This window comes from Aulonocara sp. 'chitande type north' Nkhata Bay, linkage group LG14, assembly GCF_057382095.1.
Source record: "Aulonocara sp. 'chitande type north' Nkhata Bay isolate Kocher_YH1m ecotype deep benthic linkage group LG14, A_spYH_male_GT1.1, whole genome shotgun sequence".
In the NCBI taxonomy this organism is placed as follows: domain Eukaryota; kingdom Metazoa; phylum Chordata; class Actinopteri; order Cichliformes; family Cichlidae; genus Aulonocara; species Aulonocara sp. 'chitande type north' Nkhata Bay.
This window is the reverse complement of record NC_141357.1, coordinates 17,065,548-17,134,536: the sequence shown is the minus strand read 5'-3', so window position 1 is coordinate 17,134,536 and position 68,989 is coordinate 17,065,548. Positions and strand designations below refer to the sequence as shown.

Here is a 68,989-nt window from a genome sequence, read left to right as displayed (position 1 = left end):
ATCACCGGCTAGACCTTCTGTTTGTTGCACCGTTTCCTAATGCAGTGATTAAGAACAACAACGCTGATAATAGTGTTCCCAGCATGAAACAATTGGCGGAAATCCCAACATCCTTTTTACTGAAAAATGGCATTCATGCGCCTGCTTTGTTGCCTTCCTCAGGGTACAGCAGAAGACTTTTCTAACACATTTGAACAGCAGCTACTACAGTTTTACAAAAGAAATAGACAAAAAACAACAACAACAACAACAACAACGAAGACAGAGTATATGTTCATCTATATGCTGCACAGTGCAGGGTTTTATTAACATCCAGCTGTCTCAGTCCAAAGAAAGCCCAGGCTTTTATTTATTTTTGTTCACTCTCAAATCAACACTGAATGCCTCCCATATTTACTGAAATCTAATTTTTGTGAACAACAGGAAACAGAAGTTGTCATATATTAACACTGGGGGACAGTTTTACACCTATAGTGTTGCGCTATCTTGCACTTTTCACTGTTGTTGTTTTTTTTGGGGGGTTTCCCTGAGACTGATAGTAAATGTGTAATGTGGCTCATTATGCCTCCTGCTAATGGTCCAGGCAAACATGCTGGCAGCTTTATGTGTCTTGTTTTAATATTGTTTAGCATCTAAGCCCTAATGTTGCAAACAGAATCTCATTGTGTGCTTAAGCAAGCAGACGTAACCCCTCTCTGCCGCCGGTGCCGAGCAATCTGCCATCAGCAGTTTTGCCACAAGCAGTCGACTGCTAGTCCTCGCTCTGCACTGCTATGTTAACATTTGAGAGCGCCTCTTCTCTTGGGATTCACAACAGAAACACTTTTATTTGAGATGATGCGGGCAAACCTGCAGACATCTGTGATTGCATCGCTCAGAGTAAATGAAGCTCCTCGCTCTGAACTGTAATGAGTTATTTATTTAGCTGAAGAGGCTACTGAGAGATGATCTGAAGATGGAGATTATTGGTCCAATCCAAACCTTTCTTTTGTAGCTCCTGGGGGAGAGAGAAAATGGCAGTGTGGCACCAGGGAAGGCAGGGCAGAACCTCAAATGTTTTCACGCAAGCTCCCAGGCACTTATGATCCAGACGTGGAACGGTGCTTTTGCACTGGGCTCATGTTCAAAAGAGTGAAAGCCACTATATGTATCTTGTGTATGTGTGTGTATGCCTGTGTGTGTGTGAGTACGCTGAACAACAGCAAGGAGATGGCAAAATGTAAAAAGTGACAGATGAGGTTCTTTTGGGAAGACTTCAACCATCTACCCTCTCTGAATTCTCGAATAAAACAAGCTGAAGGAAGGAGAAAGTAAAAGTTTCTTTTCAGCTGCTTGCAAGGGCAAAGACACTAAACCAGCACCAGAGTGTGGAGTGAAAACAACAAAGAAACAATCACAAAGCTGCATTCTGTAGGTCCATAGCAGACAGCAGCCCACTTCTGTGCACGTGTGTGTAGTGATAATTAGAGAGGGGAAGTATTAAATTAAAGCAAAGCAGTCATTTTATGAGCCAAGCATTTATGAAGGTAATAGCGTCCCTATAAATCAACGACCTCCCGATGTCTCTTAATGTGTTTCCCCTTCGTCAGGTCCGGAGAAAAGCACTGATACTTCAACTATTTGACCCCCACCTGTTCAGTCTTGGTATTTTCGCTCCCGGGAATAATGCTGAGACCAGAGCTTGGGAGTGGTGTTGAGACAAAACGCACGCTGCCACTTCACACAGTGTGTTCTGGTATGTTTTTAATCAAAAGAAGAGTGGTCGGTGTCTTTTTGTGAGACACCTTGTCCACATAATTGCTTTCCCCAACACCACAAATTGGTCTGAATTCACAGTTCAGCCGTAAGTGTTGGCACACCCTGCCTCTATAGTCCAGACAGGACATGGGAAACCAAGGTGCTCGCTTTACATTTTAAATCAGTCTCACTTGCCAAGGGGGGAGTCATCCCTACACGAACAACACGAGGCTGAAATAAAGCCCCAGAAAATGACTGCTCCTGTGGAAAAAAAAAAACAGTTGGGAGAGTGAGAGCAGGAGGAAAGCAGTGCCATTTAGAAAGCCTAAATCATCCCCTGAACTATAAATCCTGTGACCACTCATCATTCAGCAGCATTTTAAAAACCCCTTAAAGAAAAACACTGAGTGAAATGAATATGCTGTCACCTCTCATTTGGGTCTGGCCCACTAGCTCAATAAGAAAAGTGTTGTTCCCTGGAAGGCTGCTAGTCTGAGCTGAGCTCTCAGGTTTAGGGTTTGCCCCTGTCCCTCATTCTCAATGCTTTGAGGCCCAAGTCTCTCTCGTTCCTCCCCCACGTCCCCCCAGACATGTCTGACAGGCTGAACTCGATGTGGGCTGCTCACCAGACTACAAAAATCATTCATCTGTGGCTTCAGACGGTCAAATCTGGATCTAATAAAGGGAGCCTGCCTATTGATCCTATTTACAAGGGACGGCAGTGCAAACTCTTACCACTTGGGGGCTCTGTAGCTCAAGTTTGTGACGGCTTCTTGATCACTCTGGTACAGTTGCTCATCATAGGAGATAGGAAGGGCGAAATCTTCTAAGTAAACTGATGTGATTTGTTATTGAAACAGCATCTATTCCTGTCTTAATAACTTTTTTCACATTGATTTACTTTTAAATGTCTTTTATCTAAAGGCAGTATTTTATATAAATGTGTTAGCACAGATAAAAAAGAGATATTGACATCTGCAAGATAAGACATTCCTGTTCTGGACTATTTGAAGCTTTAAAAACAGAACTTGTGGGGTTATTGAATCCAAAGATAACAACAGTCTCCTCCTTTTCCAGCCATGACACAAACAACCACGTAGAATCAAAAATAAATAAAATAACCCATGAGTGTATTATGTATCGATAATGTCGTTTCCAGGTCGTTTCATTCTAAATATTAGGAGAGAAGCAGAGTGAAGGCACGGGGAAAATCCTCACACTGACAGAAAAGCCAGAAGAAGCATCTAAGAATGAAATGGGACGCATGGAGAATGAGTCAGAGCTACTTTCAGGGTTGTGTTTACGTGTCGGTGAGGGCACTACCCCAAACGCCTAGGCAAAACCACAGCATTCCATGTAAGTCTTAAAGAGACAGAGCGACGCTGTCATCGTGGGTATCTGGGGCGTAAAGCGTTAACATATGGAGAGGGCTATTTGAGACAGCTGGTGAGAGGCGCAGAATCAGTAGGTGGCTATGCCAGCACTACGATGGCATTCAAGTTGGGTGTCAGGTAATCTCTGAGAAAGTGCAGATTTATGCATTTTTTAAAATTTCACATTAGTTTCACTAAAATTGGACTCTTTTTTTCTTTTTGATTGAAATCCAAACAGACTTGTGGCTTGTGTCTTGTCTAAAAAAGAAAAAGGGGACAAAAACACAGGTTACTGTGGCTACATTTCGGAGACACTACAGAGGGCAGAGTTGAGCCGTGAAACAAGTGCGAGGAGAGGAGAGCTCCACACACGAGCAGAGGCAGGCTTGTGTTTGAAACTTTTTCTGTATCAATCACAAAGATTTGATTTAAGATTTGCCAAAAAAAATAATAAATAAAAAAAAAAAAATACCAGAAGGTCAACTACACAACCAGTATTTCTGCCTTGCTAGCACTGCCATGCTAGTCCCTGATGTTACACAGGTTTCCAGAGGTTTCTAGGTAGGTGAACTGAGGTGTATTCTTGTATCTAGTTTGTAGTTTTAGCTAAAATCCTTCACAACGTGGCAAAACTGGCGCATACAAGAAGCTAGTATTAATTCTGAAAGTGTCTTCACTCAACATACAGACAGCAGAGTGGCTTGAGAAGTCTGAAGATGACAGGCCCAGTTTACATGCAGAGGAAAAAAAAGCTCACTGCTAGGAAGAGCACAAACCAAGACGAGAAAACGAGAGAACGGTGTAGGTGTGAGGAGAGAGGTGAGAGAGCGGTAATGGTGTTAATGTTGACAATCGGTTACAGAGAGGGCGAGAGAAAAAGAAAGTGTGTCGGTACAAGGGCGTTTTGCAGAGAGGGGTAACTGGGAGGGAACGAGAGGATGCAGAGAAGGAAATGAATGGAAGTGAGGGGGGGCAAAAAGAGAAACAGTCTGTTTCCTCACTTAAAATCCAGGGCACAATATGGAAATCCTTAAACCGTCAACGGTGCTCTAAAAATAGCCCCCTTTTTCTGCACAGTAAGAGTTGGAAGTGGGAGTAGGAGTAGGAATGAGTGAGGTGAGGGTGAGCGGTGGCGTCTGGCAGTTGGAAATGGTAGAAACAAAGAAACACCAACCTGCAAGACAGCTGTGAAAAGCAGTGGGTCAGAGAATAAGAGGCCTCAGATAGAGAGAGAGACTAAGTGTGCAGGACTGAAAGAGTGAAAGTGGATGAGAGACGACCCCGATTGAGATGAAAGACTTCCCTGTAAAACTCTCTTTGGTTCTGGAAATAGTCAAGTGAAATTGGCTGGGATCAAACCATTGCTTATCTGTGGCATACAAGGAACTTGGTGCAATTAGCAAGTTTTGTTTTAACTGAGAGAATTAATGACACCTGTGTTTCTGATTTACATCACACATTCAGGGAAGGACTGAAAACAGCACAGAACCCCTTGAAAACGAGTCACTGAAAAGCAGCTCTTTCTTTGCTCTCATCACCCTGATAACCCCTCCTCTGCAGGTTACTCCACAGCCCATCACTGGCTAAATATATGCTGAACAGAAATGCTACTAGTGGCTGCATTATTATCAGTATTAAGACTCTAATGAGGATTTTGTGGTCAAAAAGTGGCCACAAAATACAAAGGTAGATTTGCAGACTCAGTTACCTAACAGATGGAAGCAGATTAACAAAGTGGTTATCTACAACATGACATTTCCTTTGGTGACTAAGCCCATGCTGTTTTACATGTGCTTTGTCACACACGTAAAATAGCATTTCAGAGACAACATTTCAGAGACACTTTGACAGCCATCATGACCCTTAACATGGCTTCACAGCCTTGCCCATTGTAACGCAGCACTATGATACAGCATAATATGAGGCTTTTAATGTCACAGCTTTCCTCTTAAATCAGATGGAAGCTGGTTAATGGTCCCATATCCCTGATTGGGTTGCTTTGATATACACTAATATACAATGCATAGTGTTGCACTCATAAACAGCTCAGGACGAATGTGCAAATCTCAAGTTATCGGATGAAAATCGTGTAATCTCTCTGTGTTTATTTCTGGTAGCACTGAGCACCAAATTCCAACCCACGTTCTCATGTTAAGATAATCATTAATAACATTAGTAATAAATATTATCATTAAATTTTTTACAGACAGGCAATTTTCCTGGTTCTTGTAACTGTGATGTGATCATACACTTTGATCCAGTGGTAATTAATAATTACAGATATATTTCTAATCGTTATTTCCTCTGCCAAATTTAAAAAAAAGAAAAAGTTTTTAAAATATAGAAGAAATATTTTTGAACTGACAGTATGTATAAATACCAGTATGGTTTCGTAACAAATCATAGAACTGGAACAGCTCTTACCAAAGTCATCAGTGACCTGAAGAGCAACAGTGATTCACAGAGTTTCATTCTGACTTCTGCTTGATCTCACTGTTGCCTTCGACTCTGCTGATCTTGACATTTTAATTCAAAGGCTTCATGATTCAGTCAGGTTCTCGACCGCTTTCATACCTAAAGGGCAGCGGTTTTTATGTTTCAATAAGTAGTTTTAGAACTGCGCAAATAAAACAGGTGTTCCTCAAGGGTCTTCTCTTCGTTCATTGCTCTTTAACTTTTACAAGCTATTGCTTGGTACTGTAATATATAAAAACATCTCCTTTCACTCTTATGCAGATGATATACAGTTGTACCTATTATTTTGCTCTCAAGATCTATAAACTCCGCTGATGACACTAACTGCTGGATGACTAGAAACGTTTTAGACCTTTAGCCAAGACAGAAATATTTTTTCATATATATCACAATTATTTCTAAAACAGTAAGGAAGCATGGGCGGTGATTTTTGTTTTGATGATCATGTTAATAAAGTCACCAGAACAGCTTTTTGTCACTTAGAAAAATATGTGTCAAAAGTTAGAGCATTCTTTTCTCAGCCTGGCTCTTGGTCCATGGATTGCCGGCATATTTAGAATGAAGCAGAGTCAGTCATACATGGAAATTTGAACATATTACCCCAGTACTGAGGACATTTCATTGGCTCCCAGTTCAATAAAGAATTACCTTTAAAATCCTTTGATTAGTTCATAAAGGTCTCAGTGATTTGGCCCTTCAGTACATCTCTGAATGGTTCAGTGTATAAGCCTCTCTGGCCAGGTACATGTACAATTTTGCTTCATACCTGATATGGCTTCAACAAGAATCATAACATTTTATACTTTAGAGACTTTCTCCAGACTTCTGCTAAATTAGATGCTGGGAAATATACAGCAGTATTCATCTGTTTCTTTTGACTAATAAGTGGGCTGGAGCCTATCTTAGCTATCATAGAGACCGAGGACAGGTCACCAGAGCCAATAGTCATTCAAACATAAGCACAATTACATGTTTTTCAACAGCTATGGTAACTTTCCCTTTACACTTATACTCATTATTCATACTTGACTTATCTGTTTCGTTTTACATCACATTTAAATACGATGACCCTGAGAGAAAACCGAGGAGGGCTTGGCTTAAACGACCTCTAGAAGACTTTTTGAATATTAACGAGAATAGCAGTTGACTGAGGTAAGTCGTTATAATTTAGTCCAGACCCCAGTAATTGTCAGTTGTGTCCCTAGCTGGCACGCGGAAAGTCAGAAACCTTGCCCCTCGACATGTAAGTCACTGTTTTTCTTGCTGCTCTAAGCACGTTATTTCCCCCCCCCCCCCCCCATGTACTCCCTGTCCTTCTGTCCGTCTCTCTCCCCATCTGTCTCCCCGGTTGCTCTCCCTCTACGTGCCTCCCAGGCCTGCCTCCCCACCTCTCCTCTCTCGCTCCAGCCTTTTTTTTTCCCGCTTTCCTAATGAGAGCGTGCGTTACGCAGGCATTCAGAAAACTTCTGTTAATTACATGACAAGCATCTCGTTCTGGGACACTAATGAAGAGGGATAGCGAGCTGGAGACGCCACTGGAGTGGTGGTGGTTGTGAGGGTGGTGAGGGTCAGTGCTCACCACTGGGTGGGGTGTTTGAACATGCGTGTGTGAGTATGTGTGTGTTTGAGGGGTGTGGGGATGGGGATTTTGGCGCCAGGCCAGCAGCTTATCAACCAGTGAAAGTTGGACTGTGCATCTAGTCCTCTCCCTACATCTTCAGACTGCTTGCCTTTCATCTTACTCTACTCCCATCTTTTTTTTTTCTTTTAGTGTAGAACATCAGTGTTTTGATTTGTTTTTCCTAAGCACCATTACATTTACACTTATCAAAGAATGCATTAGCTTTGAACAGCTTTGACTATGACACACACAACTGCTTGATATCCTGATATCGCGAGCTGTGCTGGCCTTTTTTTTGGGGGGGGGGTGTAAAAGCCAAAATTCATAGTGTTAGCTTCAGCACGAATCAGTTTGTCTTGGAATTAATTAAACAAAGTATTGACTGGCAAAAAAGCAAGAGCTACAGTTCGTGCACACACATAGCTTACTAATAAATCCACACACAGTGGAGTCAGAAGACCAGTGGGGAAAGAGAGCATGAGAGGGAGAGAGAGAGAAGACCTAGGCAGAAGTCCAGCGACTCAGCATGTGATTTGGAGGAACTTGCTCTGTCAAGAGGCACACTCGAACAGAAGATTGCTGTCCCGTACCATCCCTCGTGAAACGCTTGAGAAACACAAACCATCTGGAGGCTATAGTGCACACTCTCAACCCATCAAATATTGAGGATGTTTGTCTGATTTACAGAGCCTATTTAGAACTGTTTGGACAACTTGGCTGAAGGATTGGTGCCTTAATTAAAAATAATATCAAGAGCTAATATTGCCCCCGAGACCTTTGCCTCGCAGTCAACAGTGCAACAAAGACACGGTTCTGTGGCTGAAGATGAAAATCTGAGCCACAAGCACTTCTAAACGAGTATAGTCAGGCCCAAAACAAAGGCTTCTCCACATTTGTGATTTCACTGAGGTTACTGTCCCATGTGCCCCCCCCGCCCCCCTCCACCCCACCCCTTTTTCTGTCTGCTGATGCCAATAGCAACGTAGGCTGTTCTAGGCCCAAGTCCACCACAGTGATGGCATATTGATACTGTCATAAAACATTACATTCTTGCTTTATTCATTAGAACTGCGCTTTAATCTAAAAATATCATGGGCAGAGAATAAAACAGAGTTTTCAACAGCAGAAAGATTAGGCCTGCACTTCTCTCGCTGAGCACCACAACTCGGAAACGCTGAGGCCCAAAATAGATGTTCCTCTCATAAAGGGCTCCTTCTTTGTAGTCGACATACAGCAACAACATCTGCAGGGCAGTTTCTATGGGGGGAACAGATTCGGGCAGGCTATCAAAGAGAGGCGATCTCCTGTGAGAAGTGGTGGGTGGAGGACTTCCATATTCTCCCTCTCTCTCTGTCTCTCTCCTTCTTTTTTTGTTCTCCTCCCTCGCTCTTTTTATCTTGCGCTTCCAAAAAATCTGTAGCAATCAGGACGATGCTAATAAAAGACCATTAATATCACCTGTCAGTGCTATCTTTGGAAGATCCAAAACGAGAAAATGAGACAAAAGGATTCAGTCTGGAGCTGCTCAACAAGATGTGGGATACCAGTGGAGGACAAACGGCTGCAGCGCTTGAGCAGTGAGCTGACAGGAAACCATCAAGAAAACAAGAAGGATGATGAATATTCCTATGTATCGTAACTAAAAGGAAAAACGTAGTTTAAAGTGATGCTTGAGAACTGTGTAATTTCAGTATAAATATTAGCATATTTTATATAAGGGGTTGTGTTTCAATATGGGCTGTGCATAATGCTGTCATGACCTTAAGTTCACATGGTTTTAGATAAAATAAAAACAAGAAAAAAATGTATTAAATGTTGTTCTTCTGGTAAAAATAACCCAACATAAGTTTAATTCAGAGCTGATGCAGATGCAGTTCAAACCAAGAGAGTGATTGTAAAGGTCGTAAAATCCTGCAGGTTGTTTGACTGATGGTTTTCACCGACTGCGATGGCAAGCCGTTCACTATCTGTTTAATGTAAAACATGAGCAAAGCCAGCAGACGGGCTGAGGCTCTGAGCGGAAAAAGATGGCACCGTAATGGGGAGGTGAAAGGCAAGGGGCAAAGCGATGATAGTAGCTTCATGCAGAGCAGAAGTGTATCTGGGGCCTCGCCTTTGAACTGGTGAGCCGGCTAATTGAAACAGCATTGCCAGGGCATCGGCTGAAGATCTGGATCTCATTCACCCCCGCTTTTATTCAATTTGGTTTCATCACAGGGGCGCGTCTCGTGCTTTTTCTCTCCACATGGCAATAAGTCATACCCTCGCCTTTTGCCCTCGACGTGTTGCCCATCTGTGTCCCCTGGGGGCCCAGAGTGCTGAGGCCCTGAGAACGCCAAGGGATTCAGATGAGGTCTTGAGAAAGCCCCTTATGGTACTTTTTCACGCCTCTCACCTTGGACTTGACCCCCACCCCACATCCCCACAGCTCTTCACTCACTCATACACAGACACACACACCTCTTTACCCCCCAGACTTAAGATTTACTGGTAAGAGCAGTGGTTGTCAGGAGGTTTGGACCGTGCACTTTCTAATTCAAACAAATGCGGCACTGAGGTCACGCTATTATCATGGAGCCACAAGGTGTTTCAGATGCCTCGCAAGTGTTGAGTGCTGAGCTGATAGAGAGAGAGAAGAGGGGAGAAGAAGCAGTATGTGTGTGTGTGTGTGTGTGTGTGTGGGGGGGGGGGGGGGGGGGGGGTGCTGTTAGGGAGCAATGCTGTGGAAAGCTTGTGAGTTTTCAGCGTGGAAATAAGCAAACAAATGCAGCAATGAATAAGCAAATAGACAGATAACACTGCCCAATCTCGATTACTTATCACTATCCTCTATCAGAACATGTGGATGTAGATTTTGCCTTGTAGTGGGGGGCTTCTCATTTCGCAGAAGAGCAGTCAGTGTTCCTACCACTGCTTTAATCAGTGTCCCGCATGCACCGGCCGACGCTTGCAGTTAAAGGTTGGAGGATGATATGATGGTCAGTGATGTACAGTAAATAAATATGCAGGTGCTTTCTGCTAAGACAAACTGATCTAACAGCCACAGTTTCCTTTAAAAGGTAATTTCAGCCGATGCCAGATCTAAGAAGTCTGGGATACTGTGCCAGGTTACGATAATACAAGAATGTAAAATTGCTGCTTGACACACATGCTCAGACATCTGAGATCCTTGTTTTAAAGAGAGAGAGAGAGAAAAAATTGCATGTCAGACAAACAACGGTGTCAGAGGACAACATCACAGGAAAGTCAACAGTTGCAATGATAGTCAAAACCTTTGTTTTTTGCCTCCCTGCTGTTTCCTCCCTGTCATGACTCTGATGGAGGACGAGGAACAAACAAACCAAAAGAAAAAGGAAATAAACAAACCTAAATCTAATTTAGCTAAAAAAAATGACACTGTTATATTTACTGAAAGAGAATATAGATATTATAATCTTTTGAAACACAAGCTGACTGAAAATAGAGGAAAAGCTACACATGGCAGCACAGGTTCTCTACAAGTTTACACCTACTGTGGCTGCATGTGAACCACATGTGAAGTCCAAAGACTACATACAGAGGAAAAATTGGATTTGGAGAGGATCACCGTAGGACTGAGGGAGGGACTAAAAGTGCGCATATCATTTCTTCCTCCGTGGGATTCGCTGCGAGGCAGGTACAGCATCTCTGCAGTCCACCGCTCAGCTGTCACACTCAGCTGTCCAGCGCTCACAGGAAACTTTTAAACACCGCAGTCGGTAAGTGCAAAGTTGTTGTTTTTTTCTTCTTCTTTTCTTTCTGCATCTTCTTACAGGTCAGTGGTAGAATTAAGAAGACGCTGTTATTATCTGCGCTCGTCGCTCCTTTGATCCACGAGAGGGAAAGTGTTGGCTTTAAAGTTTTAGTTTTTTCCCGTCAGGAATTCTTCCGAATGCGTGACGCGTTGTTTCCGACCTGTTCCACCGTTACTTATTTTGCGCATAAAAAGTTGCCTTCACGTTTTTGTTTTATTTTATTTTCTCTGAACAAGAGAAACTTCAGGATTGCTAATTGCCTTCAATTAACGGGCTTTAAACTGATTTCTAACAGAGCTCCGAAATGTAGCTTCATATATAAATAGCATCTCTTCATATGACTAAATGTGGAGTTAGACCTATATGAATGTTTTATCTAGCAGTGATTTATTGATTTTTTTTATTGATTTTTTGCCTTTTTCTCAATAAATCAGAGAGACTTGAACGGCTAAAAGTAAGGCATGCGTTTGATTGACAGACGTAATTATTCACTTTGTGCTATTTTTTTTCTTTCTACGGGAATAAAAGCATTTGAATCTTTTTTTAAATTTATTTATTTATTTATTTTTGATATGCCGAACATCTGCAAGCATTGAGCGGCTGCACATCTTTCTGTCAGCAGCTGCCACAGACTAGAAATGCCAAATTGCTTAACATATGAATGTGACGAAGATGAGACCTGTATGAAACACAACACTGCCCATATCACAACCCACCTCTAATGCAGTCCTTCAGTTCACTTTTCAGTCTCTTTTGTTGGTGCTGCTTTGAGTAAACAATGTTAAGTGATAAGCAGAAGCGTGGAGGAGGGCGGCAAGGAGAGGAGGAGGAGGAAGGAGGGTGAAGGAGAAGAGGAGGAAGAAGCGAGGTAGATGAAAGGAGGAGGCAGACTGGTGTAATGGGAGGGAGGAAGATAGTGGAAGAAGTGGTGGAAATGTTCCTTAGTGGATGGATTTACATCAGCTGAAATTCATTTTTGTTGAGAACATACCAAGATTTTCTTAAAAAAATAACATCCTGTCAGACTTAAACCATGAAGTAGCGCAATGTGAGATGTTGATTGATTGACTACGTGTCAATAGAAATAAAGTAACGCAAATATATATTGTAAATCAAAAACAAATGTAAAAAATGGCATGAAAACAGGATGTTGTGTCCCTGGGCAAGACACTTTACCCTACTTGCCTACTGGTGTTGGCCAGAGGGGCCGATGGCGCGATATGGCAGCCTCGCTTCTGTCAGTCTGCCCCAGGGCAGCTGTGGCTACAACTGTAGCTTGCCTACACCAGTGTATGAATGTGAGAGTGAATGAATAGTGGAATTGTAAAGCGCTTTGGGTGCCTTGAAAAGCGCTATATAAATCCAATCCATTATTATATTATTATTATTAAAAAAACAGCTCAAATTTCTATTTCCCTGTATTATCTTGTCTCCTTCTTGACCCCCTTCCCTCTCCCAGCTTTTCCTCTCTCACACACCTATGCATACATGCACATATACCACGGACCTGCACACACAAAGTGTAGACAGCGTGTGACGGATAGGCTGCCTCTCTCTGCCTGCACTGTTTGTACGTTGATCCCTTCAGCAGGCCCTGCTTCTCCTGTCCACAGTGTCCGTGATGAGTTACTACATGGATCCAGTTTCTTCCTACCCAGCCCTTCACCCCTGTGACCGTCTGGGCACACTGGTAAGACCTCCCTCGTAAATTATCTCTGTGTTAAGACTGCCTCGGCTACCTACCACACAGCCGTCCACGAGTGTGAGCGAATGAGCGTTTGTGTGTGTGTGCAAACTGCTCAGTGCAGGAATGTGTGCAGGAGCATTAGAGTGGTGTTCTTGTCAGTGTATTAGCAACTCTGGATTCCATCACCTTACAGGAGGATACTCTATTTCTTTTTCAGTTCACTCCACCAGGGTTTGCAGTAAAAGCGCCTGTATCTGTACATGCTGTTCCTCATGATTTCATCAAAAGTTAGGAAACAGAGCTGTTGAACAAGACAATTCTCTACACGGCTGTGAAATTGCCCTTTCGAGCTCCTCTGTGTTGCACAACAAGCCTGCACTGTGTACTTCTCTTTAGCAAGTAATATTGTAAATAATGAGACCTAGGCCTCCAGCCTTGGCACTAACCAATCAAACTGGAGTCAGGCAACCCCAGCAGACCAGCACTTTTCTCAGCTGAGCCACCCGCACTGTGCTTTGCAGCAGTGTGTTTGCAAGAACCCTTAACACTTTCCAAATGGTAGTGCTGAATACAAAGTCAGAGACAGTTGCTGGGAACATTGGGATTCCTGTCAGGTGAGCATTTGAAGGGTGAAGGCCAGTGTGCTGCAAAATAAATGGCTCCATTTGTATGCAGAGCGCCAGCACATTAGGATAATAGACTGAGGTTACATGCAAATGGCAACCCCACCCCGTTCTAATACAAAACACAGAATGATGCCTCTCCCTGTTTCCTAATTGGCTCAGGTGGTGGGGCTTGCCTTTGAAATTGAGACTACTGTATACAAGGGCAGCTTGGTCAAAAGGTGAGCCCATGTCACCTCGGTAGCTTTATTCTCTTGAATTTACATAAATTATCAGCAAAAAGCAAAGGCTCTGATATTTTTTTCTCTCTTTAAGACAATATCTAAGTTCTATGTATTTCACAAAGGCAGTATTCAGAAAACAGCTGCAAAAAGAAAAAGAAAAACTCAAAGAATCACACAGCTTGTTGAAAATGAAATTGATACAAATGCAAATAGTTTCATTTGTAACCTTACCTTTTGTAATGCATTGAATTAATCCTTTTCTTTACATATCTTTTTCACGCAAATAATGAACACAATGAAAGAACCCCAGACATGAAGGATGGAGTGAACAGCAGCAGGTTGCAGGGGCTGTACCCAGAATCACTCATTACCTCCACAATGTACAAAGAAAACTCATTGTTTTACTCAAAAATGAGTTGCAAATTTAGATTTTGGATCTAAATTTGCAACTCATTTTTCTTGCACTCCAAGTTGTTTGCGTGGACATATGGATGTATGATTTCAGACACGGCTATTTTTGGAACTTTACATTTTGTCTTTGCAGAAAAGCAAAAGTGCAAAAAATTATAACCTGTTAACAACACATCATTTGTATTAAGTATATTAAGAACCCTTATAGACCACATTTCAAGTAACACAAAGGTATGTTTAATTAAATCTGCCTGGTTTGCTAGCAATAGACAAGGGCTTTCCTCTTAAAACCACTCGGTGGTAATTGAGTATGTGTCTGTGCGCATATGTTTGATTGTGACACAAATGTAGCGTCTTGTAACAGTGGGCGTTTCAGTTGTTTTTACATGTGCACTGTAAGATTTCTTCACCATATTGCAAAATATGTTGCAATATTCTAAAGTTATGCCTTTCTGTACATGGAATGGTCTAACTGGATTACTGGAGTGAGGCCAAACACAAAAATACATCTAACTGCGTCACATACATGCTATATAAGAATGCTGAAGTCCTATACACCAAAGACTATTCAGTTCTGCAACAACAGTAAGCATGTCATGCTCTCACTGATTAATAGGTATAATGTTTTGAAAAAAAATGTAATTTTCACACATTCCACTACACATAAACTCAATGTGCTTCACATAGATTATTAAAACAAACAGGATGCTGCTAATACTTATACTCAAAAATGGTGAGCATTGCAAGCCCCACATCCAAAATACATGAATTTTCATTTACAGTAGTCGACAGTAGTCGTCCCCCTGAGAAATTACTTGACCCTAAACTTCTATTAGATTTCCCAATACTTTAGTCCCTAAAATAACAGGTAGGCCATATAAAAGCATGCATTATAAAGGCAGGCTCCTCCAAATATAGGCTGACCCCGACATTTAAAGTTGTTCTACATGAGCTGAATGAGCTGAATATTATGGTGTCGATGGTATCTGCATTGGTATCTGCGACAGCCTGTCTACTCCATAAATCCTCCATGTGGCTCCCTTCTTCCCTATCTAACTTTCCCTCCTTTGCTGACTGACTTGATAGAAAATGCAAATCTCTCAAGAACCTTGTAAACTGGCCTCCTCGATTCTTTGGTCATGTTAGTCATCCATAAAACTAGATAGCTACTGATAAATGGTGCAGTGCTTAAACAGGAGCTGCTTATCAGATTGCCAGTCACTCTGTCTGCTGGGGCTGTCACTTACACATGTGACATAAATCATAGGATGCTGTAGTTATATCCAATTATATATCCAGTTATATAAGCCGTCATGTGCCTGTGAGAAAAACGCCAGTTTTAAAGAATGCTATTTCCTGATGTTTTTCATGAGTGGTCAAAGTTAGATTTTGATTTACTAAAAATGGCTATCTTCTTCGCCACTGTCTCTTGTTTCCTCAAAGAATTTTATATCTCTTTAGCCCTGCTGCCAAGTGCTGACTTTAGACTTCCCCCCCAGTGCAGCCTCTTACGTGAACAGTTCTGCGATAAGCAGGATAAAACAACAGAGCAAAGATAAACTGAATGAGTCAAATTTAGCTGCAGGGGTTATCTGTATGTGAGTACAATGAAAAAATGTTTCCAAAATACAAGGTTACACTCTGGGACAAAGCCACCGGACAGCTATATTGATAAGCTCATACGTTAACGTTTTTCATTGGTTAACACATCAAATTTAGCTGCATAATTATTCAATGGAAAGGCACACTAACCAACAGGCTTTTCCTCTTGTTCTTCAAGGGTTCAAGTGATTTTGGGTGATTTTAAACCCTGACCATATCTTTTATTCTAACACTCACACACTACAGAAGTTTTAAAAGGAGCATTTTCCACATACATCCTCATTAGCTATGCTATCTGAGCTCACTATAACCAAAATCCCAATTAGGAAGACTGTATAACTTAATGTTAGAGGCATAAACTAAGTCCATACCACATTTTGTGTTGCTAACTGATTTATTTAATGTTTATCAAATAAAAAGTCCCCATCCCTCGTTTGTGAAGTTTGGGTGATTTTTAAAAAGATTTCTTTTAAGAAAGAATGAGCAGTTGCATGCAGAGAATGCATGCAACTGCACATTCTGTTTGTCATCTTGTGGATAAATGATTACAAATTAAATTTTGTCTCCATTGTTCATTTTGTCTCCAGAGGCAGAGTGGAGGTGTGGCAATGGGCCCACAGACCCAGCACCCAGGTGTGGTTCACCCTCATCAGCAGTATTACCCATCACAGCCCCTTTACCCTCACGATATACCCCTGCAGGAGGTTCCGGACGGACGTGAAATGTGCCCTACAGGTAAGAAATCATCAGTCTGATGTCAAGTGTATGTAGTATTTATGAACTGATTCTTAACCAGGACCCATAATTTAACAATTTTTAATTGTGATAGCGTTTTGATCAAGTTAACCTTTTACAATCAAATGTTAATGTTCCTAATAGACCCTTAGTTGCTTGATAGAAACATTGTCATAGCTTGTATGAAACCACAAGATGCAGAAGTGGTAATCTGTCAGAAAATAGAGATTACAATTTGCCTCCTTTTTATTCCTTCTTGTATGTGATTCGGCACTACAACAACAAAGAGCAACCAAAAGAGTTTGTATGCTAAATGGATTCATCTCTTCGATCATGGCACACCAAATCTTGCTCATTTTGTTGTTATAACACAATAAAGCTATTTTAACACATGTATTGTCACCATGAATGTCAAACCCCGATGCCTGTTTCAGTCAGAGCTGACAGCCTTTAACTTATCATCTTCCAGGTACAGAATAGTGAAGGTAATTGTCTGGAAAATTCACACCAAGCTGAGTGGACATCTTGTGCTTAGCTGCCTGCATAGGCTCTATGAAGGAGGCATCAATGCTTAAATAAAACTGAGTATTTCCAGTTATGTGAAAAAAGTCCCTGCTGTATGCTAGATGGGGAAAAGGGGAGCTCAGGACAAGGGTCTAACCTGATTGTCATCTTCCCTAACCCGCAACCTAACCTTAAACCAAGCTTTCAAAAGTAAAATGTGATGATTTACACTGTGGACATGCGTTGCTCCTATTAATAGAGACCCCAAAGTGGAACAGATTTATGTTTCCACAACTTCAGTATTGCACACATTTAAGGACATGCACACACACACATGCACGCGTGCAGAGTCTCAACTTGGCCTGTTGTTCTGCGTCTGCTGCACGGGGGATGTTGGTGATGCTGACCCTGAGGGCAATGCCTTTACCAGATACCCTCATACCCCCCTCTCTTACGTTCTCTATCTTCCTCCCACTCTGTTTCTGGGGGCAAATGCTCTTCATTTTTCTTCTAACAGCCCTCTCTTTCTAGGTTTTTTTTTTTCGTTCATTGTTTTTCAAATTAGTTTTATTTTAAACTGGAACATTCCTCCCAGTGCATTTGCCTGCGTTTGACTCTGGCCTCTTCTACTTCTCAAAAGTGATTGATGCTGTTGGACTGGGACACACGCCACGGGAGTAAGATAGGGGTGCTGGGGGGCACAGGCTTTCTTCCGTCACCTCCCTGAGCTGGATGCAGGGGCAAGACAGGGGGCCAAAGGGCGGCCATCTTTTTCCCAAGCCTCTGGTTTGGTCTCTGGAGAGGTGGAGGGGGGCTAAGTGCTTGTGTGTGTGTGTGTGTGTGTTTGTGTGTGTGTGTGTGTGTGTGTGTGTGTGTGTGTGTGTGTGTGTGTGTGTGTGTGTGTGAGAGAGAGAGAGAGAGAGAGAGAGAGAGTATGTGTGTGTGTGTTTGTACGTGTGTGTGTGTGCATATGCTTGCATACGCCAGTACAAGAGGGAGTCAGGATTTGATGGGATTTGCTGATGTTTGTTACAGAGACACACTCTTTTGGAGCACTCACTTCATTCCTCCCAGCGCTAAACCATTGACATAAACATTGCTAAGTGGAAAAAAATGACCGAGTGCTGACCTTCTTTTTTTTTTTTCTTTTCTCGTTCTCGTCTCCAAAATCCATGGAGACCGCAGGTCTCAGAGCATTTGAGCCACCTGGAGATGCGGTTAGAGTCATTTAGCTCTTAACAGCAATGTCATAAGAACTGCTTTGGTTTCTGTCCTACCACCATACGCTGTTATGAGTTGCCGTTAACCTCAAAAAGCTGCTCAATAATCTCTGACACAGTCTCCACACCCCGAGCCGTTGATTTGACTCATTTCTTTCAAACTGAAAAAAACAAAGAGAAACTTCTCTTAATAATTTCACATTTGCAAATTCTGAATACCCGCAAACGATTTGTGTAGACTTAGAAATACAGGTGCAAACAATTTTAAGTTTCTGGTGCTGTGCAAGCAGAGCTTTGGAGATTTCTCGTATTTGAACGCATACTTGTTCTTTTTCAGACCACTGAGGTTTTGCCAGTTTTAAATTCTGTTATTTTTTCACATCTGTAAACCCCCCTCTTTATGTATATTCATGTAACAAATCCATTGGCGCTATAAATATAAACACAAACATGTCATGTCTGTCTTGGATATTTGGGATGAAATATTTTGTGTGTCTTTTAAGGTGGTTAGAGCCTGATTTTGCAACTGAAGTCACTATTTTTCCCCTTGTGAATGGACTGGGTGTGTTTAAAATGAAACGTGTTACTGTGAGAAAGAAAAGATACAGAGCAGATGTGAGGCAGGGATTTAGGATGTTACATGCTTGGCCCTGAGCCCAATGTCACACACACTGCTTCCTGACAACAGCCATGACATGGTAATGTTTACACTAACCCAGCTCTACTCTATACTCTCCAACACTCACACCAAAGGATCTGTTGCAAACGCCCACTGAGGAAATTCACTTTATGTGCATGTGTGAGTTAAGTATGCGTGTGTGTGTGTGTGTGTGTGTGTGTGTGTGTGTGTGTGTGTGTGTGTGTGTGTGTGTGTGTGTGTGTGTGCTAATAAAAGAGTGAGGGTGCATTTCTGCACAATCTCACCAAAATCCAGGCACAGAAATCACACACATGCAAACACGCTCCACCAACATCCTGGAGTGATACACACTCGCGTATTCATTCATTAAATTCACACCCTGCACTCTTGTGTGTATTGTATTACAGCATCCTTCCATTCAGTGAAACAGGCACACACACACACATACAGGGAGGCGCACACACACATACATTCACTCCCAGGCTCTCCTGAGTTCACTGTACATTTAAACATGCACTCCCATTTAGTACACGCAGACACAGCTGTGATCTGGCACTCAGAGACCATTGGCCTGTGTTTTATATGATGTCATTTGACAGCTGGACAGTTGCAAGAGGAGGGGAATTGGGGGTGTGTGTGGGGGGGGGGGGGGTGGAGTACAATTTTAGGAGAGAATATGGATAGGGAAAAAGAGAAGTCACAGAAGTGGGACTGCAGTGGTGGGAGGAGAAGAGATGAGGGGAGGAGGATCTAAGATGTGGGGCCTTGAGTGGAGTTGGGGGGGGGGTTCGCCTCTGATGAGGGGCACGTCCTCACGGGCGAAGGCCCATTTTTTATTTTCTAAAAGTAAACAGGCAGCCTGCGGGGGTCTGGAGGGTTATGGGAAAGGAGGAAACATTGATACTAATCAGGCCAGCGCACACTTCCCCCTCTAACAATAAAACAAAACAAGAGTGGAAACACGGAAAAGCGGCAGACAACTGCAGGGGAATGGGCTACACAACTGTGCACATTTGAAGCACATGGCATGGTGATAGAGCTAAAGCAAGAAATGCAAGTCAATAAAAATAGTGAAGAGTTCATCTGCTTCTACTACACTGCACATTTGTAGTTTTATTTTTAGATGTCTGAACCGTTTGAATGAGTTTCCACATTAGGCTTCTGAGACACGGTTTACAATAGAGCCACTCTGGAATCTCTATCCCATAATTCAAAGTTCTGCTTTGGTTAACTGAAATCTTGAAATTATTTTTTTGCTTCTTCTCCTTTGATGAGCCATTTTCTCCAATGCTTTTTAAAAATATCACTTGAGATCGTCAGAAATGCATTTTTCCCCTTTTCACCTACAGCTTTTGGCATTGTACCCTGATTGAAAAATGATTGCTTTCTTCTCTGTTAGTGTTGTAATTTTATTTATTTATTCTCTTTTTGGAAACGCTCTGCTTTTAAGTACCAATCATTTTTTAAACTTCCCTTTCCCAGAGTTCTACAGGCCATATTTCTAGGAAGTGTTCGTGTGGTAAGTTCCTCTTGATAGCGCAGTGACTAATTACAAACCACTTCAGTAGGAGAACATGCAGTTCTGAAAGACATGCAATCACTGACGGGGGTGATGATGCAACAGATGCCAGCTCACCAGGAAAGGTGGTGCTTTAATGAATCCTGTGATAGACCTCCCATTGTTTTAATGTTTATGTCGTGAGCATAGCAATATGCAGAGCTTTTAAAAACAATGAGCGTACTTTACCAGTAGCGGTAAAAGTGAATTCCTCTAACTGTATCCCGTAATTTGCGTTGGTTGTTGAGTCAAGTCCTCTTTGTAATAGTTAATGGTCAGTTGCTCACTTTAGCATTTTAATATAAACTGAATTTATACAACAATTAACCAAAGGAAAAAAAAAAGAATCCAACAACTGCTTGTTTCTTAACTGAGTGGATCATTCCTTTGGGCGTTGCTATTTACTATGATACACAACCTTCATTTTTCATATGAAACATAGAGTAACACTGATGTATGATCCCTTTAGCTGTGAGGACTAGCAGACTGCGAGACTGTGCTAATAATGGAGAGGAGGGAGGGAGGGAGAAGAACGCAAGACAAGTAAAGGGAGGTCTGGGAGGCAAAGAGACGCGGAGGGGGGTGGGGATAATTGAATTATCTGCACAATGGAGTGATGGGGGGCACGTGGTGCCGCTAATGGAGGAAGAGATGTCCTTTTTAGCGGAGCTAATTGTTCAGAAAAGAGCTGAGCCTTTGTTCAGGGAGGCCCTGCTACTTTCCCAGTGCACTTTACATCCACACAATTTAGCGGCGTGTGCGCACACACATACACACAAAAACACATGCACGCGCACAAACACATTCGGGAAGAAAAAGATTTTGGAATGCGAGGCATAAGAAAGAGATGTGCACAAGCACAGTAGACATCTATGAGCAGAGACAGACTCACACATACAGGGACACAGCACTCCTGTCCCAGCTAACCCTCTGATCTCAGCAGGAGTGCATCCAGCCTGTGGCACCTTCAGACAGCATCCACCACAGATAGAGCTGAGACTGAGCTGTTAGACAGAAGCCACAAGGACCCCACTGTTTTACTGTTTGACTGTCTGCCCTGTGTGTGTGTGTGCGTGTCCCATATGTGTGTGTGTGTGTGCTTGAGTGGCTGTAAATAAATGACTGACTGATTACATGCTAAATGGCTTCTATTCACGCAAATACCATACCCATCAGATCATAGACATTCTCTGGGACTTTGGGATTTTATCCCAGTCATCTTTTAAGGCTTCGCGTTTGTAAATGTGTGAGAATGCACACGCCAAACATCGAAAGCCTCAGAGCATCCAAGGCTCCTGCAACTACTGCGAGGGTGCCGCCATCAAAGACAAATATCACTTGACAGCTGTATGGATTGCTCTAAATCAAATAACCTTTCAGTTAACTCTGTGAAAAGTAGCAGGTGCAACGGTTACATCTGAGGATTATAGACAGGCAGAAAGCACAGATGTGCCAGTAAGAGACTGACAGCAAGCAGCAGCGAGGAGAGAGAGAGAAGGCTGTTTTTGCCGGGGGTGCTATACAGCAACACAAATGAGTGAAGGCAGCTAACTGTCAAAACCATGGAAACAGCATTTGCCAGGTGAAGAAAAAGAGACACTGCAACCAAAACTTGTTTGATCTAGGACATGTGTCCTGGGGGTACTGTACATGCATGAGACGATCGTTTCATGTTTATTGCTAAAAAGAAAATGACACAATTGTTTTAGCAGTTGCTTATGGAATTCAGATTGTTCAAAACTGTGTTATAATAAGCTTGTACGACTGATGATGAGAAGCTGATTGTTTAGCATTTAACCTTTCCTCATGTCAGAGTGCTGTTCGCCTTGCTTTTAAGGGTCATTGTACACCAGGCAATGGCCACTGCTCTGAGAAACAGCTCAACAATGTACTAACATAATATAAATATATTCAGATGCATAGTGGAGCCAAGAATTTCAAGAGCTTTTGTAATCACTTTTTAACAGGATTATTATTAAGATATTAGTTTACCAATTAGTATGCACGTTTCATCACTAAAATCAAATGAAATATTAACAAAATATGTAAATCAATAGAGATGGACAGGAACAAAGTGAAAATCATCCAGAGTGTCACCAGCCCAGATATTAGTCAGCAACACCATTAAACTCTAAATGGCTGTCCTTAGGCACAAAAGGACCCAGGCTGTCCTTTTAAGAGCAGATACAAGGGAGTTCATTAACAGAAGACAAAGAGGTTCAGTCAGAGCGTTTGAGAGACCGACGTGCTGACTGCTGGAGAGCTACTGTTTCTTCCTCCATTCTTCTCCTCCATCACCCCCTCTACTTTAAAGCCCCCCTCCCTCCCTGGTGAGGCAGCTTTTCTCACCGCAGAACCCACCAGCACTCCTCACAGATGAGGCTCCTATCAGGGCAATGAAACCCGATCCAGGGCTGCTAATGGAGTCGGTGAAGTACCACCAGTTGAAAAAAATCCATGCATGATCAATATCCCTGGCTCCCCAGCCTCCTCCCACATCGTCCCATTTAGACGTACAAGTGTACAAGACATGCAGATGTATCGTGTGGATGTGCATCATAGGATGTACCATTGATTCATTCTAACTAGGTTTCTTAAGATGGGGCTGGCTGTGGGATATGTGCTCTAAAGAAAATTATTTACATTTTAAATTTCTTACAAAACCTGGTTAAAAATGAATCATCTGTTATTACAGCTTCTGTTGCCATGGGAGGTGCTCCTTGATGGTAGTAGCTTGTGAAGAGTGGAGTCCTACTGTGGCAAAAAGCCCAGTCTTTCTTTTGTCTTTATTCTTTTTCAGCAGCAGAACAAATACATGATTCAATTTCCAGTGAGGCATGGTCATTGTTCCTGATTATTGGCAGATAAAAAAAAAAAAAGCGAGCAGAAAACTAAAGAAAAAGCAGTTTGCATTTCCCAAACTAGATTTTCATTGACGGTCTCGGTAATGCAGATCGATTTAAACATCCAGACAACTAAACCTCGCATTACTTTTGTGCCTTATTTTTATTTTATTTTTATATCTTCATTTTCAATAAAGGTTAATAGGGCAACTGTTTGTAAAGACAAACTTTGTTATGACTGTGCTGCAGCAGCATAAAGAACACAGACGTGGCTGACTTTTATTGATCTCTGCAACCTGAACAGGAAATACTCTGAGGTGTTTATGAGGGTGAGTTACAAGTTATGAGGATGCCTGGACCCACAGAATATATAGGACAGAGACAGTCCAGGTTCTTTTAGCTCTTAGTAACTTCATCTCAGCTATATAGCTTATTTGTTTTGAGATTTTAGTAGAAATACTATTTCCACACATTAATAACTCTGATTTAATAACTCAGACTCTGATTTATAGATCAACATTAATTCATTCCTAATGGTTTGGCATGCTAAATTAGGTGATAAAGACGTTTTTTTCCGTTAGTCTCTCTTAAAAATATGTGTTTACATATTTAAAATGTTCATCATCAAATCACCAGCGTGTTTCTCAACATCAAGAGCAAGGCGCCGAGTGCGTACGATGACGTATGTAGGCTGCTCGGGGTCACAGGTAACAGCTTTCACATGAGCTGGTGTGTGTGTGTGTGTGTGTGGGGGGGGGTGTCTAGAGGGAAGAGGTGGGTGTGGGGTGGGGGTGGGGGGGTCCTTGTAATTGAATTGTGAATCAGCTAGCAAGTTATTCCCAGTCACCGCCCCCTTCTCTGTCGTCGCACTCTGGTTCTTCACAAATGCAACGCCCATAGCCACAGATACAGAGGAGGGAGTAAGTGAGTGAGTGTGTGAGTGAGTGAGTAAGAAAGAACGAGGAAAAGAGGGAGTGTGTGTACCGGAGAGGGAGAAAGATAAGTTAGGAGTAAAAGAATCTGAATCGTTTCTTTCTTTTCCATTTCTTTTTTTTAGTGTGAGAGGAGAATATTATATATATATATAAATATATATTTTTTTACAAAATCAAGAACTGATCGGGACGCCAGAGGAGGAGGAGAAGATTTTTTTTTCCTTTGAAATATATTGCGCTTTTGGAGGTGTTAGAATTAAAGAGGGAGGCGGCGTTATTAATTCACGCTGATCTGATGATCATGACGGCAGCTGTCGATATGAAACCGACGTTAACAATCATAAAGGCTGAAAAAATGGACGGTGAGTAATCTCAACTCTTCTGAGCGCTTTGACAGCTAACACGAGACTTACTGTACATTACTCCTCAATGTTTCTTTGTAACACAAGCGGCTGTCTCCGGATTACGCTCACAGTAAAGCACGCTGCTAATTCTCGAGAACAAGTAGATGAGCTGAGAGAGGGACATGACGTCCTGAACGCATTTCTTTGATGAAGGCGCTGCTGGTTGCTCAATATTGGACTCTACAGGCAAGACTTGAGAAAGATGAAATCATGCCTGAGGGTCTAGAGTCTTGCAATAGACTGTACTGTATGCATACATGCATGCGTGCGTGTGTGTGTGCTCCGTATTGCTAGAAATCCGGCTCTGACAGGTGTGACTGTTTCAGATGTGATGATGTGCTAATATGAAAAAAAAGTTAGGACACTGGACTTTTTACATTTATGATCAGTCATCACAAAGCATGCTGCTTTGCATAGCATTGGCAATTTTTACTAGTACATGCAAACAGCAGTGTGACTTTTACTGTTTATGCATGTGTGTAGCTGCCACTTTAAGACACGCTGTATGTTTTATGACAGTTCTCTGATGATCTCAAGCATGAACAGCTATCCGAGTTAAGTTTTGCTACATTTCCTCTTTTTGTACAGATGGTAACCCTATCTCTCTAATCCTGCTTTGATCTCACCTAACACTGACCCATATATTCCATGCCATGCTGGAGAAATCCAAGGCATATTGCCCAGCCGGCATGGGAGACAGGCAGTGGTGCCTAATAACCCCCTCCCCTCCCCTCACCCACCAACCAAACTGCCTCCTCTTTCTCCCTTTCTTCTCTGCCTCCCTCCCCACCACCTCCTCCTTTAGTGGCTGAAACTGACTTTCCAGAAATCAGGAGAGGCAGGCTGAGGTGATGAATCTGCAGTGCTGAGGCTTGCCTCTCTCTTAACTCCACTGCCCAGAACCCTTTGGATCACTCCAGGGGTAGTCCAGGGCGCAGGCAGGGGAGGCCGCAACTGTAAGCTGTTTTCGTGTTGGGGTTTAAACCTTTGCGTGGTTTCACTTCTCTCTTTATCTTTTTTTTTCATAGCATATGGTGGCACGTTTGCAGGATTTGCATTCAGCAGCTTTTTACATTAACCAATCCCCCTGTGCTTTTGCAGTTCAGGTGCAGAGAACCTATTAGCAGAGTAGCAAGCAGCAGTGATGCATCATGGAAATCTGATACTAATTGCTAGTGCTGACCCACTAAGGGGCTGTGACTCACCACATTAACCGCCTTCTCCCTGCTGTCAATACCTGCAGAGCATAGATTCATACATGCACATCACACAAAAGTCGCAAATTCTGCTGACAGCTGCAGAATTGTTGCCAAAGCGTAGCACAATCTTGCAAAAGCATTTCGCAACTCTCGCTCCTACTTACGCTAAGTTGGGTGCACTCAGGTCAAGCCAAGCCTGCCAAGGAGCAGTTCACAACTTCACACAAACACATCCTTTCTTCACCTCCCTCTCGCATGCATACACGCACACACTCACGCACACTGTTCTTGTTTACTTCTTGGTGTTACCATAGTCGCAAGATAGATGTACTACCAATGGCCAAGGCTGTTCTTCAGCCTGATAAGAAATAACAAATTTAAAGGCATGACCAAGTTGCACTTGCCCTTTGCTTACAGCTTACTGAAAGAAAGTAGTCCACACAGGTCAAGTTCTTGGACTGTTACTGTGAGAAGCACCTCTGCAGCAAGTGGTGATGGCAGCTCAGCTTTAGCCCCGTCAGGTCTATGGCATTGTTTTGAATAACACCTGCAGTCACACACTGCACATGCATGCACACCCTGCTAACAGTCTTAAGTGGTTTCTAGCCCACCTTGCTCTTTTGTTTGTTTTCTTTTTTTGACGGAAGTGACAGCAGAGGTAACTCTTTAAAAGTCATTCGCGCAGAGGTAAACCCAAAATAACACTGCTTACTTCACTGTTATGGGATTCACTTCGAAGCACCCCAAGCTTACTTTGTTGTGACCCAGCCGGTGGGGTTGTTGTTGCTGAAAGCACTCTCTAGCCACGAGGAAACTTCTACAGAGACTAATTTGAAAGATAGTGTAGAACATTACCTCACCAGGCGCATTGTAGTACATTTGAGAAACATTTATTATGGCTGCCCAGTGATGGATTTAATATTCAACAGAGTTAATTATTTACAATACAGTTTTTAGACCTGAATGAGCAGTCCCTGTTTTGTTTATGTCTCTGCCAGGCCTGAAGGTCGAGGTTCAGTGAAAGACAGGAATGTTTTGTGAATATGCCCTGCTGGGTGGTATGCATAGAAGCATAGAAATAGCTTTGGCAAGGTTCAGGTTTATCTGATCAAAAATGCTGCACTTTGTTGTAACTGGCAGTTCTGACGTTTCTTCCGAGAGACCTTATATGGCATCCAAATCCACACTTTAAAAAAGGCAGCAGATGCACAAGCACATACAGGCCATGGCAAAAACAGTAGACTCATAGAAGGACTTCACCTACTTTCTCTTTCATGGTTCCTCTCATGTTGGTGCACTGTGGAGAGGAGTAGTAGCTTGAGTCAGGAATGAGGGAGTTACATAAGTTTTTTTTTTTTTTTCTTTCTTTAGTGCGTTTGTGACAGCACTGCTTGAGTAGCACAGTGTAATATATGCCAGTGTTTGAGTGTGCGTGGCTGGCTAGCAGCTGTGCAAACACTGTTTGGGTGATCTGTGCTTCTCTTGATGTGGTCTGTCAATGAACTGGGCCAAACAGAGCAAACGGGTCAGTTTTTCTTCTGATGTCTGGCGTGTCGAACTATCTAGTTTGTGAGATCAAAACTTTAGTCCAGCCTCACCTACTTAACATGAGGTTTCATTTGAATGGGATTCGACTGTCCCTAGAGGGCAACAGATATCAGTTTGCTCAATGGGACTCCCTGTGACAATTTGGCTTTCACAATGACTCTTTCTTTCTTTCTTTCTTTCTTTCTTTCTTTCTTTCTTTCTTTCTTTCTTTCTTTCTTTTCAGTGTTGCACAGTGGTGCCACTTTGTTTCATTAAATGGGTTATTCCCGCATCCAGTCAGCCAACCATTCACTGGTTCCTACATCTGTTGCGTTGCCCATAGAAACATAAAACCGTTATGGTGCGTGGGTCTTTCTTGATGCTTCCCTCGTGACTACACACCTTAATATTTGCTTATAAAGCTTAGTCATAAAAAAGGCGTGCTAGCTCCACAGACAGCAGTCGACTAAATAATAAGCATATGGTGAGTAAGGGGTTGAGGAGCTACCAAGGTGTGGCCAATGAGGCTACAGTAAATGGCTATAAAAGCAAAAGAGATCACAAAGGCTAGAATGCCTTTCTCGCAGCTTCTGATTTTATTTGCATTACATAAAAACACCGACAACCAAAGCAAAGGAGAGAGGAACAGAAAGCATTAAAAAGCATTTTTTGTTACTCTTTTCAGTCATTCACCCACCCACTGACTCAATTCCTCCACTAGCATTCTTCCCCCCTCCTTTCCCTTTCTCCCTCTGTTTCAATGTCTTTCTGTTGGCCACATGAGTTTCTCTCATGCCCTTGATGTGGTATATACTGTAGTGAGTTCCCGGTGAATGCACTTTGTCCCATCCCCAGTCATTCCTAGTTTGTAATCCCTGAGTCATGGGACTAGACGCCTGCTACACCACACGCCACTGGCTATGCGCCGGTGTTGATTAGCTTACAGCTATCACAGTCCTCTGCCCCTCATTACTAGTATGACGGGGAACCCTGACTAGCTTTTCACTGTCCAGAAAGGCCTTCAACAACTGCCCACGGATCTCTACATTGTCGTGAAAATCTTTTTTTTCACAGAGTTTCTGTTTTATATTTCCACATTTAGTAGCTGTGTTTCCTATAATAAAATGGAAACTTGGCCGGTTTAGGAACACGCCTGCTTTGGGGATCAGTCCACTGTCTTTAAAGGTAGTCGGTTTGTTTCAGTGCAGATGTTCGGCTGTCCACAACGAAGTCGGATAACTTATTTTGCTCGGCGTGTGCTCTACATTGTGCTCACTTTCTTCTCTTTTGTCTATGCTTGCTTCACAACACCTGTTTTCGGAGTTGGTGTGCATAGCATGCTGCTTTTGTAATCAGGTGAGCAAATGGGGCACAGCCACCGAGTGTGCCCATATCAGACCCACAGCGTCAGATGTATGTAGATCGACCAGCCCGCCAAAGCAACAGATGACAGAGAGGGGTGGTGTTTGCTTGGCGTTTAAGTATGATTCTGCGATGCCTGTAATGAGCGACACAGTCAAATGGAAGACATATGTCCAGAGTGTGTGTTTTATGGGCTGTGTTAGTTAGAGTACTTTTTTTTGTATTAAACATTTCATCACTGTTATTTTGTCGTAGAAATTGGGAGTGTAGACCATTGTTATTTTTGCTTCACGTAAGTTCTTATTGCAGACACTTCTTTGTTGCTCTGCAACGTGTATTTGTTTTATGTGTGGTTTCAAGGTAACTGTGACCACATTTTGAATCACCAGCAGGAATTTTACAAGATCTGGTCATTGCTTTAATCATGACCAGTCACATTGTCAAATGAAGCAGCACGATATCCCCGTACGTCCAGTCATCCTTTGACTAAATGAGTCACACCCTGTCTATGTATGCTTGTCTATGTGAGTGTGTGTTTAAGAGAGAGAACTAAAGAGAGTGAGATAAGATATTTCGAGCACCAGTTTACACAACTGCAACGTTAGTCTCATGTTTTTTGAAATCACTTCCATCTCGTATTGCAAAACCCTGAGTTGTAACTTTCCAGCTATCAAAATCCTAGTTTAAATCTTTCAATCAGTACAGTCAGCCAAACCCGAGAAGTTTCACAGCATCGTGAAAAGCGTGCATATCTTTATAAAAAAGATAAAGGAAGAAAGATGTGGCCAGATGTTTTACGCTCCTATTAGCTGTGGAGCTGACACGGAGCCCAAAATAGAAGAGCGATTCATCTTCTTGAGCTGAGACCATTTTGCCACTCAGACCGCGAGTCATTTTTGGTCGCATTAGAGGAAAACAAGAAAGCTGTGAGAAGCACATTGGCGATTGTAAAACAGAGGTGGAATGCGAGGCATGCAACATGAAAACATGGCGGTCTTGGGAGAATTTATTTATGAAGTATCCATCTGCCGCCCAAAGTTCGCCGTCTAACAAGCAACAGTCTTCTTACATGTGTATATGTATGATGTCTAATTGGACCCAACCGTTACAAGCATACATGTTGCAAACCGTAAGCATGGTTGTGTTGCAGACGGCTCCATCCAAGTGTGTGAACGTGCATCTTTATACTGTCCCACATGAATCGTGCGTGTATCAGGAAACCGATTGCGGAATGTATCAATTTGGACTAAAAATGGGGCAGGCACCATGTTTTGTGGAAAAAATGCAACACAGAAAGTAAACTGTTTGTCAGATATGTCGTGTGTTTGGTTTAACGCCTAAACAGTTCCTCCAGAGCATCCCATGTCTGTTTATAACAGCAATGGAGCCTGGACATGGCTAGGCTAGCGCCACCTGCACTCTGGACTGTAGCACTTCCCTGTCAACCCCCCCCCCCCCCCCCCTTTTTTTTTTTCTCCACTATGCACTGATGCATAAAACAAGATGAACTGATCTTATTGGACTAAGTAAGTAAAAACAGACCTTTTCACACTGTTAAAGACAGACCAGTGCAGCTTTTAGCCAGTTAAAGTTGCAGCAAGGAGCCAAATCCTGCTGAAAGCTCTTTATTTTTTTATTTTTTATTTTTCTAGGACAGAATTTCTAACAAGCTTTTAGCAAAAAAAAAGAAAAAAGAAAAATAATGTTAAGTGTCTCTTGGTGATGGCGTGGATCAAAGTGAATGTCATATCAAGCACCGAGGCCATAGCATAAACAGTAGAGTTAATGCACTTTCACATCATGGGCTAATATGATTTCAGAGAAGGAGGGAGTGGAGGAAAGAAAAACAGAAAGGCAGCTATGGGGTATTAGTCTGACTTATTGTCTGCTTCAGTAGCCAGTGTGTCTGTGGTGGTGATGATCCTGGGCAACTCTATTTTCATGGCCAAAGACAGATGTCAGCAATACTAGGCTTGTCCCGTACAGCAGCTTTACACCACCACAGGCTTGTGTTTCAGGAGGGCAGCCAGAAGGCAGTGGTGAAGATCTAAGAATAAAACTAGTTATTCAGCACTGCTGCCTGTGATGGTGGGATTGTACTGGTTTGCGCGTGGGAGGACTTCAGCCTGACGTTGTCCTGCTTCGAAGCATGCTAAGGTCTGCTGCCGGTCTGGCCGGCTTCATCGCCTTGCATACACTTCAATTCCTGGTTTCTTGGCATTGAGATGGAAATTTAAACAGTCTGGCTGACTGAACAAGCAGCCCTCTTAAAACCAGACCGCCACCCCGTTCTTCTCCTTTTGCTCCACTGCAGCCTTCAGTCACCACTTTATCACTCTGTGGTGCTGAATGGGTCCCCTTCATACCAGCCGAGTTTATGACCCTGCTTTTGCAGACCGGGGGTCTAGATATGTATCTCCATCAAAGGCATTCTCACATACTCCTGTCACCTCTGGTCAGCTGTGGGCTGGTCTGCCTTGAAGAACTAATTATAAGCTCTTAACTATTAACCAGGAGCTCCTGTTTTTTTTCCTCACAGCTTGCCGTAATCCTGTTTAATATGTACGTGTGTGCATGTAGGGATAATCAAGAAGGGTATAAGCCCATAGTGGTTGTTATGAAATGTTTTAACCCGAACCCGAACCCTCAATTCACCTCACCTCCCACAGGAAGTGGCAACTCAGCCACAGGAAATGGACTTATGCAGATCTTTATAAAGACGTCCCCCCCCCCAATGTGCTAAGATGTGCGAATAGCGGGATACCCAAATTGCCACAATCTGATATAAATAAACGGCTATGCAGTCCTAAGTACTGGCTCCTTGCTATTGACAAAGGCTATCAAAAGCCCAGCTTTGATTTACCCTTTCAGATCTTGTCCTTATTTTTTTATTCACAGTCCGATCTTGCTTCCTCACACCAACACACACCCACTCATAAACTATAGGCCTATTTATAGCTCAATCGCATGATAGAAAGCATATTGTCCCTTATTTGTTGGGTCTGGTTGCCTGCTCTGTTGTATCATTGCATCATTCGGAGCAGAGGCAGCAGTCCAGGCTTTATGAATGAACTGACTCTCCGCCAGAGGCTGGGAGATGGCACCGATCCCACTGTGATGTCATGCCACAGACAAGGAGAAGAGAGGGAGCTTTATGAAACCTCCCATTCATTGGTTTCGCTCTCTCTCTCTCGCTCTTTTTTTTTTTTTGCCCACCCCTCACCCAACTCAGTCACCCATCACCCACCCAAGATGCTTTCTTGCTATCTTCCCCAGCCCTGTCCCGCCCTGCCCATCCGTGCCTATTCCAGCCCAATAGACTTTGGCCCTGGCTGTGAAAATCCCAATTTCACACCCACGCTCTGGCGCACAGGCAAAGACGGCCACTAATTTGGTGTGTATATGTATATGTGTGTTTATGTGAGTCACTTTAACAGCCTGAGGTGCCAAAGAAGTACCTCTGTCTAAAGTTGGGTTGGGCCTTGCTCACAAGGGCAGAGCAGTAAAGGTGGAACAGCCTCAGCGAGAACCCCTGGGGGAAATATCGTCGTCGCACTCAGTAGCTTGTCCATTACTCATTTCATGGCAAGAGGAGAGTGGCTAATCAATACCTTTTACTGTAATCTAGACTAAACATCAGTCTCAATTCGTCAGTGATTCTTAGCATAGATGAACTTAATATGGTTTTTACCTCATTAGTAAAATTGGTTTCATTTTGTACATTTTGCTGCAGAAGCTCTTTTTCTTTTTTTCTCTTCTTTTAAGTCAGATACTTGTCAGTGAAATGCCATAATGTTGCCTGTGATTTACATCCATTCCCACATTTCATGAGCTAAGTGGATGGGACTCATTTTGCGGACAGACCCACACAGTCTAATGTGGAAAGTGATGACTAGTGGATGCTCTAGCTCTCAGTACATACTGACCGTTCTCTATCTAATGGGGCTCGCAGGCATTGAAATCGTATCAGGACTTCATCATTTACTCGAGACTGTCTAGATCCAAGCTCGCCTCTCTCGCTAATGGATGCACATTGTACATTAGCACTGCCGCAGATAACTTTCATATGGATCATTCACCATGGAGACTGCTCTATTATCACTTCACTGTTACGTTTAGCGTTCTCCTTTCAGCCTTGCTGAACATTCTGCATCATGTTTTTAGGAGATCAGCTCAGATCAAAAAGAAAAATTTACAACAAAGTAGTGTATGTACACAAAACACACTATTTGACTGTCACCTGACAGTCAACCTTCTTCTTTTTTTTAAATTGTGTTTGTGGTTTGAATTAGAGCCTGAGCAGGATTTCAAGAAGTATTAAAACAACCCAATAATGATATGCTTTGTAGACGGGGTTCACATTTTTCTTTTTACTCTCTCTAGTGTCTAATGTTAGTTCTCATGCACTGTAGTGTTAAGTGTCTTTGATGGAAGATTTAGTGCTAAAGTGGGTTCAAGTCTGTGTGGGCAAGTACGCGGTGCGGATGGGTTGATAAAAGCGGTGTGGAGGGAGGGGTGTAAGCGGTTTGAAAGTGCAGACAAACTCCACTTGAGCCAGCTTAAATAAACTGCCACATTTTGCCTTTGCTTTCACATCAAAGCACAGACTGTCTGAGCCCCGGTCACATCTCAGTTTGCAGCCATTTGCAACATGTACCTCTCTGCATTACCAACACTACTTAAAAGCAAAACGAGCTCAGTAGAAACTTAGACAACCTTGCAGTCTTTTTTTTTTTTTTGTCAAATAGAGAAACCAGCTTTATTTTGATGTGTGAGCCATGTCTGACAGTAGTTAAACTGGGTTTTTGTGTGAGACTGTAAAACAATGGCTGTTCTCAACTCTTCAACCTTTTACCTTCACTTCTGACTGAAATGGTTACATTCTGTTTGTTCAGACTATATTATTACAGCCCAAATTGAATCACAGGAAGAAGCAAAGAGCTCCTCTGTCTTTTTTCTCCAGTCTGCTGCAAAAAAGCTTGAGAGGGGGAAGAAAAGGGGGAAAAAAAACGACCTAAAGACCGAAAAAACAGAAACTGGGAAACCTAATTTTACAAACAGCCAGACAGACATTGGTTACATGGGCGAAGTAGGGACGGGGGGGTAAGCTGCTGTGCATTCCAGACAAGGTCGCGACGTCAGTGGTGAAAACAAGCATGAACTGTATGTTGCTCTAGTATACTGCTGGCAGATAAAACACCAGCCAGTGGAGATGCCAAAACATCTGGGTTTGACACATGGCGGTGCTGCAAGTGTGACACACCCACTCCTCACAGCTTGTTTGCCCTGAAGACAAGCCTTTCTGTGATCTAGGATTAATGATTTGAAATTGCATGTAATGGACAAAGAAAAAAATGATCTAAAGAAATAGACTCACCACCAAAATCAAGACCTGGCTGACTCTTTGATTTTTTTTATGTGTTTGCATGTTAACCTACTTGAGACCTAAGCTGACCTGCTGTGTTTTTAAGTTTTGCCGTATGCACGTTGCCCCCCCCCCAAAAGTTGAGTACACAAGAAAGTGACATTAAGCTTTACTGCACAGTAACAGATAATAACAGATGTAATTGTGTGCTGTGCAAATGTGTGTGGACGGTTTGGAGATTTAAACGATAAAATATGCCCTAACTGAAACTCTAGGTTCTTTTTTTGTGGCTGTTTACAAGTTGAGCCTAGGTTGCTGGGGTTTTTTTTGTTTTTGTTTTTTTAACTAGTCTGTTTTTATATTAGAGGCCAGAGGGTCTTTCCCCTTCTCTCCTCCTCATCATATCCTCTGTTTTGCCCCCTTATCGCCATACTTCTGCAGCCCAGTAAATCTAATTAGATGAGTGCGAGTCATCAGGCACTGTTTAAAGCCATCAAAGGGAGCTCTGTGTCCCACTGGTTGCCCACTGGCTGTGAGCCGAGAACAGTAACCCTAGTGTGTAACTGAATCCCCTCGAGACGGGCCACCCCCGACTTTCCAAGTCACTCGCCAGCAGCCGCGGTGACATCATCACCTCATCCCTCGACCCTTGACCTGTGAGAATGCTTGACCCCGCGCTGGGTCCTGTGACAGTAGGCCCACTGTGTCGGGGCGACGTGGTAGGAGGGCTAGCAGAGGTGATAGTGTCGCTGATGGGCAGCACTGGCCACTGACCACTCTCCCACCCAGGATGTACAGGTAGAAGATAATAAATGTGGGGTTTACCAACACAGTATACACACAGTGACATGGCTCTCCCTTACTTTTTAAACAGGTTCGAGCCAAAGCTGTGACAGTCCTTGTTTCAATAGATTGGAGCCGATATGGAGACAGTGTCTGTCTAGACGGAATGTAATTGTTGAACCATGTTGTTGATCACGGTAGATATAAATGTTTGCTGTGTTTGTGTGGACGTGGATGCACGCGCACGTAACTGTGTCAATGTCTAACCGAAGCGCACATTCACAGGACTCTTCCCGCCGCCTCTTTGTCTCAATTAAATTTTCCATTCAGCGAGCTTTATCGGCATGAAATATAATACAGGATGCACTGCCGCAGCCTCAGTTGTCAATAGGAGTGAAAGGAGCATGTAATATTAGTCATTTGGATTTCAAGTCTAACAGATGCTGGTGTTACTCAAAATAAATATTCTTCTTTGTGATTTGCAGATCCCGAGTGTGGAGATGTCCCCCTGCTAACTCCAGGAAGTAAAGAGATGATGTCCCAGGCTTTGAAGGCTACCTTTAGTGGCTTCACAAAGGAACAGCAGCGACTGGGTATTCCCAAAGGTAAGACTACCAGCTGCTTTTTGCTGTCATTAGTTCCTGTTAATGTTTTCATTTGAAAACTCAAATTGCAGCACCAGCCCTCTAAGAATACCTCAGTGTGTCACATATCAGGCGCACACATCTGCAGTTCTTTCACATTTCGGCTTTCTTCAGAGGATTCTGAGAAAGCACCTCTTAGAAAGACTGACTGAAAAGGAAACGCCCAGTTGTTCCAGAAATGGCGTTGCATTATATATATTCAGTCCAGGCAGACTGACTGACTGCAACATCCCAAGAATTGAGACACAGAGACAGACAGCAAAGAGATGGCATTGAAAACTGAAGCAATTACAGCAACCCATGTGATCTGCAAATTATGATTTTTTTTAGCTTTTCATTACAACTGTGGTTTACAGTCACTTCAGCTTCCCACTTTGCTGTAGGTTATTAAGTGAAAGTTGGCTCCAGCTCAGACTGCAAAAAATGAGAATCTGTCCTGTTGTATCATTCACAAGCTGACCTGAATATTTGAGTAAATGTGTCTGCATGGTGTTGTCGACGTTTAACAGTAACTGCCACTCTTTGCAATCCTGTGCAGATCCTAGACTGTGGACAGAAAAGCACGTGGCCGAGTGGCTAACGTGGACCGTGAACGAATTCAGTCTGAAGAACGTCGATTTTGACAAGTTTGGCATCAACGGAGCCAGCCTGTGTGCGATGGGGAAGGAGCGATTCTTGGACTTGGCGCCTGACTTTGTGGGCGACATCCTTTGGGAGCATTTGGAGATGCTTCAAAAAGGTAACGGCGTAAGATGGTTATCCTCTGATTATCAGATGAGTTTAAGAGATTTAAAAGTCTCAGTTTTGTGATGCGAGTCAAATAAGAAAGCTCTCACTACACAGGCTGACATCACTGCTTACTCCAGTTTAGGACTGTTGGTATTTGCTCTTGTAACAGGAGCCAAACAGGAAGACACGATTTAGCTCAGGTCATTAATTTTTGATAGAGCAGGATGCAGTTACACGATACATAAAATCAATGATGAGGTCACTGATTCTCATTCTCCATCTATTTTTCATGAAGAGGATACAAAGCATTACCCCATGAATGGACTCAACTCTAACTTCCAGGAATCCCGCTTTACCTCAGACTACTTTGTCAGTAAGTATTCATCACAGTCAATCTGATAGCATAAGAAAACAAATATTAAAATATGAAAGGGAATCCAAATAGAGGAAGTAGATAAGGTGGTTCAGTGTGGCAAGTTGGTTAGCGTTAGCAAATAATCCCCCCACACACATTTTTTTTCTTGGATTTATTTCCTAGATATAGATCCTCAGTACATCTTTGCAGCTGTAGATGAATAGTGACCACACGTACAGTGGCATCACTGTGAATTTTTTGCTGAGTTTAGCTTCAATCAATATGTCTTGCTGAAAATCTACAAGATTGTTCCCGTGTGCTCAGGGCTATATTTTCTTTTGGACTATTCACGTGCCGAGAACTTCGGTGGCGGCTCAGCACAAGAGGGATAATGACTCCACTCCTTTTAAGATCGATCTTCCTCCTCTGTGTTGCTCCTTGCTTGCCTTCCTTCTCTGCTTTCTATCTACACTCATTTCCCTTTGTTTGCTCCAGGCTATGGTGTTGAGCACGCTCAGTGTGTCCCTCCTTCTGAATACTCAGAGCCCGGCTTCATCACAGAGTCCTACCAGACACTTCATCCCATCAGCTCAGAAGAACTGCTGACCCTCAAATATGAGAGTGAATACCCTGCTGCGGTCATCCTCCGGGACACGGCCCTCAACGGCATGCCGGGAGACTACTTTTCTGTCAAGCAAGAGGTGGTGTCACCTGACAACATGTGCGTGGGACGCCTCAGCAGAGGTGAGCGATCGTACAATGCATAAGTATGTGGCTGAGATTTGAGGAGACATTAAAGAATGTGGGACTAGCTTTGCAGTGAAAATGTGGTGCATTTACATTTTACTCAGAAGGTTTGCTCTAATTACCTGCTTACCACATGCACTTGCTTGAGTTTGTCTGAATGCATGTAAAAGTTGAAGGTTTCTATGGGTGTCTGCCTGCGTGTGATTGTGCTGAAGCTACCAGAATCTTGTCATGCCACATCAGTGTGCAAGTATTAGAAGAGAAGAAAAGCAGGCCTTCTGGTTGGCTTGTGGTTCAAGCAAACCCGACTTGTACACTCTAGACTGGGTTGGGGAAAAAAAACTCTATTGTTTTTGTCAGAGCGATACACGAACCAAAGCCACAATGTGTTCTGTTCTTGCCGCATGTCCCTTATGTAAAACAGTTCAAGTGGTGTAACCTTAAAAAAAAAAAGGTCTTTTTTTTCTCTTTCTTGTTTTTCTTGGCCTCCTTTCTTCGGCGCAACCTTAGGGTTCTGGGTAAGGAGATAGAGGTGTCATCCTCAGTTAGCGTGGGGTTTTCTCATGAAACTGTTTGCTTTTCTGAATGCTCGAGCTTGTTTTCTCTCCCAGCAATAGTTTACAGAGGAATTAGCGGTATGATTTAGATCGTTACCCATAAAGCTAGGGTTTTTCTTCTCCCAAATCCCCAGCTGTATAAATTATTAGCAAGTGCCATGTAAACCATACGAGTCCTCCATCCAGTGCTTTAAGCATTTGCCTGCAAAGCTTGAGATCCAATCCCCATGCATCACACATACCAAGTGTTTGCGCATTGAACTGTGCTCTCCCGACGTGGGAAAGTATCTTGTAGCACAATTGATATCCACATGTGGCTCCAATTTTACCAGTTGAAGATTTCAGCATCAATAGCGGCATGGCATTATCTGTCATTTGTTAATGGCTTACCACTGAAAGACTCCTCTTATCGTCATCAAGGCCAAAAATAGCGGGGCAATTTCTGTGAATGTCTTCCATTTAAAATCAAACCCAAATGCTGGTTGTGAAAGTGAAATGAGGTGTGAAATGGAGGGACGTGGCACTGTACAGAGCAATAAGCTATAGCTTAGTGAGGAGCAAAACAATTTACTTCTAAGGTGTGGCTAATGTCCCTTTTGTCAAATCTCAGCAAGGTTTTCGCAATTAATTCAGAGTTATTTGCTATTGTTCAAGTTTCGCCATCCGACAGTTTTGGAGGTAATAGTGATTTGTCATAGAATCTATCTGTGTCATATAGCGAGTGCACTTATTTCTTTTCCATCGGTTCAACTTTGGCTCTTACTGAAAGTCCAAAGTCACTTTCCATCAGGCTGTGGTAGACTTGGTTCATCTTGGGATGACTAAAAAAACATAGCCTGTGTGTGACTGTGACAAATTGAATAATGCTATAAAACTGAGTAATCACTAATGTGCAATGCCAACATCAATGCAACATTGACGGGAATCATCTTAAGATTTTTGCCATCATCAAACTGGCCTAAATGCTAAAATTTTAATATCATATAACTTGTCCACAAACAATGTCAGAGTTTGAAATCACAGTAATGTGAGTTTAGAGTTTCTACCTACATAACAATGGCTTTCTTGCCAACTTTTAATTTTTTTTTTCGCCCTTTCCCTTCCAGGTAAGCTTGGTGGCCAGGACTCGTTTGAGAGCATTGACAGCTATGAGAGCTGCGACCGACTGACCCAGTCCTGGAGCAGCCAGTCTTCATTTAGCAGCCTGCAGCGGGTACCGTCTTATGACAGCTTTGACTCAGAAGACTACCCCGCTGCCTTGCATGGCCACAAGCCCAAGGGCACCTTTAAAGACTATGTGAGGGAGCGCTCAGACCTCAGCAAGGACAAACCCGTCATCCCAGCAGCAGCACTGGCAGGATACACAGGTAAGATGTCTAGAAATCACACTTTATATTTATATGCAGTCATTACAGTAAAAGAGTAATATTGGTCTATATGTATTTTTTCTGATCGCGTGCATGCAAACGGTAGACGTTTATGGAAAACCAGTCCGATTGTTGATTTCTGTGAATATAATTTTAATATAAACACTTCTGTAGGGCACAAAATGCAGTGTATAATGTGGTGTAACAAACTTGTTGATGCTCTGCAAAAGTGCCAAATCTTGTGGTGCCTGAATGCAACACTTTTAGACCAAAGAAGAGAAAAAAAGCACACCTTTTACCCAGGCAACCCAAGTTATGCACATCACAGGAAATAAAACAGATTTTACTCATGCCTCCTTTTACTTCACTTCTTTTTCTCTCGCTTTTTTTTTCTCTTCTTCTTTTCTGTCTTCTCATCTACCTTCTTCTTATCGGCAGCCCGCATCTCAACCTATTTTTTCCAGGTCGTCCTAGCAACGCTCGTGAAACTTAGAAATTATGCCTGCCCCTGCACATAACACCAGAGCAGAGTAAAATTATCTCTTCATCTCATGAGGCATCTTCTCACTCATGCATGCTGAAAAAGCTCCTTTATGTATGTTCTTCAAGTTCAGTAAGATGGAGAGATATTTTAAAGGCTCTTGTGCAGCAAATGCACTATTTTAGCATCTGGCATGACTTTTAGTTTCAAAAGGGTGCAAAAAAAAGAAACCCAACTGCTGCTGTTGCTACTTCTTAACCGTTTATCAGCACTGAGCCATAAATACAACTTTTAAGTTAATTTGAAGAAAGATGACATAAATAGCTCTGTTTTTTTGGCCTCAAGTTAGCTGTCTTTTAATGTCAATTGCCAAACATACGAAGAGAAAAGTCAAATCCCTGCAAAGGGGTTTAATTCAAGTTATTCTAGTTTAAAGCTGAACTGTAAACACAGCTGAACACTGACACAGTTGAACGCTGACGCTGAATCGACTCTTCACAGAGTGTTTGGGACTTTTTCGGTCTTGTTTAAATTACAGTCACATGGCAGTAAGACTGCCAGTATTGGAAAAAGGGGGAAATCCAAGCATATTTTCCAACGTCACAAACAATGCATACATCAGATCTCTGCAGAGTGCCCCAAAGTTGGTATGCACAAGTTAATTGGTCAGCTGTATGGTCATTAGTTCAAGAGCCACCTTTAGAACAATAAGTCATTTATGAAATGTTGGAACGACATAGTTATGAATTTATAACCAAATGGATTAGACCAAGGCACAGAGCATCTCTAGAATGATCTAAATCTGTTTTCTCCCTGCACGCTAAACCAGCAGAGGCAATGCAAACTGGCTGCAAGCAGTCACGGCGTAAACATATTATAAACGAGTCATAGTTGCATAGTTTCATAATCTGTCTTTTTATGTACTGCATGTTTCAACTCCAAATTGTGTACTTGTAAGGAAAGCATGGCAGCTGCTTTCGGCCTAATGTGAGAAGAGACTTGTTTTGACTATGAAACTATAACCATGAAGGTAATAATGCCACAACACTCCAGTTTTTAAGACAAAAAACAACAACCAAAAACTTCTAACTGCCGCTCTGGACCCTGCTATTTTAAAGAGTAGTGCAAAGAGAGTTGTGGTCTTTCAAAGATGGAAGCATTTTTGTGTTTGCCCATGTGCATGTGTGGGTGGGTGAATGAAAACAGAAGAAGAAAAAAAAGGATCGGGGGAGCAAGAGAGAGAAAGAGACCTCTATCTGGAAAAAAGAAATCCCTCAAAATAAAGAAACAACCTCTTGTACAATTCCAAAACAGTGTTTATGACAGCTCGACAGCTTGCTCTTGCTCGACTTCCTGTTTAAGTCACGGGGTGACAGGTGACACTTGTAACGAGGACAGGGGACCTGATAAGGCTGCAGGGAGATAAGGCTCCAGTTGCCATCTGCGTGGTTTCCTGCGACAATTCATCATTTACACCTCTGTCTGCAATAACATCAGGCCACCTTACAACATAGCGAACTCTCATTTTGGCTCATGATATTTCGCTCTCTGTCTCACTATTGCATGTATTTGCTCGTACACACAGAGGGCTTTTGCATTGCAACGTTGTAAAAAATAGTAATTCGCCAGTCAATATTAGCTGGTCTCGCCTTTAAAATTTTTTATCCACACCTTTGAATTATCGTCCTTTAAATAGCCATATAGGTTTTAGACTCATATTGCCATGGATTCAATACTTATCGTTATGAAGACGAGCCCCAACCTTATGCTTGTTCAGTGAGCCCCATTGTGAAAAGATTTTAACATATTTTAAAAAGGGTTGCCTACATTGTGGCGTGAAAGCACGAGGTTCTGGTATTACCCTTATGTGGGCTCACAGTTACTGCAGCAGGAACACGAGTCAAAGCTTTCTGTATGAGTGACACCCGATGTTGCGGAGCCACTTATTTTCCAAACTCGGAATGGCTGCTGTCATGCACCTTCTTCTTCAGTCCCTGCGAGGCCTTAGAGGGCTCTAAATTTCGAGTTGTTCAACCCACACGTCTGTTTCCCTGAACGCTTTTGTTTTTGTTACAAAAAGGCTACGTTTGGTTTTCTGAGGCACTCGAGAGAGGTGACTTTTGCTTAGCTCCAGTTTTGCTTAGGCGGTGTGCTGCACTGGCAGGTGTGATTTCAACACGCAAGCCTCAAAAGTGGGTGGGTTCATGTGTATGCTGAAAAAAAAAAAACAAACAAAAAAAAAACCACACGATCAAAGTGCACTGCAGTGAATCTAGTTCAGAGACAAAACCAGGCTTTTTTTTTTATCGCCTTTGTTCTGCTTTCCCTCCTTTTTTTTTTCCATGAACTCTAATACACTTTTTGCTCTGACATTGAAATGATGTTTTACTAGTTTATTCATTTAATGTTACTCTTGGAAAAATGCACCCTCTTAACTTTGCATTGAACTTGGCAACTGCTCTCTTTCTTAAAACAGACTCTATTCAAGTACAGTAGATGTGCTGCTGAAGCCTAAATGCAGCCCTTCTTATTTTTAAAATAGTGATTTCATCAGTGTGGAACTCTTGCAGACACAGCCTCTCACTCTAAATTCACATACTGCACAGGGCAACTGGCAGACAAGGGAATACATGATGAATGGGACTTCTGTGCTTGGGACGACATTTAGTTCCACTGCTGTACTTCAGTCTGACCCAGATTAGAAGCTTTACTTTGTTCCTCTTTTCAAATTAAGTGAATAATTAGCATGAATATGTAACACTTTTCATATATAGCATAAGTACTTAGTGTCGTGCTTCTTCTGGCCGTGACTTTTATCACAGACAGGACATTGTACAGACAGTGCTGTTCCTCAACACATTCTGCATAGCACATGGACTGATGGGAATATATCTCCTAGATTCGGCGTATTGTTATGTGAAATATACTAGTTTAGTTCGATAAAATGTTGAGCAGACTATGGGACTTGGGAGCATTTTCCAACAACAGGAGCTCTTTTGCTCTGAACTTAGCCTCACCTCAATCAATCCCCACAGCAACTGGCATCTGCACAAACAACAATGTGTCCTCTCAGTGTGTATAGCTCTTCTTCTTAAACGAACACCTTCTCCCCCTCCACCCCCATCTGCTCTGCAGGCAGTGGCCCCATCCAGCTGTGGCAGTTTCTTCTGGAGCTACTGACCGACAAGTCTTGCCAGTCCTTCATCAGCTGGACAGGCGACGGCTGGGAGTTCAAGCTTTCTGACCCAGATGAGGTGAGAGGTTGCGACCCCACTGGTCATCTAGCACACGTGCTGGGAGGTCTTAAGTAGTTAGCCAGATGAACAAGATGGCTGCTTGTTCCATGTAGCTCAATTAATTGCAAGTTTCAACAAAAGTATGTATTCTAATGTTTCTGGCACATCTTGACAGGCTTGTTCACTGTGCTTTTTCAGGTTGCTCGAAGGTGGGGCAAAAGAAAAAACAAGCCTAAGATGAATTATGAGAAGCTGAGCCGTGGCCTGCGTTACTACTATGACAAGAATATCATCCACAAGACATCTGGGAAACGCTATGTCTACCGCTTTGTCTGTGACTTGAAAAGCCTGCTGGGGTACACTCCCGAGGAGCTGCATGCAATGTTGGATGTAAAGCCTGATACGGACGAGTGAATCAGATATGAAAGAATAAAAAAGGAAGTGAAGACAAAAAGTTAAGGAGTCACTTGGACTGAGGCTCATAAAGTGGTCTTAACTGTTTAATAGAATTGGTAAACCAATTATTTTGGGGACCAAAAATGTTTTGTTTTGGTTTTTGGGTTTTTTTTGCTGTTTTTTTTAAACGAATAACTGTGGTCTTTGTCAACTTTGAGCTCCTGTCTCTCAGACCATAATTTTAAAACCGAAGGCAGAAGCCTAAAACCTGTATTCTTACCCTGTTGCATTTGAGGTGCGTGTTTGCACGCATGTGTGTATGTGTGTATGAGTGACTTATACTGGTGTCATTTAGCAGCTCAAAGCAGACAAAGCGTTACCGGGTAGATTTCAGGTTCTGTTCTGACTAAGTAGCAAAGTGGGGGAGAACTGAGAGAGAGAGAGAGAGAGACAATAAAAATGTTGGGCTAAACGAAGCGGAAAGTTCCTGCTAAGAAAACGGTTGCCAAAAAAACCTGAACTGAACTGAGGAAGGTATAATCTCATACTTGCATACATGCTTACTGTTTTTCCCTTTGGCAGTGACAGACTTTTTTCAGCTAGGACCAAAAAAAAAACAAAAGGGAAAAAAAAGTGTCTGGTTTAAATTGCTGTTTATGCTTGTGCCACCATACTAATGCCGATTTCTCAAAACAGTCGCTGTACATCTTCTGGATAAGTGTTGTAAAGGGTATTTTTTCACATTGTTCTCAGTGACGGTATTACAGTGGAACCAAACATTAGATGCCAAGTTTTACTCGTCTGTTCTCAAGGAACTTTCAACTGAAATGTGCTGATGCGTTATCAGACAACACTATAGACACTGGCCCCTTGCTTTGTAGAGTGTGAAGACCTGGTGAGGTTACTCATAGCAAGAGTGTCTGAAAGACAACTGAAAGTAGCCGTTGCTTTTGAAACTGACACGTTCACCTTTATGTACATGTTTGCCACCTCGTTAGAGACGCATATTGTGACTGAAAGTCGTGCATTTTTTTTTTTTTTTGCATATACCACCAGTATTAGCAAACTGTAGACAATCTTATATGGGGAAATTCAGGAGTAAGAGGAGCTGTTTCATGTGCAGATTAAATGCATAATTTCATTTCACTGCCCATGTAAGCTTACTTTTAGACACGTTTTCATATTAATTGCCTAGAGAGTAAAATTGCAAGTTGGTTTGCTGATGTTATCTTGCATAATTCTCTTTCAAATGTGTTGTACGTTTTGGCCATAAGGAAGGGTAGTATAGTGTGAAGGTACAGTGTAGGAAAGCAGGTCAGGTAATAGGAAAACTGACTATAAATGTTGACTATAGAGAATCTGAAACTTTAGAGGATAGATGAAGGTGATGGGTGATGTGGATAATGTAGGTGATCTCTCGTGATGTCTGATGACGACAGGTTGATACAAGTGATGCAAGTTAACTTGCTTGAGAAATATAGGACGGATGGCAGAGGCTTCTATTTCAATTTTACATTCTTTTGCAACTTATCTACATTCAGTTCAGAAATGAATGACTGGTTACAAGCAAATTGGCAACAGTTTCCTCCCAAACAGTGGGAACAGTGGCTGTACACTAGCCTTATGGGAAATGCCAAAGTTGAGTATTATATTAGAATACAATGTTATTGTTTACAGTAGCTGAAAGTTACCCATATGGATGAAAATAGCTTCTGAGATGTCTATTTGTACAGATTCTGTTTCATAATGCTTTACTGAGACCCAGATTACACAAATAAGCAAAAGACAAAGCAGGAATAATAACCAAAGCCCATGTGAGGTCTTTGGCCACGGTGCACCCACAACGTTAGGAGATGGGGACCAGAAACCTCTCACGTATTCGTGAAATGTCGTCTTTTATCTTTTGTTAATACGTCAGAAAGCACACAGCTTAAGGACAAAGAGTAACGTCTTTGCTGATGTTTTTTTTTTTTTCTTTTCATTTTTGATTTTGGATACCGGCTGAGTTTAGGTAAGAGATGATGTATACGTTCATACTGTGTAACTGGTAACAAGCTTGTCCATTGTTATTCAGCACTGGCTTAGTGTTTCCTTATCCAAGATAAAGAATTGGAAGTTAAACAGTTGGTTCAGGAATAAGCTGCACTGTATGTTCATTCCTTTATTGCATATGTTCACACCAGTGTTTTGAAAATCTTCTTTCTCTCTTTTTTTTTCTTTTTTCTTTGGTATTGTTCAGGTATTTTTCTGATGTCAGTGTTCTGTATTAAAGTGAGCTTAAAAGACTTATTTTTTATCTGTTTGTATTAAAAAAAAGTTTTCTTTTTTCCTCCCAACACAAACGTCATAATGTTAGTATGGTTGGCTTCATAAGATCAATGTGCTTGGAGAAAACATTTCTGTTACCTAAAATGTTAATATTTTGACATTTACTTTGTCAGGAAATTATACTGTTGTTAAATGTCAGAGTCTACAGTCTACTGCAGGTCTTATGTATTAATGAAACCTAGTCAGGCAAGTGTACACCTAACAATATTTTGTGGCATATGCATATCTCGGAATGGATTCAGAAGGAAAACTTGTTATTTTGGATGTTTTTTTGTATATTTTATAGTGTCTTTGTATTTTTGTTATGAGATCATTTTTATTGTATTTAGTTCACAAGCATTTGAATATTTTTCAATAATTTATATTTTATAAAAGACGAGATGCAGACAGCTGGTGCTTTCATGGGAATTTAAAGGTAGCGCAGGACAAAATAATGTAGCTAATTTCTTTTTGTTTTTGTTTTTGAATTCATTTTTTATATAGAAAATAGACCTGTCTGCTAGAGGTAAAAAGGCTGATGCTGGCCCATCAATGATTTCTGCTGGAAAGGTTTTATAAACTGTAGCTTCTATTTCCAAAATGTACTTAATGTACTTCAAAATGTTATAAAATATATGTGAAGAAAGATTTTATCACTGTGTGTGGTGTTTTTATTGTGAAAGTTCACATGAAAGGTTAACCATCTGCCTACTTAGTGATTTTCTTCACTTTTCTATATAGTTTAAATATAGATTTTGGTCACAGTTCAATGAGAGTATGGATGGGAAATGTAGGGATTACATGCCATTATTGAAAATAAAATATATGGAAATATTGTATGTATATAAGTAACGTGCTTTGATTTGCAGAGTCTCTTTACAGCTCCCTATATTCATACTTTGGCTTCAATACTGTTCTTGAACAGCAAACAACAACTAAATGATGAAATTGAATCATAGTGTTATTAATATTGTTGTTTGCATTTCCAGATATTGTGCTATTGTCACTGTGATAATACTGCACAATAACTGGGCAGTAAAATAACAGCCCTAGTTTAGAGTTTTCAGTCATCTGCAGATCACTTTGTAAAATATGAAGTGAAATTAAGAGAAACTATTAATCATGTCAAAGTACATACCCCACACACTTTATCAGGTACAATTATTGAACTGCTTGTTAAAGTGAACATCTAATTAACCAATCACATTGCAGCAACTCAGTGTATTTAGGCGTGTAGAAATGGTCAAGTTGACCTGCTGAAGTTCCAACTGAGCATCAGAATGGAGAAGAAAGGTGATTTAAGTGACTTTGAATGAAACATGTAACAGGCGGACTGGTCTAAGTTTTCAGAAAATGCTGATCTGCTGGGGTTTTCCCTGCACCACCATCTCAGGGCTTTTCTACAGAACGGTGAAAATGAATCCTTCAAATTGTTCAGAAATCATCAAATAACCACTGTTTATAACCAAGGCATGCAGAAGAATATCTTTCAATGCATAATATACTGTAACTTGAAGCATATGAGCTAGAGCAGCAGAAGACCACACTGGGTGCCACTTGTGTCAAATAAGAACAAGAAACTAAGGTTACAACTCACATAAGCTCAATAAAATAGCACACAGTAGAAGACTGGAAAAGCGTCGGCTGTTCTGATGAATTTATTCCTGCTGCGACATTTGTATGGTAGCATCACAACTTGGCATTAACAGCATAATAATCTGGATCAATCTCACCTCAAATGATCAGGGTGCTGGCAGTGTAATGGTATGGGGGATATTTTCCTGGCACACTTTAGGCACCAGCTGAGCATTATTTAAACACCTCAACCTACCTGAGTGTTGCTGCTGAGCATGTCTATCCCTTTATGACCACATTTTGCTCATTTTCTGGTGGCTGCTTCATGGTATCTCACAAAGCTTAAATAATCTCAAACTGCTTTCTTTTAAGATGACAGTGAGTTCACTGCATTCAAATGGCCAACACAATCATCCAATCAATCCAGTAGAGCACCTCTGGGATGTAGTAGAACAGGAGATTCACATTATGGATGTGCAGCCAACAAATCCACAGCTGTGTGATGCTATCATATCAATATGGATCAAAGTCTCTGAGGGATGTCTCCAGCACTTTGTTGAATCTATGCCATGAAGAGTTCAGCCAGTTCTGAAGGCAAATGGGGGTATCGAATAAAGTCTCCGAAAAGCGTATGCCTGATGTGTTTATTAACGTATAGTTTTGATTTACTAATGAAGACAAACAAAAAAGATGCGCAGAAAAATTGTTTGAGTAAAGACCTGATTCTGTAATAACCTCAAGGTCATAGTGGTACAAATTTGTCAAACACATTCATCCTTTGTACATATTGCTGTGGTGCTTCAAAGGAGGCGTATCGTTTCCCTTTGAAATACGTTCCGTCCATAGTGTGTCTGAGTTTTAACAATTGTGCTTCGTGCACACTGATGAGGTGACATAAAAATGAAACCAACACACTGAGGCTCATTCAACCCTTCTAATAAATTCCACTCTAGATAAAAAACATGCAAAGCTGTCGCCTGCTGCCCACAGCTGTTTGGCTCCACTATAACAAGCTAAAGTTACAAAAATAATCATTAAACATATTTTTGTATTTTTTTTTATTTGATATGTTATTTTTATTATTTCAGGGAGTTTAAATGTATTTATTTAGACAAGTATATTTTATATTGACAGTTGTACTCCTTACAATAGACTGCCATGTAAAAAAAAAAATGTAAAGTGATAAGATTCATGATATGATAGAGCTGTCTTCTGACAAAATTAGACCCATATTCTTCTCTTGGATCAGTGTTTTGTGTTCTTGGCAGAGGACAAGCTGAGGTTACGCAGGTGGGTCTTCTCTTCTTCCACCTCCCTCTCTCTGACTGGGCTGATGATCCAAAGCAGACACATTCACGAGGCAGCTTTTTAAAATACTTCACCAGACAGTGCATGTTCCAAGAGACCTGGAACGAAATCCAAATCATTATGATACTACTCATACCCACCTCTTCCTCATCCAGAGACACAAAGCTGGCTCACGCAGACACAGTACTCTTCTTTCTCCCCTTTTGTGCCTTATTCAAAGAAACCTTCCACTGATTTAAGCAGTGTCTCAAGGTGAGAAACAGAAAACTGAGACAGAAAAGGAAGAGGCGACCTGTGTTCAAAGTGAGAAGTGTAACACCTGTCAGTCTCGGAAGGATATTAAATCATTTCTCCATTTTTTGAGGTTCTAAAGTAACTTGCAATTAACCGTCGAGCCATTTTGTGTTCAGACGAAGGCTATTGCTTCATCATTACATTTACAAATGTATGAATAATAATGACTGCAATATATGCAAATGCAATGTATGTATTATCTAAAATCTGTAACATGTCAACTGGTTAAATTACAAGATTTGTTTTTGATTTAAAGTAGTACACATTTAAATGCAAGACACACACACACACACACACACACACACACACACACACACACACACACACACACACCTACACACACACAAAACAGTGAGAGATTAGACAGTTAAAGGGCTTACTTACTCATCAATAGCCATATTCAGTATTTTCTAAAATATTTTAGGATTAGTTGCAGAGACATATGTGACACTTATACATGGAAATTTAAATACATACACACAATGTGCCCTTTGCCTTGAATCAAGGAGCAGCATAGCATCTAAATGTAATTACAGGCAGAATAGTTGCTGCGCCAGATTACAGAATCTATTTCAACAAATCCTAAATAACAAGCATGTGACAGATGTTGCAATGTTGTCTGGTCCCTAAGTAACATAGTAATTTTTAATAGATTAAGTAAATCACCCTTTGGCTCATTTAATCAGTCAAACTCCTCAGAGTTTGTGAATGGAACTAGAACAAGTTGTGGTGACGCTATAGTATTTGTACTGTACAGTTTTTCGTATTAGACTACATGAATACACAGTTAGAACATCTAAATGAACTGTGAAGAAAGCAGTAGAACTGGAACAACCATAAATCCAACACTGGAAGACAAAGCGTGTGTCTACATGTTATTATATGTCATATAATATGGAATATATAATATGTCACTCAACATATTATTGTAGGGTCTTTATCTCAAAATATAAAGTGCCTTAAACTGATTGTTATTGTAAACTGAACTCCAAAATCTTTTCCAACTTTTAATTTCTTCTGTAGCTCAATCTTTAATGTTAATGACCTAAAATTCTGCTGTGGATAGAACATAACTACATCTATCTTCACTGCCCAACATTATATCCTCTTCGTTGAAACAGAATCCCTGTGACGCACGAGACAACAGCTCAGTGGTTCCATTACGCAGCGTTGAAATACAACCAATGTGTCCCTGTGGGTCCTTATGGCCCAAAAGGAAAAAAAAAACTGTTATCAGAGGACAAATTCATGTCCTATTGCCCTTCAAAGTTGTGCTGTCTTGTGTTACTATAGTATGCAGGCACTAACATAAACAGACTTAAAACCATTGTCTAAAAAAGACCCTGCTAAACGATTATGGAGGTTTGCCATGTCATAGAGACTACTGACTACTAAAATAGACTATCATGGAAAAGTGAAGGTGATTTATAATTACACTTCAACTTATTGTTTTTTTTTTAATACATATATCTCAAATATTTTCCAAGATCAAGCAACAAAGTTTTATACAGAAATGTTTACCTTATGAAAAGGTGTGTTGATTTATGCATTGATTTATTGATGCTCCTTTACAACAAATTACTGCACCAGTGTGGTGTGTTATGGAGGTGTTACTGCTAAGGTGTTACTGAAGTTGCTTTCATAGTGGCTTTCATCTTCCTCTTGGCAGTTCAGGCCAGGTTAGTTGGGTCAAACACAGTAATAACATGGTTAACAAAACAATGCTAAAAAAGGAAATCTGCATCTCCGTAAAGCTTGTCAGCAGATGGAAGCACGAGTTAATCTAAAATCTACTTGTAGATGACAATGTTGACTTTGGACGTGATAAAACACTGCAAACTGACACCACTGGTCATTGCAATGCAATTCACCACAGAATGCAGAAACTTCACACTGGACTTCAAACACCTTGGATTCTGTGACTTTCCTCTCCTCTTCTAGACTGTATGGCCTTGATTTCCAAATGATGAAATGCAAACTTTATCTTTATGTGGAAAGAGACACTTCTCGTGGCTTTGGTTGAGGAGTGGCTTAACATTAGGAATGCAAGAGTAGCCTTGATGTACTCAAACCAGCTTAGTGCACTCTTTGTGAAGCTCTCCCAACTTTTTGAAATAACTTTTTGAGACAATGTGTACCTTTTGCTACCACACTTTCCTGTCCACTAAACTTTCCATTAATCTACTTCAGTACAGCACTCTACCAACAGCCAGCCTTTTCAGCTATCATTTTTATGGCTTAACCTTCTTGTGGAGGCTGTTGATAACTATCATCTGGACAACTGTCAGATCAGAGTCTTCCCATGATTGAGGGTGTGTGTAATGAACTGGACTCAGAGATACAGTTTTTGCTAGTAAATCATGCTGAATCCTACACACTTGGCCTTTAACCTTAGTATGGAATATATCAGACAAAACATAATGGATTAATTTGCCCAAAGTTAACAACAATGAGGATACAACAGATTTTCTATTAACACCAGAATAGCTTCACTGCACCCTGGTATGAACTGCCCAAGTCTCTGGAGCTACTAGAAATATCACCCATCAGTCTTTTAAAAAACATTTCCTCTTTTGGTGTTATTTTGATTGTGGCGAGTGCTGTCTATCATGTTGGTTTCAAAATGTCAAATAGGTGTTAAACCATGTTGAAGTCGTTTTCATGAGAACAAAAAATAACTTGAAGAATGGTAAAAGGTTTGTAGAGACCAGTGCTGTTCAATAGCATATTAACTTTTTTTTTTCTTACCCAATACAAATTGTGCATAATGGGGACTTCTAGACAAATCAATGAGAAGTGACAGTGATAAGAAAACTCTTTTAGTTACCGGTGTTATGGTCTCGAGGATAGACGCACACGCTCCCTTCCTCTCACTCACTGTATTGTTATGTTTGAGACGTGTTGAACCGCATGTCTTAGCAGGTGTGTGCTGACTGTATTATGCAGGCTTATGAAGGGCAGATCCAGGCCATCCCCTGCTTTGGATGGCAATTTGCATTTTTATTGCCATTGTCACATCCTCAGTTAATACACCATTGACTCCCGGTGCCACCCCTGGACCTGACGGCATCACCTCGCTATCCCACCCGAAATGAGAGCGCCTGCAGGGCCCTGGATCTTCATCGACCGGAGCTCAGGTACCAGTCGACCTGGCATTCTGAGACGGAAATTGAGTGTCTTCTCATGTTAATGTGGACTTTCCATTAGGAAAGATGATTGATTTGTGCTGTGCCGTTGCTGTGAATAGGCAATAGACTGGCACAATAAAAGAGTGAGATGGAGCTTTGTGTGCAGGTGAGGCCATATGTGAACTAGACTGTGACTGAATCTGGGTGCTGAGGATGGAGTGAGAGGGGGCTGGGGGCAGAGACGAACACAGAGATGAGAGATGGAATAGAAAAAGTTGAATGCAGGAGGGTGAAGGTTAGGAGGTGAAAAGGAGCAAAGGAGCAGTTGAAGGTTTAGAAGTGTGAAGGGATGGGGAGATGATAGTGCGAGGAAACTCTCATTCGCATTCATTTGAGCCGACTAGATGACAGAAAAGAATTAGAGGTCCTAAAGACATTTTTCTTACAGACTATTCTTCTAAAGTTTCTTTTTGTGAGGCAGTTGAATGAATAACAACTTGAAAAGCAATCCATTTCAAATGTATAAATCTGTAACACAGTGCTAATGTATTTACTGTCAGCTTGTACATGCACTGAGAGTTCATCTGGATTAAAACATGCTTTGGTCACTGTCCAGTTAACCAAGCAAATGTTTTCGCTTTCTTTTACTGTGAGTTGAGTGGGATTCAGCAACTTTCCCAGGACATCTGCTCCCAACGCCCACGTTCACGTCTTCATCCAATAGAAGTGCTTAGTTCACCCCAAAGACCAGAGGGTGCTCTGCAATGATTGGTTGCCTGGGCCAGGGCCCAGAAAGGGAAGGCTGAGCCCTGAGAATTTTCCGAAACATTTTCTTTGCTGTCTTGGCTTTCGCCAACATCTGTTTCCAATCAACATTAGTAAAAAGGCCGCTTTTCTTTCTCCCTGATGTCTGGGGTGCACACACATGGACATATATACACAGACACATACACATACGCACTCTTCTCAGTCATCTGCATTCTTATTTGTTAACATAGAGGAAATTTTATGTTTTTGGCAACATTAAAGATACTTCTTGGTCAAGTTTATTTAATTATACCAGTATAGTATTTTACTATCTTTACACAGACAATTTTATGCTGTTATTTGATAGATAGCAATGATACATCATTATTCTGTTCATGAAATAGATCTCAATGAATTGAGTGAGAGCAAACATTGTATAAATTGGTAACATTTTCAAAATGTACACACTCGAACACATGTTGAACATCCTTGCAACTGCTGTCCTCAGCACAGCATCCTGTCTTTTTCATGATTAGTACTAAAGTTCAGCTTCCTACCGCAAGTTTTATGTGTTTTGCTACTGCTTCTTACTTTCTATCTTTGAGTCACAGCTCTGCCCTCCTGTGTGGTCATTGCTGTTGCTTCTATTGTATCACTTTTGACTGCAAGTCAACAAACTCCAGAAAACCCTGTTTATTATAGCAGGTACTTTCCACAGATATTCAGAAATAACCATAGTGATTCACTGTATCCAAAGAGAAACACACAGTGTAAGCAGCAGTTCCTTCAGTTCTTAGCAATACCTCCCCATTAGTAAGGCTGCCTGTGTTATTTCTGCCAGCAAACTACTTAATAGGCTTTGGCCCCCTTGGCTATACAACCATGGGAGAAATAACTTGGAAGTCATAAGGCTGGTCAAGTGAAATTTAGGAGTTCTTGCAGACAGTTTTTTGGAGCAGCTGGAGCAAACTGTAAAGGCCAGCCCAGCTACAAATCTAAGCATTTTAAACAGGTAAATATGTTACCTTTGATGAAATACACAGTACTGAGATTGAAAGATGATTCAAACATGCTTGAATGCCATTATATTTACTTTTTGGTATTGTTTGAAATTACATTGTAAACAACTGTTAGTATAACAACTGTGTCATTTAGTGTAGATAAAGATATAACTAGCAGCTGCCTGATTTTGAGCTTCCTCCCAATGACCCTTGACCCTGAAGGCTATTGACTTTGTGATCCTGCTCCTGCTGGGCACAGCTTGATTTACAGCACAGTAGTTACTTGGTCTTTGAATGTAATCCTGGGTCAGACTGAGCTAATAAATCTGAAGTGTGCAACTTTTGTTGGTATTTTTGTAATCGTTTCCATAAAGATTACATTTTTTAATCACAATTTCTTAATTTCATAGCCTCTTTATTTGACTGTTACGGCATTTAAATATCCTGCCTGCAACACATAACACTGGGTTTATACTTCGGAACATGTTACAATGAGTTACATGTCTGTGTTAAAATGAAACTACAGGTGGTTAAGTGTGGAGGTTTGAAAGTTTACATGAGACTTAATAAACGTATGTATAATTCTGCAATGCAAAGCATTTGGAGACAAGAAAATGCCAATCAAAAGTAGTAAGCATTGTGGAAAAGGAGAATTCATATCTCTGCTGACTTCTTGCTCTACAGAAGTGTATAATCATACCAATTACCAATGATTTTTTTTAACAGAGCCTTTATATTGCTGTCAATCTCTCCTTAGTTTGAATGACAAAAAAGTCACTTCCAATTACCTTTGCCCATGCCAGGCATTTCACAGATGAATGCCGAAAGAAAGAGAGGCTGATGATGGCGGAAGAATAGATTAAAAAAGAAAAAATGGCTAAGGGTAAGCTGAGGAAGCGTGAAAGGAAAGGTGTACACTTTGAATTCAATTTAAACCAGTTCCCACAGAAACCTCCCTTTGCATTTCAAAAAACAAAGCAGGTTGATCAAGTGAAGATGTGTAATTTTCATGCTTTATTTGGGCTTTGCACACATGATTTGCACAAATAGAATCTTTTCCATCTCGGAGGTCCCTTTACCGAGGGGAAGGCAGAATCTGAACCAAAAATTGAAACATTTCTTAAAGGTTGCCAAGCAATACATAGTCACCATGCTCCAATGTAGCATTTCTTGTGCTTTATTTCCTGTTGAAAAGGTTTGATAACATCAGTGTTTAGTGGATTTTTACAAATGTATTTACTTCCTAATTGATGGTTTTCATGAGGGTCTTTTATCTATTCTTTATCCAGCTTTTTTTCGTAGCTTCCTTTAACCCTTGTATGGTGTTCGGGTCTGTGAGACCCGTTTTCACTTTTATTCAAAAGAAAAATGAAACAATTAATTATTTTTTCAACCTGAAATTCATTGGCTTTGGCTTATTTTCTGTGAAGAACATAAATCCGAACTAATTTTCAATAACCTCATACGGTACCTCCCCCCACGCATTTACATTACATACAAGGTGTTCGGGTCCACTGGACCCAGGTCTAATAAAAGTGTTGAAAGTGAAGGTCCTGTGTTCCCACACTCTGTCTTCCTCCTTTCTGGTGCTGCTGATAGTGTTTTCTTCCCCTCCTGCTCCCGCGCAAAGTTGCAACATTGTTGTCTGCTCTTACATTCCCACACATTTTACCCTCTTTCTTGAGGGATCCAAATTTTATTTTCTCATTCCCTGTCCCTCCTGCTAATTAGGGGCATAATACTATAAATAAGACTTTGCCAGTGTGGTTCTTTATCACAACTGATCAAGATGGCAAAAGATTATCTGCTGCGAGGGCCATCCAATTGATTTTGGAAGAGAGAGGGACTTCGGATGATGATGTTGACAAAGGTTTCAGAATATTTCACATTTCTGAAAATTCAGAGTCTGACAGTGACTTTGAAAAAGAGGATGAGGTTGAGCACCATTTAGTAACAAAACGAAGACGAGTACCGCATCTGCAGCCAGCTCCAGGACCAGAACAAGCCCACCAGTCAGCAAGTGAAGAAATATGGATGTCAATAACTGGTGAAACTGAATGGTCTTCTTGCCCAAGAAATGCAGAGCTGTTACTGTGATAAGCCAGGGCCAACATGGCTGACAGTTACTCATGTGCAGGACATCAAGTCTTCATTTGAGCTTTTCATCCCAGATTCCATCCAGAAAAGTATTCTGGATTGCAGTAATCTAGAAGGAAGGTGTGTTTTTGGAGAGAGGTGGAAGGAGATGGACCAAATTCATCTAAGAACTCCAAAGGCCTACTTTGGGGTTCTTATCCTTGCAGGAGTTTTCAGGTCCAAAGGGGAATCGACAGAATCCCTGTGGGATGCAGAAACCGGCACGAACCTTTCCGTGCATCAATGTCTCTGGAAAACTTCCACAAAATTTCCAGGATTATCCGTTTTGATAACCGAGACGACAGACCAGCTCGACGGCAGAGAGACAAGCTAGCTGCCATCAGGACAGTGTGGGATAAGTGTGTGCACCACCTCCCCCTGTTTTACAACCCTGTGCCTAATGTCACCATTGATGAGCAGCTGATCCCATTTAGTTGTGAAACATATTGCTTCACGTGTAAATGTGTTGTGTCTTTCCACTCACGCCACTTGATTATAACTGATTTTTTTTTTTAACATTTTATAAAAAAAAAACAAACGAGAAGCACATGAATTCATAAATGTGATCTAACAAAGGTAAAGGGAAAAAATTAACCATGTTTGCTGTTCATATGGTTTGTAATCGGGATGAAGTGAACATCTGTTGAGTAATTTAACATAAAATTGTTTGATAGTGTTAATTTCGAAAGCCAAAACTCTAGCGGGTCCACCAGACCCATGAACACTGGCTGAGTAACAAAAATATGAACACCACACAAGGGTTAAAAGGAGGTAAAGGGGATTGACAGCTGATTAGAAGCAATTATTGGTTTAGCACTCAGCTGCTCATTTGATGGTAAGCTGCAGAGGTGGGACCAAGTCATTGTTTTGCAAGTCTCAAGTAAGTCTCAAGTCTTTATCCTCAAGTCTCAAGTCAAGTCTCAAGTAATGTCAGGCAAGTCAGAGTCGAGTCTCAAGTCACTGGTGTAAAAGTCCGAGTCAAGTCACAAGTCTGAAACTTTGAATTTCAAGTCCTTTCGAGTCTTTAAAAAAAAAAAATGAAAAAATAATGTTGCAGTTATGCTAAATGTAAATATTAGACCATGTAATTTTAAAATCTGTGTTTTTCTCAACACATGACAAAATAGTGAACTTAGAAAATATACACAAATTGTGAAATTGCACCTCTTTAAAATGCAGCTCAATTAAACCTAGCTCCAAGAATAATTTTCACCGACAGTTCTGAGATAAGCTGCATGTTATTCTTGGATGCGGTTGTAGGACCGGCTTTAAAATCGCATGACAAAAATATCATACACATTAAAAAAAACTGTATCACCAACGTAGCCTGGACAACATTTGCTAGTTAGATGAAGTCAGCTATCTCATCTTAGCATATTTATATGCATATTTATAATCATACGGTTCTTGGAGTGAGTGCATACACTCATGAAGTTTAGTAACTTCAGGTCACTGCAACAAGCCCAGGTACAGTTTACCGACGGATGGGTGCAGGACCTTGAAATGCACCGTGTAGAACGAAAGACCATCGTACGTATCATAAGCTTACCAGTCTCACAAATCGTCGTCATAAATACACATTCCTTAACCGTTTATTAATAGGACCTTTGAGCTCAACGGTAATTAATTAGTAGTGGAAATAATTTCTGGTAGCATCACAGAAATGTAGCAGTGACAATAATACTGTATGCTGTAATCGTACTGGGCAATTAGTGATACAAAAAACCTGTTTTATCCTGTGAATAAAAGTATGTGTTTTTGTCAATGTACCATAATAACAGAAGCGAAACGCAATATTGTGTCAGGACAATTCACTATTTATGCACAATAAATAAAGGAGCATAGCGCGACAATTTCTGTTCAGCGCCAGACTTGCTTGTAACCTATATCACCAATTATGTTAAGAAAATGACGTATTAACTACTAAAAAACACTGACCTTTGTGTAAATGCTTGGAGCAGACTAACCTGTGAGCTGGAGTGTTCTGGGACGTTATATTTGATCTTTGAATGGCTGCAATCCAGGCCACCCGTCGCATCTTTGTTACTTCGGAAACATGGCTCGAACAATTTCTCTTCAACGACGTAATCCGATAACAACCGATCTCTTTACCCGTCGGCTTCCCGTGGCTGTCATGCGACCGGCTATTGCAGTTAATAATACAACGGCTTCTTGACATTTTTGTGTTTCTTTTTATCGCTGTATAACTGATTTTAATTGAAAGCCTGCGTGCGCTAGTACCGCTTGCCACGAGTTCCCAGAATCCTTTGCGGTTCTACCCGTGAATGACGTCACATTTTCAATCTCTATATAATATGCATGTTAAATTTTATATTTGGGGTAAAATATCAAGTCTTTTCAAGTAAACCGGTTCAAGTCCAATTCAAGTCCCAAGTCATTGGTGTAAAAGTCCAAGTCAAGTCACAAGTCTTAGAACATTTTTTCAAGTCAAGTCTAAAGTCATAAAATTAATGACTCGAGTCTGACTCGAGTCCAAGTCATGTGACTCGAGTCCACACCTCTGGTAAGCTGTAAATAATCAGTGAAAGCATTTCTGTTTAAATGAGATATTTTGAGGTTGTCTTTAAAAACATGGTCAGTGTAAATACACCAAAGTGATATGTAAAGAATAACGGAGAAATCAAGTTTCACAGCACCTGCTGATCTGCAGTTTGTAGTGAGAAATGGCATATGACGTGTTTCATGAGATGTCTCAGGCTCTGTTTTGGCTTACCTTCTGGACAACGGGTCTGAGAAACTGTCTCGTGTGGATGAGCCCAGCATATGATTTTTCTGAAAAGATAAATTAGATTGGCATTAAGCAAGAATGACAATGAGGGAATAATAGCATTATGATTCAAATATATTATTTACTGAGCAGCCTGAAAAGCAAAAAAAAAAGTTAAAATAACTAGAGAACTGATCGATTTTAGCATACACCCTTATGCATCTACAAAAATGACTGAAGCACACTGTTTAACCTTTGGCTCTTGAGAGTTTAGAGCTTTGTGTAAAAGGACAGAAACACCCAAGAATTGTGTGAAAGCAAGTATATACAACATGTGTCAAATATCTGTGCTCTGATAGAACAGTTAAATATATGTTTTTTTTAAGTATCAGTGTTATAACAGCACTAAACAGAGGAAGAGTGCAAGCACTAAAAAGCTACAAGTAAGTATTACATAGGAAGAGGACTCCTAATCAGGTATGTATATGGATCATCACAGCATTATGTTGATACACTCAGCTATAATTTGGTCAACAGAAAATATATTAACCTCCTAAGACCCGACCTCTTTCATGGCATGCATTTTTAATTTCTCTTTGCTATTTGGGCTGATTGGGACCTGATGAATTTAAAAACAAAGAATTATCTTTTTTTTTTAACCTGATTTTTTTTTTCTGAGAAAATGAAAACCACGTATGCGGACATTCGTTTTAAATTTCGATAGAACAATATATAATTTCCTCATAAGTGGATATCAGGCCCTTGCAGAGCAAAATTTAGTATTTTGGTCTAGACAACCGAAAATGTGACGTCCACATATGTGGACGCCAGGTCCTAGTTAATGAATTTAAAAGAAAATGAAGTTAATGAGAACATTAAAGATTCCACTAAATTCCTTCCTGATGTTATACTGTATAGCATCAATCTCAGCTATACTTTGTAATTTATGGCAGTTAGCAATTTTAGCATGCTAGCATGCTAAACTAAGATTGTGAATATGGTAAAAACAACGACAACAAAAAAACCCCACCCTCTTTGTTTGCATTGCTACTGTAACCATGTTCTACAAAGCATGCTCAAAACACCACTGTGCCAAGTAGTCTCAGAGAGCCATTACTGTAGATGTTTGGTCTGCGATGCTTTATGTAATTATAATAATAGAGACATTTAGCAACTTGGATCTTCGCTGAACCGAAAAAAGCAACTTTCCCGGGCCGATAATGTCTAAGCTAAATTATTTCTATCTTGCCAAAGCAGACTGTCTGATCGTGTTCCAGTAAAACAATTATAAAAACTTAGTTGGAGTAAATGCATCATGTCGATTATCCGCTTTAGAAGACGTTTTAGGAGAACTTTTAGGAGTAGACAAAGTCCCATGATTCTCCTCTCGACTTCCAAGCTTTATTTTTAGTTGTGTCACCAAAAGTCAGCAAATACCTGCAAAATCATCCATCCATTCTCTTCCACTTGTCTTTATCAGGGTCATGGTGACAGTTTAAAATATGTGTGAAAGTTTAAAATGAAACGTAATTTCAACATTAAAGTCTAAACAAATATAAGGAAAACAATGACTAACTCCCTTGTTTTCAGGTGTACAGTAAGTGACATCAGTTATAAATATACGTGACTATTTCTCCTTTAACTGTAACCAAAGAACATTAGTCATTTTTAATGAACTACAAATACCCTTGAAACCCACAGTCAGCAACATCTTGCCTGTATATACATGGACATGCTAAAAAACTCTCTGTGGTTGCTATATAATCATGTGTTTACTGCAAGTCTGCAAAAATAGTCTTATTTTTTTTAACAATAATACTGGTGGTGTGCTCACATCCTCCCCTTTCTCACAGTGTGTGAGAGTCATATGACAATGTGCCAAAAAGCTCTTGTTCAGATAACCACAAACCAATCCCCACGCCCCAACTCGCAATCACACACAGATACAGGGGGCAATCCTTGCTTACGCTGCTTCCCCCAAGGCTATGACATTGCATGTATCTCGAAAAATCCAAGAAACCTGAGTAAATAAACTGTTTTCCCAAGAATCCTTCTCTTTGACAGCGCAAGCATGACTCTCCTTGTGACTCAGAACTAATGTAAAGCAGACACTTGGCGATCTGGTGCCAACTGGTCACTCTTTCACTGAGACAATGAAAGTCAAAGATAGCATAAAGCTGTGGAGAGTGTGGAGGGGGAGTTTTTCACATGGCGTGGAGGGGAAAGCCACGCCTCAGGTCACAGAGTTTCCCATACAAGGATTTGCTCCCTCACATATGGACTGTGAATCAGTGCCCCTCTCTCAGCTGAGAGAGGGGGTCTGTATGTGAACATATAGCAATCATGACGTCTGATTCCTAATTATCTGCACAAATAATAATAATAATAATAATAATAAAAAAAGCCCTTTCCCCTTCTTGATTTGATCTACTCTCATAAACACATTGTGACACAGAAGGTGCAAGCTGTGGAAAAATATTCCCATTCCTATGGCAAGAATTTCTTGTGAAAACATGCAAAAGCCTTAAAATTATAATGCTTTCAAAGCCTAGATGAAGGTCAATGATCTCTTTTTTTCTTTCCTCATGTTTTGGCGTTCTTATCCTCTCTGCTGATGCAAAGTCGATTTATCCGTCATTGTGTGAGCATTTGCGTTTGTTTGGCTTGTTATAGCATTTGACACTGCACAGACGCTCCTGCTCTTTGTCAGCATTACAAGGGAACAAGCCCGAGATTACTCACCGAGCCACCATGCAGGCCCTCACGCTTGCCATGGAGGTTGTGTAACTTTCAAATGTTAGCCACGCAGCTGGAGAAGAGTCATTACACTTGAAGCGGTTGTTAACAGTAATGATTATAGCAGTGGCTTGTTACAAAAGCGGTAAGAAGGCAAGAAACGATATGGGTTTCAAAAACTGCAGGTCCGGCCCGGGAAAACAACTCTGAAGCCAAACAGATGCAGAGTGTATGGAGAGCTTTTTAAGTAGTAACACAAAATCACGAGTCACTGATGCAATGCAGCCTTACTCATTCCCACTGCAACTTGTGTGGCAGTTTGTGTTTGGTCTGAGCCACGGTGAAACAACATGGTAAAGAAAACAATCATGAAGTGAGCCTTCTGTAACGAGCACAGCCTGGCCTGCTTGATGCTGCAGCTGAGAGGGCTCCAGTGATAGGTTTTAAGCCCGGGACGTCTGCCTGAGCACACTCAGTGGGACACCCTCCCCGGCTTTTCCCACATCATTGGGGGCCGGGGAAGGGGAGGTGGGGGGTGGTGCGGTTGTGCTGAGGCGAGAGGTGGGCTCCTTGCTCTGCAGCAATCTTTTCGGGCTGTGGCTGGGAAACGCTACGGCCCACTGTTCTCACCATGTCCCCCTGTAGCAACTAACCCAGGAGAGAGTGAACAAGAGGGGGGGGGCGGGCGGGAGCGGAGTTAGAGATGACAAGTGACACTGCTCGTGATTTTGGGGTAAATGTTTATTGAGAACTTGGAGGGATATTTGCTCAATTGGATTAACGTCAATGTCTCTCTGTCGCAGACGTTTTTGTGTACGTCTGTTTCCAAGCCGAAGTGAATGACTCACCAGACAACTGCATAATATTATCAACTCAGCGTGCCTACGCAACATGTGAGCCTCCTGCTTACATTTTAGCATGTATTCAGTGTCCAGACAGAAGTGTTGCTTGATTCACTGCATAGCATTTGATTAGTTTGACTTGAGCCTATTTGGCATGAGAGCATTGCGTTCATTGTTTTGTTTTGCCAGGTATACATCAGTTTATCTGCTCGTCCATAACCCTGGCTGAATTAGTGCCTGCATTTATTGATCAGTTTTATTCAATTGAATTCAGTTTTATTTATGTAGGGCCAAATCCCAACAACAGACACATCAAGGCACTTTATGTTGTAATGACAAAATGTATATAATAATAATATATAATAACAGAAAACCCTGACCCGTATAAGCAAGCACTTGGCGAAAGCGGTAAAGAAAAACTCAGTTTGAACAGGCTCAGAGAGAGGCAGCCATCTGTTGCGATTGGTTGGAGGTGAGGGGAGGGAGACAGGACAAAAGTTAGATTTGCACTCATCTGTAACTATTACATGCTGAAATATGAGCATTAAATCACTCCCAAATTACTCTTATTCTATTTATTTTTATTTCTAAATGGCTTTTTAATGATAAATATGCAAACACTGATCCCTATTGTGATCAGTGGGAAGCTACAAAATCAAATTTTGCCCAGATCTAATTACAGTTTTACAGAGTACAGTAACAAAGAAACTAAAACAAAAACCCTGTGTAGAAGCTTTAATCCACTTCGCATGTCTTTATAGTTTGTTAGGAAAATGGGAAATAGGTGGAGCAATTTATTGAAGTACAAAGTGCAAGAAACAGAGTTTGCATAATGCTATTGCTAAAGAAACCAGTATTGGCTCAAGATTTTTGCACGTCACTGTACTTTTGTCTTATTTGTCATATAGTATGACATAAGTCAGATTGCGTGCTAACTATGAGACAAACAAGCAAGACAGAAAAAACAAACAAAACAAAACATACCTTCTGTTCGACAAGCTATGATTTAAAGTTCACCTTTCACTCATAAACTTGTCAGCTGTGCAGTGAATGGAAACAGTGGTTTTAGGCAACTGCGGCAGTCAGTTTGTGAGTGGGCATGAGCATTAAGTTCAGCTTGATTTGGAAAAATATCTATTGAGGATCATGACAAAATGTAAATTTTACTGCTCGTGACTTTTAAAAGCCTGAGGTGATATCCTGAGTGAATCTTCGTGGTTTACAATGTGACTGAGTGTTAAAAAATGAAGTTCAGTATGCTGCATAAAATCCTTGAGAAGACTGACACACAGGAGTGCCATCTTGCTCACCCTTGAAGTAATGAAGTAGAAATCGATGTGTTTACCTAAAGCCGCTACGGCACTTTCAGTTTCTGCAAATGTGGTCATACCTCCCATGTTGCGAATGAGAACGAGTGGGCGGCAGTGGCAGCACAGATAAGGACTGGTAAGCAGGAGGAGGAGGTGGGGTAGAAGGGTGGAGGGGGCTGTGTTTTGGGGTCATTGACCAAGCAACCATTAGCAACTTGCTATACAAGTTGTAAACACAATGTATTTGCAGTGGAGAGGTCACACATGCATATCAGCATGAACATGTACCTCTATTTATAGACACACACAAACACACGCAAAGTCGCAAACGCACACACAGGAATGACCAAGAGGATATATTCTGCTGATTGCACAAACTCTACTTTTTATTTAGTTAGAACTGCTGTCTCTCCCTCCCTCTCTCTCTCTCCGTGTTCGACACACGCACACACTTTCTCACTAAAAGAAGCACATACAGGAAGTCATATGACTTTTTTTTTCTGCACCCGCAAAGATGAACGCCTTTAACCAGCTCGAGCTAAAATATGAGCATTGTGACGGCCCTGCACCACAAAGCTCTCCAAACAACCATTTCTAAGAAAAAAGAAAAAAAACAAAACATTTTAATTAAAATTCTGTGGCAGTGTAGTGTGACATAATAAGTAGAAGTATTAATATAGTTCCTCAAACTTTCAGATGTCATTAAAAAAACAAAAAATAAAACCTGTTTTGACAGCGACTCACTACCTCTGTCTACCTCCAGAACCTCAAAGCCAATACATTTTCATCAGGACAGAGCTCACAGAAATGACGTTTATACTATAACCTCTACCAAACAGCTTCTGGTAAGATAGTCAAGCCAAGCATCCAAAATGTCAACAGAATTTAGAATTATTTATCACTCTGACAAGACCTCACTAAATGAATGAACGTGGTAACATTGTTGCTTAATGCTGGAAACTAGGCGATCTTGCCAATATAAGTGAAGTTGCCATAAAATTCATATGCAAACTTGCATGCAGGTACGTTACTATATGTAACTAGCGAGTGAGGGAAAAAAGACAGATCAGCATTGTTCGAAAGGAAACTCCCAAACCGCTCGGGGTTTTCTCACATTGCTGCATTTTTCATACCTTGTTAAACATATTTAGAACAACGTTTACATGAAGAAATCTGCACAATGTGCATTCGTCACAGTGCAGAAGTTAATGTTTACAAAAGAGTGATGAATAATAATCGCAGTGTTGACAGTGGTTGTAAAAATAGGGCTTTCGGGTTGGAAAGAGTGTAAACGCTTGTGCGGCTGGGACTCGGGGCTGTGCGAGCAATGGCAATTTCTAAAATATAAAGTTTCTTTTTCATCATGAGTAGATGTCATCGGCAGGCTTTGTCAGAAATGAATGTCTGTGTTAGTGCTGATAAAGAACTGTGCAACTGGAAATACAGCACACGAAAGACAAATGTGTTGTACTAATGCTCCTGCTATTCTGAGTATATCTTGAAAGATATCTATCAGCTTTTTACAAATTATATTTGACTAGGATCTTTGTTAAAGCTCTTTGGCCATCTACCAAATCACATACGTTTATAAATGTATCTTAGTACTTATTACTCTTAAACCGTATGCAGGAAATTCAGATTCATGGCAAATTCTAAGCGTACAACTGCTGCAGAAATACGAATGAATTCCAGGGGTGTACATCTAGAGGCAGTTTATAAATGATTGTATTACACTGAAGCCAGGAAGGTATTAATGCACAGCATCTGTGCAAGTCAAGGGGTAAATCTATGTATTTCTGACCCAAGTTGTGTTTTTTATTTACCTATGAATGAATAAAGAGCTGATTTATCAAGTCACCTCTTGTGTTCTACGCTCTTTCATTCCCCTCCTCTCCTGTGGAGAATTAATCACTCGTCTGACACATCCACCAAAGCAGACAGGGAGGTAGACAGAGTGAGGGAGATAGTAAGAATGACGATGATGTGTGTGTGTTTGTGTGTGTGTTTGTGTGTGTGTGTGTGTGTGTGGGGGGGGGGGGGGGGGGGGGGGGAATAAGGGTGGCATGAGTCAAATTGAAAGCATATCCTTTCAACATGTTCTACCTGAGCATTTCATCTGTAAAAAGAGGCCTGGGGGTAGTGCTAGTGGTGTCACACCGGTGGTTCAAAGGCCCAGCTCAATTCAGTGATGAAAAAATCAAGGAACCTAAACCTAAACTCCTCAGAAACCTAAACAACTTCAACAGCTGCCAAGACTCAGAAGTATCGCAAAACCTGATTCCCAGCACCTGCAACCCTTCAGACGGCTCTCATTAAAATTAAAAGAAGCACATGGGTCAACACCAAGGACATACTCCTCCCCCTTTTAAGAAGAAGGACTTGTGAACCTATGGCCCTCACCTTGTTTCTATATATATCTGTGTCCAGGTGGGACTGGATGTAGATGTGGCACCTGATCACCTTTTTCTTTCTCTTTCTTTTTCTCTACGTGTATGTGTGGTGTGTGTGTGTGTGTGTGTGTGTGTGTGTGTGTGTGTGCGTATTTGCTTTGAGCAAGAGTTTCCGTGCTCAAGCCTAACCCTTTCAGTGCCTGCTTATGCCTGATTCCCTGGAAACTCGATGAGGCTGAGCTGGAAATTCAATCTAACAGTGAAAAAACAGCTGCATGCGTGCATCTGAAGAGTGTGAGCCCTGTAATGATTTGGAACTCATATAACCAAACAACAACTGTAATTTCTTGATCCTTTTTTTTTTCCTTGCAATGTGCACAAGATGTTAGCTGCTAACATTGCTTGTTTGGAATGGGAGCTCCCCAATCCGTCTTGCAGATCACCTGCTCTTTATGACTGACAACAGAGGTAACTGTGGCATTAAAATAGCTTGGGGGTGGAGGTTTATATTTTTGTACGAAAACAGAATATGATACAATCCTATACCAAAAAAAAAAGAAAAGAAAAAGAAACTGCTCAGTGATGATATTGCAGCTTGACCACATTATAGGCCCATTCATTTTAAGTGCTAGGGCAACAGGGGGTCATGTCTTATGAACCACTGGCAGGGTAGAATACCCCAGGCCCAGTGGGTTAACCTAACAGGAAACCTGGAGGATACACCCTATTAGGCCTCTACTTCCTGCTACTTTCAGGCATGTACAATTTATGAGCCGAGAGGTACAGTGCACCACTGCAGATCTGATGGATTTCCTCTCCAAAAGAACTGAGCCAGAGCATTCTATAAAAGAAAAATGATAAAAAAAAACAGTCCAAAACAAAAGAGCCAGATAAGGTGAATAAAAGAACCATCTGCTGGGCACTCTGCAAAGCTTTGTGCCAAACAGTCTGGAAAGAATCACACATCTTGGCAGTACACTCTATAAATAAACTCTGATCCTTATAATTCAAATGAAATGTAGGAGGATATTAAATAGATCCTCTTGCCTCAAAGCCTCTTGCATATTAGTGCCAGTGGTTTTAATACAGCAAGAATCAAGAATAGGTGCTTATTAGAAATAACTCAAAACTAATAACAAAGATGGCTTTAGACCAGCTGCAGTCTTATATTGTGTCTCAGATCTATTTCGCAACAAACTGATACATGTTCATACTTCTCCATTTATTGAAGAGAGTTTCTTTTCTGTGAAAATGCTTTCAAATGAATAAGCAGGAAAATGACATAACTTCAGCATCATAGTGATGCAGGAATAGAAAGCCACAAACACAGCAGAGGAGTGAAAGACATAGGACCCAGTGGATTTCTACAGTAGGTGTTTTTGTGCGCTAGAATGATTACCTACCAATGTTGTATGGCTGCAAAAGGGCAATGAACACCCCCCATTCCTCGCCCCAAGTGTTCCTCTTAACACACATGCCTCTGTTAAAGTTCACATCTTAAAGTTTTTGCAGTTTGCTTTGGGGTTTAAAAAATCTGCATAAACTACCGTGTGTACGGTCCTGGGGTTTTTTTTTGTGTGTGTGGGTGACATACATTTGCCAAACCATCAAACAGTGTCTCCTGTAATCTGTCTGAAGCTTTCAGACACTTCACTTTCATGACGAAACATGTGCGTCTTCTCCCCCACCTTGTCGTATAGCACCTCGAACAACAGAGACGTTGTGCTGTGGTAGATTTTCTTTTTTTGTAAATCACAGAAATCGAGTGCATGCTGTTCTGAAGGCAGATGAAGTACTACTGCTATTAGTGCTACTGCTGCTAAAAATAACAATTATATTAATAATGAAAAATTAGGAAAAATAATTCATCAAAAAAACAATGGAAAAATCGAACTTCTAGGAATGGAAATAGAGAACCAGTTCTTGTAAAGAAGTGGTTGGTTGCCAGTTGTTCAGTTCCTTGCAGTGTTAGTCAATTCCAGTTATGAGTTCCACTAATGTCAGGATGCATTTACATGATGACGTGGTCCGTATTTTGGTTCAGAACATATCCAACATGGAGCTGAGGCAGAAGTGCTCTAAAGCATAGTTCTATTTCACAAGCAAAGACAGCGTGACGAATGAAAACATGGACAAACATTTCTCCCCAAAGCATGTAAGTAATTTGCACGAATGTAATGTCTTTGATACACTGCCTAGCGATGTTGGTGACTCTCAAAGTGGAACTTAGAACACAACATCCTCTGTCTTTAGCCTTTAACTGAAAGAATAGGAGAAGGCCGGTTATCCTCGGCAGTCTATGTGAATAAAGCTCAGTGGCTGTAAGAAGAACGTGGTTCTAACAGTGATCTCAATTTTAGCTTTTACAGTTTGAGCTTGGCATGAAGACGCAATAACAAAAATCCACTGACGGGGGGAGGATGGTCTGCAGGTGATCTACTAACAAAGGACTCATTTATATACAATGACATCACAAACCTTTTGGACATGATGCTATAATCACCCCCTACACACTGAGGTAGTACTCAGCTGTAACGGAAACCGAGTCAAGTCGAGTCAACTATTCTTATTTTTTCATGCCAGTTCTAATCAAATGCAAAATGTTTGTAGATACTTTACATTAAACATGTAATGCAAAACAAATCAATTTGTACTACACTTTTTTCTCTAACCCTAAGTGATATCTAAGTGATATCGATAATGAAATCAGAGTTGCAAACTTCTTATCAGTTTCCATCCATACTAACTTTATTACAGCCTGCCACTTCTGAATTGGTATCACCATCAGTAGACAAGCAGAATCAGGATAAATGGACAAGAATAAACGGCTAAAAGAGACATGAGAGGAAGGATAGCAGGAATGAGGTTACGTTGAGTTCGAAGGGGATTTAAGAGGGAGGATGGCTGGTTGGACAGTTGTGTAAAGAAGTATATCAGGAATAGGAGGATGAGACAGGAGATAGGCAAGCAGTCTCCATGGCTGTCAGAGATGATAGACCAACTCGGCATCTCGTAAGAGCCTGTCTCTGACTTTTATCAAGGTGCAGTAAAACACTGATCTCTGCATGGCTTAGATACAAACACGGTATTTCGCTTTTTCTTTCCCTTCTGCAAATGAAGTGGTAGAATATAGCTAGGCCCCAGTCCACGGGGATGCCTTTAAACATTAACCATAAGTAGTGAGTAGAGAGTGCAGGTAAAACAAAAAAATTACTAAAAACTTAATGATAACTTTACCATTGTCCAGCAAACGCGGCTGTTTGAAAAAAAAATTATCATTATAATTATCAAAATAAAAGGATCATGGCAGCACAGCCTGATAGACAGATGAGGCTTTCTCCTGGCAACACTTCCACTATCTTTAAGAATATTTT

The 68,989-nt window shown here is 41.2% G+C and overlaps 1 protein-coding gene across 3 annotated transcripts; it reads left to right on the top strand.

Moving 5' to 3' along the window:
• The first annotated feature begins 10,869 nt into the window (after positions 1-10,869).
• Positions 10,870-46,079, top strand: ets1 (ETS proto-oncogene 1, transcription factor). Of its 3 annotated transcripts, none has more exons than XM_086261257.1 (10): positions 10,870-10,943; positions 12,593-12,669; positions 16,114-16,261; positions 35,087-35,206; positions 35,784-35,984; positions 36,270-36,347; positions 36,873-37,073; positions 38,740-39,000; positions 42,617-42,735; positions 42,916-46,079. In XM_086261257.1, the coding sequence occupies exons 2-10, from the start codon at positions 12,601-12,603 to the stop codon at positions 43,129-43,131; spliced, it is 1,413 nt and encodes a 470-aa protein (XP_086117383.1). In that variant the 5' UTR covers positions 10,870-10,943; positions 12,593-12,600; the 3' UTR covers positions 43,132-46,079. The 3 variants fall into 3 exon arrangements, with proteins under 3 accessions (XP_086117383.1, XP_086117382.1, XP_086117384.1); XM_086261256.1 differs by having other exon boundaries at positions 36,825-37,073; XM_086261258.1 differs by lacking the exons at positions 10,870-10,943; positions 12,593-12,669; positions 16,114-16,261 and adding an exon at positions 23,938-24,323 and having other exon boundaries at positions 36,825-37,073.
• The last annotated feature ends 22,910 nt before the right edge of the window (positions 46,080-68,989 follow it).

Bases quoted from the DNA above. Each gene is read 5' to 3' on its own strand.
- ets1 (XM_086261256.1), top strand. From the start codon at position 12,601: ATGAGTTACTACATGGATCCAGTTTCTTCCTACCCAGCCCTTCACCCC. The intron at 35,207-35,783 runs GTAAGACTACCA...AATCCTGTGCAG, and splicing joins GCGACTGGGTATTCCCAAAG to ATCCTAGACTGTGGACAGAA. The intron at 42,736-42,915 runs GTGAGAGGTTGC...GTGCTTTTTCAG, and splicing joins AGCTTTCTGACCCAGATGAG to GTTGCTCGAAGGTGGGGCAA.